The sequence below is a fragment of the Moschus berezovskii genome, chromosome 2 (genome assembly GCF_049115385.1).
Source record: "Moschus berezovskii isolate FMDL1 chromosome 2, NW_MosBer_1.0, whole genome shotgun sequence".
NCBI lineage: Eukaryota > Metazoa > Chordata > Mammalia > Artiodactyla > Moschidae > Moschus > Moschus berezovskii.
In genome coordinates, this window is record NC_142461.1 from 51,904 (window position 1) to 123,676 (window position 71,773).

The 71,773-nt window shown below is 51.1% G+C and overlaps 1 pseudogene across 1 annotated transcript; it reads right to left on the bottom strand.

The window, feature by feature from the left end:
- Positions 1-538: 538 nt before the first annotated feature.
- Positions 539-27,542, bottom strand: LOC129542349 (cilia- and flagella-associated protein 100-like; annotated as a pseudogene). Its single transcript, XR_016038917.1, has 18 exons — positions 27,093-27,542; positions 26,642-26,746; positions 22,044-22,194; positions 21,139-21,383; positions 19,872-19,946; positions 15,319-15,419; positions 12,742-12,928; positions 10,778-10,845; positions 10,545-10,706; positions 10,274-10,356; positions 9,793-9,976; positions 9,235-9,373; positions 6,832-6,883; positions 6,609-6,760; positions 3,631-3,841; positions 2,464-2,669; positions 1,603-1,696; positions 539-830 (listed from the first exon to the last, which is right to left on the bottom strand). The product of XR_016038917.1 is annotated as a cilia- and flagella-associated protein 100-like (transcript).
- Between the last annotated feature and the right edge of the window lie 44,231 nt (positions 27,543-71,773).

The window sequence follows — 71,773 nt, forward strand, 5'->3', positions numbered from 1 at the left end:
CTCAGGTGGAAAATGGACTTCACGACGAGTCTCAGAGAGCCCGGCTCTGAGCCCACGTCTCACCTCAAGAGTAACCGTGCTTGTTCCCACACCTGTTCTTTGGCCACTGAGAGTCATCCTACAGCCCATCAGCACTGGGTGGAGCTGAAGAAGATCCCAGGGTGGATCTAGGGGGGACCCCACACATCACCTCAGTTTACACTGGAGTTTTTACCCCATCACCTCAGGTTAACGTGCAGCGGATCTCCCATCTCACCCTGTGCAGAGCGGCAACTGATCCCACCCCAGTCACGTCTGTCTCAGCAGCTGACTGACAGGAAGTCCAAACGGGCTCACCCCTTAGCATTGCTGTTCAGCCACGAAGTCACGTCTGACTCTTTGGGACCCCATTGATTGTAGCGCATCAGGCTTGCCTGTCCTCCACTACCTCCCGGAGTTTGCTTAAACTCAAGTCCACTCGGTCGGTGATGCCATCTAACCATCTCTTCCTCTCACCCTTATCACTTCCTGGTTTGAGTGACAATGAGCGGAGACTGAGTTTGTTACTGTGTCCGCCTCCCGAGACAGGCCTGGAGGCGCCCGAGAGACACCACTTTTATTTCAGGTGAGTCCGAAGGCACAGCGTGGGGGGTGAGGGACCCGTGCGGGCGTGCAGGCTCCGCCCCTGCTCCCCACGCCTCCGTCTGCTTCTGCTCAGCCAGCGGGAGGCCCGCGCGCTACGTGAAGAAGAACAGCGGCTCCGCCCTGTTCTTGTCCATCAGCTCGTGCTCGGACTGCTCCGTGGTCTTCAGGGCGGGTGGCCGGGATCGGCACACTAGCCTCCTGCCCCACTGCAGGGAGGGGACGCCGTGAGCCTGCACCCCGGCCTCACTGCACCTGGGCTGAGGCTGGACACCTGCCCTGAGCGCACGGGAGCCTGGGGCCCAGGCCCAGCCCAACCTTTCCGGTGGCTGAGGTCATGTGTGGTCTGCGGACAGGCCAGGGCCTCTGAGAGGGCCAGGGTAGGGAAATCTATGTGGCCTGCACGCCAGGGTGCTGGCCCTGGGTGAGTGGGGGCAGGGCAGGAAGGAGGCACCCAGAAACTCGGGAGACGCCAGGCTAAAGGGACATCTCTCTCTCCACGAGGATCAGGAGAGACTCCGTGGGGTCCACACTGGTCCTCAGGTCAGGGTCAGGATCGGGACTCTTCAGGGACCACAAGTCCAGCAGGCCAGTGGCTACTCCGGCCCGTACGCTGTGGGTGGGGGACGCAGTGGCTGGGGGACCCTCAGTGAGGGGTGATGGCCTTGGCCTGAGGTCTGGCTGGAATGTAGGTGGGACCCCAGGGAGGCACTGAGCTGTGGGCACCAGTGCTCCTAGGGAGGGTTGGGAGGTTGCCCAGAGGAAGTAGGTCCTCAGGGGCAGGTGGCGGGGAGCAGGCCTGAGATGGGGACCCTGGCTCCACCCTGACATTGCTCTGGTGACCCGTCTCCCCACAGGACCCCAGCAAGTGTGTCTACAAAAGTGGGCGAAACCTGGCGGGTCTGCAGCCTCTAGCCCTCCTGGCCACGCCCCCTCGACACCGCCCCGCCCCGGGCCACGCCTCCTCGGGGCCTCGCTTACCTTCTTCTTGACGTTGGCCTGGGCTCACGCCTGTGCGCGCAGCAGTCGCTCCTCCTGCAGCTGTTTCTAAAGCTTCGCCTTCTCTTCCCAGAGTCTGGGTGCAGGAAGGGCAAGGTTACCGACCAGAGGCCCGGAGAAGGCCGCCAGCTCCTCCCCACGCAGCCTCAGACCTCGGTGCCGCTCTGCCCCACCTCCTTGCTGGCTCTGGCCCTGGTTGCTTGGGAGGGCCTGGCTCGAGGCTCATCTACCCCCCGGAAGGCCCAGGTTCCTGGCTTCCCCTCCCTGGTCACTGATGCATCGCCACCTTGAAAGCCCAGGCCCCAGCAAGGTCAGCAGTCGCGAGTCCTCCTGTCTGTACTTGAGGCCACCAAACCTTGTCCAGTGCCTGCCTGAGCAGGGTCTGGGGACCCAGGGGGAGAGCCCTTGTGTGTGGGAAAGACATGGCTGATCGCAGATGGCCGTGCCTCAGGACTCTGCTGGGACCGAATGACCCAGGTGGCCGGGAACTGGCCTGCACCCATCGGGCCCACGGGGCACACCCTTCGTTGACTCCCCTTCGGCGGCTCTCAGGCCGGCCCTTTCCCTCCCCGGGCTCGGGCAGTATAGCTCTTTGCCCGCAAAGTGCCTCTCACTGTCCCTTCTCCTTGGCGGCTGGGTGCGGGAGGTGGGGGTTTGCCCGTCACTTTGCTCCCGGGGTCCCTAAGGCCACCACATGCCTCTCCCAATGGAGGGAACTTTCCCACTGGGCTGAGCCTGTGGGGTGTGAGCCAGACACCCCCTCCCAGCGGGGAGCCCCAGGGCGTGCCCCTGTCCTCAGGGCCAGTCCAGAGCTGGTGGGGATGTGCAGGGCCCCCCACGCACTAGAGGCGCCTCTCCTTCTCCTTGGCTTTCTCGGCCTGCTCGATGCGGGCTGGGGGCACGTGCTCCAGGTTCTCAAGCAGTTCGTCCAGCTGGTGCTCGATGGTGGCCAGCATCTGCACGGTGCCCAGGCTGGACTCCTGCTGGCCACCCACGCAGTGCTGGTAGACGTCCAGCACCTTGCAGTTCAGACTCTCCAGCAGCTTGTCCTGTGAGGTGGGCAGGCCTCCCTCCAGTGGGGCCGCACGGGCCCGGGCTGCCCCCATGCCTCAGCCGGCTGACCTCCCGGGGCTCTGCCGAGCCAGCAGGGGGTGCTCGGGAAGTCAGGGGGCACAGAGCTGGACACTTGGGCTTTTCTTGGGCAGAGGGCCGCACCCTGGGCCTCTGTGGTCAGCCAGATCCCGGGTCCCAGTGCCTACTGGGGCTCCTGCCTAGACAGGGGGTGCCCACTGAGGCCCCGTGACCTACTCTGCCCCTGCCTTGCCCTCAGCTCCCCCCGGGACCACGTTCTGTGGCCTGCTTTCTGTAGTGCTCAGCTAGACAACCCGCCTCTCTCAGCCTGTTCTGATGTTCAGAAGACACAACACCCCTGTCCCCTGGGGTGGCCAAGAGGGAGGGGCGGGGGGCAGGAGGCACAGGGTACAGCTGGTGCCTGGTAGTCTGGGGGTAGATGCCCGGCCCGCTCTCGGGGCTCCGGGTACTTGGCCCGGAAGGCAGGAGGCTCTCAACAGCAATCGAATGAACTAGGAAGCTGGGTGCAGGCCCTGGGCCCCTGGGCTCCGTGCTCTGAGTCCTCTCACCCTCCCGGCCTGGCTGGGGACGTGCCTGCCTGCCTCCCTGCAGGGTCACTTCCAGACGCACTGAGTGTTTAAGAAGCAGATGATTTCACGGAAGGAAGGAGGGATGGAGGAGGGGTGTTGCGGAGCTGCCCATTCATGGGGCGTGAACACACGGCTGGTTCTGATTTGGGGCCAAGGGCCATGTCCAGTGGTGCCCGTGGGTCAAGCCCAGAGCCTGGTGAGTGGCAAGGACCATGGCAGCCCCGGAGAACCACGTGCCTCCCGGCTGGCTCTCCCGCGGTCTAGGCCCCTCTGGCGGGGATGACTCCACCCTCCACTGGGGCTATGGCCACGTGCCCACCGCTGCCATCTGCCCATCCGGGGTCCTTACCTCCTGATCACCCTTGAACTCACCAAAATGGAAGACGCGGGCTTTGAGCTCCAGCTCCGCGGCCATCTCCTCCTCCTTGGCAATGGACGTCATCAGCGTGGCGATCCACTGCTTCAGCTGGTTCACCTCCCGGTCCCTGAAGGGCAGCAGCACCTCTGAGCCTGCTGGCCCTGCCGCAAGCTGAGGGCCAAGAGCCCCAGCCTCAGAGGCCCTGGTGAGACGCAGGGGAAATCTAACATCTTTAACAATCCACGCTAAAAAAAAAAAAAAGGGAAAACCCAAACCTGCCTTATTGAGGTATAGAATTCACCATAAAATTCTTTCGAAATGTCCAATTTTTTTCGTGACCATCATAATCTAATTTCAGGACAGTGTCATTAACTGGAGAGAAGCCCCCGGTCACTCTCGCCCACCCCCTCCACTCCGTCTCTCCTGGACATAAACACGGAGCCCCATGGCGTCTGTCCCTTTGTGTCTGCCTCTTTCACCCAGCACTGTTTTCAGGTCTGTCTCTCCTGTAACGTGCCTGGTCAGAGCCTCATTTCTTCTTACGACCACTGGGTCCACCACGTGGGAGACCAGGCTTTGCCAGAGTCATTCTTCAGTGGACATTAGGCAGTTTCTACCTTTAATCTCTTGGGAACAATGATGCTGTGGACGTTCACTGGACAGGGTTTTCCGAGCCCAAGTTTTTAATCCTCTTAGGGGCTTCCCTGGTGGCTAAGCTGGTAAAGAGTCCGCCTGCAATGTAGGAGACCTGGGTTCGATCCCTGGGTTGGGAAGATCCCCTGGAGAAGGGAAAGGCTACCCTCTCCAGTATTCTGGCCTAGAGAATTCCATAGGGTCTATAGGGTTGCAAAGAGTCGGACACGACTGAGTGACTTTCATTTTCACTAGGAATAGGATTGCAACAATCACCTTTTATATGAAACATACTAATTTTTTCTTAAGTCTGTCATGGCAGACATGCATTGTCTGCTGGGGTTTCTGGAGCAGAAACCCTGGCTCTTATAGTTGGCATGGGTCTGGCCACTGTGGGCAGCGGCATGCCAGTCCTGACCAGAGTGAGCAGGACACTAGTCGCTCAGCCAGCTGTGCCTGTGGGGTCTAGAGGTGCCCCTTTCCCTATGGTGGTTCTGAGGCTCCGCCCAGGTGAGCAGAACCACCGACATTTTCATGTGTTTAGGCAAAGTGCCACGGGAGCGGCTCCTTGGCCCTCTGTCATGAGCACGGGTGCCTCCGCCCCCTGGCAGCCCTCCAGGATGCAGCCCCATGGCTGTGGGGCTGAGGCCAGGAGCCTGAGTGCGAAGGAAGCAGAGATGGTCCAGCCAGCCCTCCCAGGCCTTCAGAGGCGGGTGGCCAGGTGGACCACCTGCAGCTCACACACACCCTCCCTCAAGGCCTGGGCCCTTATAGGGGGCAAGCAGGGCACCCAGGATAAGAACAGAGGCCGGACTTCCCCTCAACCCTGAGTGTCCACTGCAGAGTCAGCGGCGCATCTCCCAGTGGTGCATTACTGCCAAGAGTCCAGCCTGCTCCTTAGAGCTTCCTCTACGTCCAGTGCCTGGACACGAGTGACCCTGCAGCCAACGCCCCTTTTACATGGACCAGATGTGTGGGGGGCGGGTAACTGTGTTCTTCTATTTCTTTCCTAGGTGTTTGGGATAAAAAGATGCCTTTTCCCCACTGTGTGTGCGCTCAGTCACACCCGACTCTTCGACCCCAGTCCAGTCTTTTGGACTGGAGCGTGCAAGGCTGCTCTGTCCATGGGACTCTCCAGGCAAGAACACTGGAGTGGGTACCTGTTCCCTTCTCCAGGGGCTCTTCCCGACTCAGAGGTCGAACCCAAGTCTGTTGGACCTACTGCACTGGCAGGAAACAGTCTTTCCTGAGAGCTCGTGTTTCAGCATTATTCTGGAGACTCTTGGTAGGAAATTATCCAAGGCAGGGTGTTGGTCAACAGGACGTGAGCACACAAGTGGTCAGAGCTGTGGGCTGGCTCCACCTCAGGACCTTTGCACGCGGTTCCCTCTTCCCCCAAGATTCCCTGTGGTGTCCCATCATTCAGGAAGTCCACGGCTGAAAGGACACCCTCCCTGGGAGCCTCCCCTGCTCTCTCCCATCTGCCGCCAACCTCCACTTCAACCTCCTCCTCATAGGACCCTTTACCCCTAGCATGTGTTACTACCCACAAGGCAAATCTGCGCCCCTCGAAGTCAGCTCCCCTGGGCTGCCAGCTCATGGGGCAGGGTTTACCTTATTTATGAAGGGCCCAGACCCCGGCCTGACCCAGAGTGGGTGCTTACTCAAGGTTCGGGAGTAAAGCGGTGATCCCCTGCTCCCAGCGGCCTCACCTGGAGCCAGACCCTGCCCAAACAGGCTAATAAAACTGACGCCTCTTTCTGTTCCAGAAAACTTACTCTGAGCCAACGCTGGGCAGGAAACACTACATGACGAAGGCTGGAGAGTCAAGTAGCTTGGATCATATTACTACTATTAAATAACAAATAACAGTGCTAATCATTATAATCATTAGTAAAATAAATGCGCGTGTGGTCAGTCGCTTCAGTCATGTTGGACTCTACAACCCCATGGACCGTAGCCCACCAGGCTCCTCTGTCCATGGGATTCTCCAGGTAAGAATACTGGAGTGAGTTACCATTTCCTCCTCCAGGGGATCTTCCCGACCCAGGGATGGAACCCGCAGCTCCTGCATTGCAGACAGATTCTTTACTGCTGAGCCAGTAAGATAATCATTACAGAACCACCTTGGGGGTGTCCGTGGAGATGCCCCCATCCGACTGCAGGCTGCTCCAGGGTGGGGAGAGGTCAGCCCCTCAGGGCTCCACCCGCCTGACCTACTCTGAACCTCAGCTCCGGGCCCAAGAGGACACGGCCTCTCCCCAGAGCCGGCAGGGCCAGCACCATGGACAGGGCAGGGTGGGCCACCCGGCCGCGGAGCCCTGCCTGAGACCTACATGCGGGTTTGGGTGTTCTTCAGGGTGAAGCTCAGCTCCTCCACAGCCTCCTCCATCTCCTGGGTGTTCTGGACCAGGGACAGGTTCTGCTTCTCCAGCTTTGTGAAGACGTCGAGGAGCTGCTGCGGGTCTGTGAAGCATAGCTCCAGCTCCTGTGAGCAGAGCCGGGTGAGGCCCCAGGTCAGCGGGCCCCCCCCGCAGCCCCGCGGGAGCAGGCACTCACCTCCCCATCGTCGCTGTCGAGGTCGTCCTCCACAGGGAGGGTGGAGCTGGACCTGCGGGGACACGGGGTCGGGGCCTGGGGCACCTCCCCAACCAGCCCTCGTCCCGTCCTCTGTCCCCCCGGCAGCCAAGGCCGTGGCCCCAGCCTCCTCTCGGCCCCTCCTGTGGCCCCGGTCACACCACGCCCGGTCAGTCCCTCTCACTCTGGTTAAAATAAATCGCGGCTCCCGCCTCGAGGCTGCCAGCCCCAGCAGCTCCTTCCTGAGATCCAGGAGCCAACCCGACCTCAGACCCACGGCTCCCACTGCCAGGCCCCTCCCTGGTCCCCACTCTTTCCCTCCCACCTGGGCCTTCCCTGCCCCGCTCCCTCCTTAACACGTGTCATCGCTGGCCCCTCTCACAGCTGCTGTGCCACACCACACGTCAGGGACCTTGCTGGACACGCATGGCCCAGTGGCCACAGGGAAGGCTGTGAGGACTGCAAGCACTGGGGGGACCTGGCCAACCTCAGTCCTGCTGCCGTCACCCCTCCCAGCCTGCACCCTGTATGGACACGCAGGCTCTGCCACCCCCGGAGCTGGTGAGGCCGGCTTGCAGCTGCAGGAGGCTGGGCCGAGACCTCCGAGGCTCCAGCTCAGCCTTCCTGGAGCGCAGAGCTGGCGTCACAGGGCCCCGCCGATGGCGAGGACACCGCCAGGCCTGTGCCTCAGCCTGTGTGCACGCTGACTTTACTTTGCGACCCCGTGGACTAGAGCCCACCAGGCTCCTCTGTCCGTGGGATTTCTCAGGCAAGAATACCGCAGTGGGTTGCCGTTTCCTCCTCCAGGGATCTTCCCAGAACAGGCACTGAACCTGCATCTCCTGCACTGGCGGGCGGATTTACCGTCTGAGCCACCAGGGGGCCCCACGCACACAGATGCCACCGAATCGGCACACGAGAGCCCTGCTGTCAGAAAGCCAGTCACCTGCCCAAGGTCACTCTTGACCTGGAAGGCGCCCTTCTGAGGCTCTTCCTTTCAAGAGGACACAGCCTGGGGCCAGGCTGGACTCTAGCTCCGACTCGCCCTCCCAGCCAAGTGCCTTGTGCGGCCCGGGACCTGCCCAGATGTGCACGGTGGCCGTGGTCACAGGGCTGGCAGGCAGAGGTCCCCGACCTCTGCTTCCAGGGACTTTCCCTGCTGTCAGGAGCTCCAAGGCTGAGGGCACCTCGCCAGAGGAGACACGCACATCCGATCCCGGAGCTGGAGACCACAGCCCGGCGCGGAGGGGTTATGGGGACCAGAGCTAACCTCTGCACGTGCCTGGCCTGTGTGCTTGGTGATCCGCCATGTGCACCACAAAATCAGAGAAAAAGGTACAAGACCCAGGTCTGATTGTGTCGGCACCCTGCCGAAACTTCCTGGCCTCTGCAGCCCCGGACCCCAGGGCGGGGACTTGAGGCAAGGCCAGGGTGCAGCCCTGCCTGGCTGCCAGGCGCCCCCGCCCCTCTGCACCTTGTGGAGAGCCCGCCCAGAGAGGCTGGGGTGTACAGTGACTGTACTGGAGGGGCAGGGGGCCCCGGAGGCGGCGATGGGGCAGGCGTGTCCTGCGGTCAGTCATCACGGCGTGTGTGTGTGTTGGCGGGGGAGGTGTCAGGGAATCACAGGAAGACATTCAGGACAGGTCCCAGGGCGGCTCGGTGGTCCCCGAGGGGGTCTTGCAGGGGTTACGGGGTGAGTCACCAGAGCTGGATCTGGTCGGTTGGTTTGTTCCTTATCGTGTTTTGCATAAGACTTGAAAATAACTGTCATAATTAAAGTTTGGGATATTTTATATGAAAATCCAGACACCTCCTGCTTCCCTTTCAAGGTTCAGGGACTCTGCCAGCCCCCTGGCCAGCACTCTGGACTCTGAGGGTCCGGGCAGGTGGGTCCTCTCCCAAGTACCCCCCCGGCTGCCTCCGCCATGCACCTTTGACTGTCCCAGCAGCACCCACGTGGGCCACCCCAAGCTCAAGTTCACCAAATCACACGAATGTAAGTGTCTGCTCAGGAAACACCTCGATTTTCAGGCTTATGTTTAACTCTAGACCCTCCAGACTGGACATGGCCCTTCCTCAGCCTCTTCCCTGTTCCAGGCACTCTGAGCTGGCGCCACTGGGGGCCGCTCCCCAGCAGGCCAGTCTCCTCCATCACCCCCTCCCCATGCCCACTCACCTTTTGGACTCCACCCACTGGGCACGCTGGGCAGGGTGCCCTGCTGCTGGCTGACGGTCATGGACAGTGCCTGGCACAGCCGCATCACTTGCAGGAGCTTGGCAGGCTTCTTGGAGCTCTGCCCCTCTGGTGGAAGCAGAGGGGGGCTGTCCACCTGCCCATCCCCACAGCCCAGAGTGGGGCCCCTCCAGCCGGGGGCCGCCACATACCTCTGGAGCTCAGCTTCCCCTTGGTCTCCAGTCCTGTGGGAAGCCAGGAGAGGCTCAGGGTCCCAGGCACTTGCCCGTGGTCTCCCCAAGCGGCAGGGCTGCTCGGAGAGCTGGCCAATGACCTCCTAGAGTGTGTGGGCTGAGCAGTGGGGGTTGGGGGGGCTCTGGGGAATGGGGAGACCTGACCCGGGGGTGGGTACTCTGGGGGATGGGGAGGCCTGGGGGGCTCTGGGGGATGGAGAGAACTGGAGGTGTGGGGCTCTGGGGGATGGGGAGGCCTGGGGGGGCTCTGAGGGATGGAGAGGCCTGGGGGGGAGGCTCTGGGAGATGGAGAGGCCTGGGGGGCTCTGGGGGATGGAGAGGCCTGGGGGGGTTCTGAGGGGATGGAGAGGCCTGGAGGGGTGTGGGGCTCTGGGAGATGGAGAGGCCTGGGGGCCTCTGAGGGATGGAGAGGCCTGGAGGTGGGGGGCTTTGGGGGATGGAGAGGCCTGGGGGGAGGCTCTGGGAGATGGAGAGGCCGGGCCAGTGGACACGGGTGCACCCGCCCCTCCCTGCTACCTTTGTCCCCCACTGAGGACAGCAGCAGGCTCTCGAAGGCCTCCACCGCCTCCGCGGCCTGTGTCAGAGCCGAGTGCTCCTCCTCCTGCTCCTCCTCCCGCTCCGGGGCGGCACTTCCGGCTCGCACAGGAAGTCCTTGTGGATCTTGTGCTGCTGCAGCGCGTCCTCAAAGTTGGAGATTCCGCTGCACCCGGGAGGGGACAGGCGAGGTCAGGCTCCATCCCTGGGCCCCTCGGAGGGGAGGAACCCGGACCCTGCACGCAGGCGAGAGGGCCGGCCTGCGGGGCAGCACAGCTCAGTCCCCAGGTCACCGCCACTCCCGGGGCAGAAAGGCCTCGGGGTGAGCCCTGCCCCGTGTCCTGGCCTCGGTCACCGGCAGGGCCTGGGCTCCCGGACATGATCGGGGTGCAGACCGGTATGCTGCGTGGAGCTCCCTGGGCTCTGGGAGACACGGCGGGGCCAGTGCGCCCCCTGAACTCACCTCTTGATGTTCATGATCTGGGTGGTCAGCTCAGGAATCTCCAGGATCTTCTCCATCTTGGCTTTGGACTCCTTGTCAGCCCTGAGGGAGTGGGGCGGAGGGGAAGGGGCTCAGGGGAGTGTCCACACTGCCTTCGGTCGGGGCTGCAAGCGGGGGAGCTGCCAAACAGGGGCCTGAACTGAGGGCAGGGGTCTGTCCACGGCCGCTGCAGGCGGGCTGGGGGAGTGGTGGGCATGCAGGCCTGGGCTAGGCCTGAGCGGGGGGCTCATGTTCTCAGCGCCTGCACAGAGCTGCGGTCCTTCTCCCTGAGAAACTCGTCGAACAGGGCCGCATCCTTCTCCAGGAACGTCTCTGCCCGCTCCAGCTCAGCTTCCTCCTGGGCCGCCAGCCTCTCCAGTCGCTGGATCTCGCTCCGCTTCATATCCAGGGCGTACTGAGGGCAGGAGTGGCATCATGCGGGCCCCACGGGGACAGGGCGCGGGGCCCACGGGGGAGCCGGCCTACCTGGATGAGACGCATCTGCCGGTTCCGGTCCTCGTATCTGTTGATGGCGTTGGGCTCCAGCTTCTTTTCTGCAGTGAAAGGCATGAGGCATCTGGGGGTGGGCGGGCAGTGGGAGCAACCCCCCCAGGCAGTGGCCGGGGACCCGCGAGCCAGGCGGTCCTGAGGCCTGGGTCACAACAGGGACCACGACGGAGCGAGCTCCGCCTCCAGGCTGTGCAGATACAGAGCATCTCCATGGCTGGAGTCTGGCCAGGTGGGAAGTCCTTCCTTGAGTCTGACTTGAGTTGCTCTTGCTTGTAGCACCCTTCTCCCTAGAATGAGGCTCTGGACAGCCCATCCTGGAAGTTTCACCTGGCTGGATGTCATGATGAAAGGTCTATTGGCCAGGACAGTAACAGGAGGGGGTGATGAGAGAGAAAACAAGGCAGCAAGATCTCTAGTTGGGGCACCCTAAGCCTCCAGCAAGGCTTCCCAGGTGGCATTAGTGGTAAAGACTCCACCTGCCAAGGCAGGAGATGCAAGAGACACAGGTTCAATCCCTGGGTCGGGAAGATCCCCTGAAGAAGGAAATGGCACCCCACTCCAGTGTTCTTGCTGGGAAATCCCATGAACAGAGGACCCTGGTGGGCCACAGTCCATGGGGTCACAAAGAGTCGGACACAACCGAGCATCTGAGCACACGCACAAGCCTCCAGAGGCTAAGTCCATCCTGGCAGGGTTCAGCCGGGTGGGAGGAAGCTGGGGTGGGCATCAGGGCTGCCTTCTGGAGCATGAGCAGCGAGGCATCGCAGTTGGGGTCAAGGCCCCCGGGGTCTCTTTCCCGGCCTTTCTGAGAGCACGGGCTGGGGCGCCCCCGCTGTGGATGCAACTGTGGGCTCTTGGCCTTGTCCTTCACACCCGCTCCTTTCCAGAAGGACGTGCTGTGGTCCAGGAGGCCTGATTTAAGTCGAGACGCCTGGCCTGGCCGTCCTGAGCTCCTCAAGGAAGTCAGACCTGCTGGGTCCAGTCTTGCCCACTTAGATGCCCCCTGTGGCTCCCGGGTCTTAGCAATAACAGGCGGTGGAGGCAGAGATAAGACACAGGCAGAGCTCCACACTTGACATAACAAGCCTCGGTGTCAGGGGCGGAGGCTGGGGTCTCTCCATGTTCACATTCAGGGCCCCTGTAGTCCAAGGGGTCCAGGACCCTGACCTCAACTGGTTCTTTAAGCTTATTGGTTTATAGTTCATTGGTAGAACACTGATGCATATGTTTAGTACTCTAGACTTCCTTGTTTTGTCCCTCAGTCGTGTCCGACTGTTTGTGACCCCATGGACTGTAGCCCACCCACCAGGCTTGTCTGTCCACAGGATGCTCCAGGCAAAACTACTGGAGTGGGTTGCATGCCTTCCTCCAGGGGATCTTTCCAACCCAGAAATCAAACCGGGGTCTCCTCTGTTGCAGGCAAATTCTATACCATCTGAGCCACCAGGGAAGCCCTTCAGACTTCTTACCAGGTGATGAAAATAACAACAGCTCACACACACAGCTCCCTCTCACTAAATGCAGTGAGTGAAGACCTGAATCCCAGGACCCACGAGGCTAGTTATCAGCAGAAGAGGCAGCAGCAGGACACGCTGACTTGCCCAGGACAGACGAGCCGAGTGAGATGCCTCATCTGACAACAGTCAAGCCTGCGCTCACGGTGCAGGTCAGCACTCTGACTGCACGCAGCACCAGGGTTCAAAGGCTGCTGGTTGGCAGTGCATCTGGAATTGATCTTTGTGGCCTGGGAGGCAGAGGTCGGGCATGTGGTGGGCCCCCCCCCACACACACACACACACTGCACCACAACCCCGCATGGCTCAAGCCCTCTAAAAGTGCTGCTTGTACAGGAAGGGCGAAGGCGGGCCTGGGGACCAGGGCTGGGGACCGCGGCTGGGGACCACGGGGCAGGGGGGGGCGAGCTGGGGGACGGGGTGCACCTCGGGTCATGGCGAACTTCCAGGCCACCTGCTCGTGGAAGCTGCGCAGCTGCTCAGCCCGCTCCTCCTGGTCCTCCGTCTCGTCCTCCAGCTGCAGCTCACAGCGCAGGCTGGTGTGCTTGGCAGACACCTTGGACGAGTAGGTCATCTTCTCATGCACCCGCAGCTTCTTCTTCTGCTCCCGGTCCTGCGGGAGGCGGGCAGGAGGGTAGGGTCGGGTGGGGACGGACAGATCGGGCCCAGCCCCTCCCCGCTGCCTGTCCCATCAGGCGACAGGCACAGGCAGAGGCGCACACCTGGAGGGGTGTAGGGGCCTGTGCATGTGCTCTGTGCAGGGGGAAGCGCTAGGGGTGACGGGCATCTCCCTGTGGAGAATGGGGTGTAGGCAGGCAGGGCACCAGAGGAACTGGGGAACCCTGGTCAGATGCGATTCCAGTCCAGGGGTGCAGGGACACGGTCACTGCCTCATCTGTCCGAAGGTCACACTAAAACCGCATGTCTTGGGCTGTGATTTCTAAATCTGACAAACCAAGGCTCAGAGAAGCTGGATCTTCAGTTTCCAAGTTTGATAAGGAAGCTTGCTACTTACTGGGGGTGACCTGGGGCTGGGGGTCAATGGGGATCTGCAGCGCCCCAGCCCTTCACTTGGGGGGGTCTCAGGTTGGGGGGGGGGCTTTCTTCCCGGTGGCCTAGTGCCCACCCCCTCCTGCCACCCAGGCCCTGAGGATGTTGCTGGCTCGAGCCTGCATGCGGCTCCCCCTGGTCAAATCCAACATCCCACTGGTCCTGCCAGTAACAACGCCTGTTTCCCTCTAATGTGTGGTGGGCCCTGATTTGTGTGTCCTGGTACAATAAAACTGGGAAAGTGCCACCTGCGAGGATTCCAGTGGGAAAAGGTCTGCAGTTTGAAGGCACTGACTGGGAGGCTCTTCAGTGTGAGAAGGCTGGGGCTGTGCTGGGGGGGCAGGGTGGGAAGGGCGGGCAGGGGGCCCTCAAGGAAGGCAGAGGGTCCTTGAGGCTGGTCCAGGCTGGGAGAAGGAAATCCAGGCTGTGCCACTGCTGGATGAAGGGGAAGTGTGTGTCAGTGAGGGGGTGAGTGTGTGCATGTATGAGTGTGAGTGTGTCTGTGCGTGAGTGTACATGCGTGAGTGTACATGCGTGAGTGTACATGTGTGTGTGCGTGTGCATGTGTGTATGGGTGTGTGCCTGTGTGTGAATGTGCACGTGTACACGTGTGTGTGCATGTGTGTGGATGAGCATGTATGAATGTGTGTGTCTGCATGAATGTGTGAGTGTACACGGGTGTGTGTGCATGTGTGTGCGTGTATGAGTGTGTGTCTGTGCGTGAGTGTACACGTGTGTGAGTGTGTGCATGTGTGTGGGTGTGCATGTGCGTGCGTGTATGAGTGTCTGTGCATGAATGTGTGTGAGTGTACACGGGTGTGTGTGCATGTGTGGGTGAGCATGTATGAGTGTGTGTCTGCATGAATGTGTGACTGTACACGTGTGTGTGCATGTGCGTGTGTATGGGTATGTGCGTGAATGTGCATGAGTGTACACGGGTGTGTGTGCATGTGTGTGGGTGAGCATGGATGAGTGTGTGTCTGTGTGTGAGTGTGTGCGCTCATGTGTGGGGTGTGCACATGTGTCTGTGTGTTTAACAGTGTGTGAGTGTGACAGTACATGTGTGCACATGTGTGTGCATGCGTGTGCGGATGCACTGCCTCAAGCACCTCTCAGACTGGCTCAGGGTCTGTCGCCCCTCCATCCAGGCAGGAGGTGGAAGCATGACTGGCACCCCGTGGAATCCTGATCAGGTCTGGGGTAGAGCCGGAGGACCTACCTGTCCCCGAGTGTCCTTGGTCCTGGTCAGGTTGGCAGAGGGAGCCTCTGCCTGAGGAATCTCAGAGGCTGAGCCCTGAGCTGGGGGTACACAGGCAGCCCCTGAGGGAGCCTGGGACACTGGCCACGCCTGTGCCTCTGACCACGTGTCCCAGAAACATGGCCCACTGGGTGAGTCCCCTCAGCCTGGAGGGGTAAGGTCCGTCATGCTGCAGGGAAGTGGAGGGGTGGACTAGCTGGGCACATGGGGGTGCAAGAGACTCTGCTAGCGTGCAGACACAGCGTGTGCTGGGGGACAGGGCTGATCCTGGGCCTCCTAAGCACTGCACAGACACAGCTGTGTGTGTGTGCACAAGCAGTGTGTGCACATACGTGTGCATGTGTCTGGCCCCCAAGAAGTCCAGTGAGAGGGGACTGTGCAACGTTAGAGCATTCGGGGTCTCATAGGGCCTGGGGGTCAGGGAGGGTGTCAGGAGGGGATAGCGTCTATTCCAGGTTCCGCAGAAGATAAGACACGCTGGCTAAGGCTCTGGGACAGACACTCTCTGGGGGCCCCCGTGACAAAAGCCCAGGGATGGCAGTGGTGAAACTGGTACGAGAGTAGGATGAGAGACCGGGGGCCGGGCGGAGTCAAGGAGGCTTCCCAGGCGGTGTGAGCCATCGGCTGTCCTAGAGCGAGAGTGCCGGGGGACCAGCGCTCTGGCCGAGGCGGGCAGGCTCCCTCCAGATACTCACCAAGAGAGACTTGTTCCGCTCCTGTTCTCTGAGCAAGAAGAAGTCCACGTCCCCAGACATGTGGAAAGGATTCGCTGGCTGGTCAGGAACATTCTTGGACGCTGGGGAGGGAGAGGTCCCGTTGGAGAACCAGGCGCAATCTGTGCCTCCAGGGTCCCGGCGTCCCGGCCGCCCAGCGAGGGAGCGCCCACGAAAGCAGGCGCGAACGGCGGACGCTCTCTGGGATCCAGTTGTGCCTGCAGTCCGAGCCTGGACCTCCCAGCTCTATAAACTTCCCTGCCTGGTTTAGCCTGTTTAGCTTCTGTCCCTGGCATCTGAGAGACCGTGTGAACACAGACTTCCCTGTGTCTCAGATATTGCTACACTCCTGGCCCTCTGTCCTCGCGTTTCGTCTCAGGGACCCCGAGGCCATAAGGAAGAGAAGTTCCGCCTGCCCTTTGTAAGCGATGCAACCGACTGACCCTGGCGTGTGCCGCACCTGCCTGCAGGGGCGCGGAGGCCAGCACAGCGGCTGTGTCCTCAGGAGCCGCGGGAGCAGCGAGGCAGAGCGCCTGGGTGCTGGGGAGGTTGGGGCTGCCAAGGACCCCAGTCCTGTTGCCCCCACCCAGGCATAAGGGAGATGTTCCCACAGCCCAGCTCACCAGGTGTCAGAGAAAATGGAACCCAGAGGGCTCCAACCTAACGGCTTAAAAATATGGTTGCTTTCCTACTACCCTCGATTTAGAAGAAACAGGGTTCATCGTTAAAAAAATATCTTCAAATTAAAAGGAAATTTGTATGTGCTCAGTCATGTCTGACTCTTTGCGACCCCATGGACTCTGTCCGTGGGATTTCCCAGGCAAGAATACGGGAATAGATTGGCTGTTTCCTTCTTCAGGAGACGTTCCTGACCTAGGAATCGAATTAGCATCTCTTGCATTAGCAGGCAGATGCTTTACCATTGAGCGGCCAGGGAAGCCCAGGAATCATTAAACTAAGGAGACAGACAACCGAGTAGAAAAGTGGGCCGAAGGCAGGTGCTTCGTAGAGAAGAATCATCAATGCCCGTAAACACAGCTCGTCCCCCTCACTGGTCACGGGGAACACGGGATGCTAACGCATGCCCAGCGGCATGCCAGAAAGGTAACCCAGAAAGGAAGGGCCGGTGCCCAGGGCTGGAGCGGCGCGAAGTGACCGGAGCCCTCACACCTGGTGGTGGGCTGTGAGCTGGTACAGTCGCTCTGGTAGATGTTCAGTGACTTCTAAAGTTTAACATCCCAGCAGCAGTTCTAGTCCTCCTGGTACGCGCGGGGAAAACAGCCTCAGAACAGCAGATGGTGGACGAGCAGGAGGACGCGGAGCCCATCTCTCCCCACAAACGCATCGGCGATGGACGTGCACACGGAAGGGTTGTCACAGAGCACCCGCTGGACCAGCCAGGCCCTCAGACACCTCAAAGGGTCCCACGCGGCCAGCAGGACGAAAGAAGGAAGGAAGAGGATGGGCGACAGGACCTGTGCTCTGGGGGACTGAAGGGAGGGGAGCTCCTGCCGACGGCGAAGCCCCGTCCCCGGTGGGGAGATGAACAAGGACAGAAGGGGAGCGTCAGGGGCTCCGAGGGCGCCCGGCAGCCGGCCGGTGGCAGGCAGGCTGTGGCTTTCCAGTGGTCATGTGTGGATGTGAGAGCTGGACTATAAAGGTGCCCGGCAGCCGGCCGGGGGCAGGCAGGCTGTGGCTTTCCAGTGGTCATGTATGGATGTGAGAGCTGGACTATAAAGGAATCTGAGCGTGGAAGAATGGATGGTTCTGAACTGTGGTGTTGGAGAAGACCCTTGAGAGTCCCTTGGACTGCAAGGAGATCCAACCAGTCCATCCTTAAGGAAATCAGTCCTGAATATTTATTGGAAGGACTGATGCTGAAGCTGAAACTCTAATACTTCGGCCACCTGCTGCGAAGAACTGACTCATTGGAAAAGACCCTGATGCTGGGAAAGATTGAAGGTGGGAGGAGAAGGCAACAACAGAGGATGAGATGGTTGGATGGCATCACCAATTCGATGGACGTAAGTTTAAGTAAACTCCAGGAGTTGGTGATGGACAGGGAGGCCTGGTGTGCTGCAGTCCATGGGGTTGCGAAGAGTCGGACACGACTGTGTGACTGAACTGAACTGAACTGATGGGGACAGCAGACCATCATCCATCCTCGGGAGAAAGGAGGGAAACGTTCTAGATGGCAAACGGGGTAGAGGCTGTACACAGAGTTGTACACATTTATCAAAATGGATCAAACTGTAACCTGGAGGTTTGTCATTGCACTGCATAGGAATGGTACCTCAGTGAAGACAGACAGCCAAGCCATAAAGCAGACCCCTGGCCCTTAATGTCATGCTCAGCTCAATGCAAGCATCATGGGTAGAAGAAACTGGTGGGTGAACAGCTGGGATCGGCAATGCGGGATCAGGCTGAACCCAGGGCTCCCAGGTGGCTCCCAGGGAGGCAGGTGAAGGCACACAGCCCATCGGGAAGTGGGGTGTGCACACACAGGCAGACACAGGTTCTCTCAGGCACCCTGGTTAACGCTGAGCCAGAGGAAATGCAGGGCCCACAGACACAGCCTCAGTGACACCGCCAGGAAGGGAGCAGACGTACTCACCACAGGGACACGCTGTAGGGTTAATAAGACCACGTCCCCACCAGGCAAGCACAGAGGGCGAAAGGGCGCGGAGGCCGTTCTGCTCGGTTAGACAAGACTGAAGGTGCTCAGATCTCAACTGACTTTGGACGAGAACAAGTCTTCTGTGGGAAGACGTTCCTGAGACAACCGGGAAAGTCTGACGTTGGCCTGGTTATCTGCTGCTGGGCATGTGAGAAAGGTCCTGATATTTGAAAAATGCACACTGGAGGAGTGAAATAACGTCTGGAGTTTATCCTGGCAGCATCTGTAGCAACGTGGATGCAACCAGCGATGATCCCAGGAAGTGAAGTCAGAAAGAAAAAGACAGACACCTCACGCCGTCCCTCAGAAGTGGCGCCTCACATGCGCCACAGGGGCCTCCCTGGGGGTCCAGCGGCTAAGTCTCTGTGCTGCCAGTGGAGGGGGCCCAGGTCTGACCCCTGGTCAGGGAACCAGATCCCACAGGCCGCAACTAAGGGTTCACACGATGCCAACTAGAGACCCCGCACGCCACAATGAAGACAAAGCTCTCGTGTGCCCAGCTAAAACCCAGTGCAGCCAAAACAGGGCTTCCCAGGTGGCACGAGTGGTAAAGAACCCACCTTACAATGCAGGAGATACAAGCGACGCAGGTTCGATCCCTGGGTCAGGAAAATCCCCTGGAGGAGGCAATGGCAACCTACTCCAGTATTCTTGCCTGGAGAATCCCATGGACAGAGGAGCCTGGCGGGCTACAGTCCATGGGGTCGCAAAGAGTGAGATATGACTGAGTAACACTTTCACTGTACAGCACAGATAGTCAATATCCTGGGATAAACCATAATGGAAAAGAATATAAAAAAGAATGTATATATGTGTATAGCTGAGTCACTTTGCTATATAGCACAACAGGGTAAATCAACTACACTTCAAAAGAAACAACAAATTTTGAAACAGTAAAATATTCTGTCAAAGACAAAAAAAGAGAAGAAGGACAGGTGAAACAAACATGGCTAAATCTCGTCTGCTTCCGATCTGGTGATGAGCACACGAGTTCACTGACCTCCAGTCTCTACTTCTAGGCAGGTTTGGGTTTTGATAACTAACAGGAGGAGGAAGTGGGCGTGGGCAGGGTGGATGGGGAAGCCCAGCCCCAGGGCGGGAGCTTGGCCAGAGAAGGACAGGCTCAGGCAACATGCTCAGAGCTGCACACCTCTGCAGGAGGAGCAGACTGGCTTGCGGGACCGGGCTGGGGGTAGGGACAGCCAAGGAACCAGGAGGGAGTCCAGGAAGCCAAGGCATGGAGGACACAGCAGGGCCCGGAGGACAAGGCATGTGCTGCCAGATGCATCCCTTTCTATCTCCTAACAGGCGGCGACCTTGCGACTCACTGAAAAGCTACATTTCTCAGCTTCCCTTGCAGATACTGATGGCCCCATAACAGATGGAGTGTGGCAAGAAACTGTTGGTGGGGCTTCTGGGGAAGATCTTTTCCCAAGGATGGCTGAGTTAGCCCTTCCCTTTCCTCCTTCTCCCTGTCTGGAAGCAGCTGTGATGGCTGGAGCTGCCACAGCCATTTTTTGACCAGGCAACAACCTTGTGGTTGAAAGACCCGAAAGTAAAGATAGTGGAGCAGAAAGACTTAGAACCTGGTCACCTGGAAGATTTTGTAGGACTGCTTCTGATAGAGCTCCACAGAACCCTGGTCTGCCTCCCACACTCCTCATTACTGGAGGAAAACTAAATCCTACTTTGTTGCTTACGTTCCTGTTATTTCAGGTTTCAGTATCCAATTTCTAATGAAAACAGAAACTTTTCTCACTGTCCTTCCCACCAGAAGCTACATCTGAGGACATCTGGGGCCTGAGGGTGAGCACTTGCCTCCCACTGATGGGACGAGCACTCCCAGGTCCAGAATTACCTTTGCCTTTTTTCGCATGCTGCTTCTTTTCTTCAGTGACTGAAGAACTATTGTCCATGGATTCTGGGCCATGCTCTGGGGAGACACAAAAGTGACAGCCACAGCAAAAGACTCAGCAGCTTGTGAGAGCTGTGCACATGGCATCAGGCCAGGGAGACTTCAGAGGCTCCAGCCCTGGGGTCTCACCTGCCAGATGACCCTTAGCTCCCACACCTGCGATGATTATACTGACTTTGCCAGGAAGTTTTGAGGACTGAGCAAAAAACGGGCCACAAAAGTTCCAGCACACGTGCCTGACCCATGACGGCAGCTTGTGACTCCCGCTGGGCACCCCTCCCCTTTGCTCCTATGGATAGAGCAGGATGCTTTTTCACATTGGCCACAGGCTCTGAGCCTCTGACACCCGCCCAGCCAACCCTTCTGCTAGGAGCCTCCTCAGGCCTCCAGGGGCTGCAGTGGAAGACGCAGAGACCCCTTCCCTGCCGTTCCCCTGTCAGCTGACACCACGGCGCCTCCTGAGGCAGGCAGGCAACACAGCGAGAGCAGGTGGGTGGCTGCCGTCACCCGCCGGTCACTGGGTCTGTGGAGATGACCCCGCATCAGTGCTGAATTCCCCCAACGCTCCACAACTCACCACACATCCCCCAGGGGCCCTATAGGAGCCTGGAGCTCAGCCAAATCGGTGCCTCTCGCGTCCTGAGACGCGCGGCCAGGCTCTCCTCCTCCGTGCAGAGCCTGTCCGCAGCAGCACCCACGGCCCCCCGGCCCCCCGGCCCTGAGCCCTGAGCCCAGCCCGCTGTGCAGGCTTCTGGTCCCTCTTCGAGGTGCCTTTCTCGCCGCCATGGCGCTTGTCCACACGCCCTTCCTTTGTCTGGGTTCGTCCCAGCATCTCCCCCGTGTCCGCCTGTCCAGGACGGTGGGAGCTCACCCCACCCCGGGCCTCCCTGGGTCAGCTCTGGAGCAGTCCCCACAAGACTCGGGAGATGCTGCTGCTTCTCGGTAACCAAGGAAACCGAGATACAGGAGGTGGGCTTGGACAGCACAGGCACGACCCCTCCCTACCCCAAGGCCCTGGGCACTCCTGCCCTCCAGAAACTCCCATGGCCCAGGTGCCACAAGAGAAAGGCATGGGTCTATGCTCCTCGATGGGGCTGCAATGGGGGTTGGGTTTTCTCCAAAATACATCAATAAATAAAATTTGTAAGAAAAGATTTCCTAAGACTCTGGCTCCAAAGCAAGAGAAGAGGTCCAGTTTCTAAACTCCCACCAACAGACGTGGCAGGGAAGTGGTTCCAGCCTCTGTGTGGCCCTTCAGCAATCAGACAGCCCAACTTGGAGGACGATCCTTGCTGTCCATCCTGGTGTTTCCAAGTGCAACTAGCTCTGCTCGCCGCGTGAGAGCCCAGTGAAACTGAGTGACGAGAGACTTGAATCAGGGAGCCGGCAGATCGAGGAGACGGTAGCTCGCGCCTCAGAATAACCATCTCGTGGGCTCTCGAAAAGACCCTGATGCTGGGAAGGCAGGAGGAGAAGGGGATGACAGAGGCTGAGATTGTTGGATGGCATCACCGACTCGATGGACGTGAGTCTGAGCGAACTCTGGGAACCAGTGATGGACAGGGAGGCCTGGCGTGCTGCAGTCCATGGGGCTGCAGACAGTCGGACACAATTGAGTGAATGAACAACACAGTGGGGTCTGGATGCCGGTTCTCTCATAGATCTGAGACGGCAGGAGATGAGGAAGCAACGTGAACAGGCCATTAATCTTGCAAACATCTCCTAGAATGGCAAGCCTCAGGCAGGGGGATGTGTCAGTTTCTTCTTTGCCATCCATAGGTGGACAGAGTTCTGGACAAAGGCCCTTAACAGTCAGGCAGAGGGGCAGGATTCTCTGAGGCAGGCCGTTCTGTATGATTATGATAGCAAAAGTGACGGAAAGTAAGTCAAACAAACAGTTCCAACATGGAGTCAGAACTGACTTCTTCCTGCTACACTGGCACCAGCAAGCCACGCCAGGAACTCAGGCCGCCCTCCCCACTGCTGCTGGACTGGAGGCTGGAGGCTGGTAGCCACGCCACAAAATGCCAGAATCCCCCGAAATCCCCCCGCCTCGGCATTAACTTCTCTCCTGGAAGCTGGGGAGGTCCTGTCCCAGGTTCTGACAGCACCTACCTGCTGGAGAGTCATTCTGGTGGAGAGACTGACTCCCGGGTCTTCGTGCTTGGTCATAGCCCACGATGTCACCCCTTTCCTGGATATCCATTCTATTCAGTGCCGTCGTGAATGGAACTGCCCCTTAACTCCCAAGTTGGACTGTTCATGGCTGGAATATGGAAACACAACTCAAGTTTGAGTACTGACCTTGTGTTCTCCTATGCTGCTATATTCCTTTATGAGCACACAGAGCTTTCTCAGGGATTCTCCACATACAGGATCACGTCATCTGTGAGCAGAGTCTTGCTTCTTCCGTCCCCGTCTAAACACTCTAGCTGAACTCAGCATGGCATTGGAAAGCAGTGCCGGAAGGCCCTGACCCTTGGGGAAAGCTTGCAGCCTAACAGAATTTCATTGCGGGCTTTCTGTGTACCGGGTTTTGGAAAAGACAGCAGCCTTAGAGGCAAACAGAGAGCCCCCGGCCCTCAGGCAGATGACAATCTACGGGCAGGGGGAGGGGGCCAGGGCTACTAGGAGATAAAGCTGGGGAAGGAGGGTGGGGAAGGTGTGGGTGCCCCAGGAAAGCCCTGGATGGTGGGGTGGGGGGGTGGCTCACTGAGTAAGCTCGTGCGGGGGTGGGGGGCACTCTGTGCAGGGACTGCCTGGTCTGTCCGAGAAGCAGAGAGGAGAGCAGCAGGTCACGCTGCCCCAAACCCTCTGAGAGCAGGCCTGCCTCTGTGCCCTTGACCTATGCACTCCAGCACAGTGCCAGGCACCGAGCAGGCGCGCCCACACACGGCCGCCAGCCCGGGCTTTGGACAGCCCGGCTCTGCAGCTCCCCAGACTAAGGCTGGGTCACTTAAATCCATGTTCCCTAAATCACCAAATTAAAGGACCGCATCCAGCCCCACCCCTACAGTCAGCAGTGGATGGGGAAGGGACCTAACCCTAACCCTAACCAAATTAAAGGACCGCATCCAGCCCCACCCCTACAGTCAGCAGTGGATGGGGGAAGGGACCTAACCCTAACCCTAACCCTAACCCTAACTCTAAATCACCAAATTAAAGGACCGCATCCAGCCCCACCCCTACAGTCAGCAGTGGATGGGGGAAGGGACCTAACCCTAACCCTAACCCTAAATCACCAAATTAAAGGACCGCATCCAGCCCCACCCCTACAGTCAACAGTGGATGGGGGAAGGGACCTAACCCTAACCCTAAATCACCAAATTAAAGGACGGCATCCAGCCCCACCCCTACAGTCAGCAGTGGTAACCCTAACCCTAAATCACCAAATTAAAGGACCGCATCCAGCCCCACCCTACAGTCAGCAGTGGATGGGGGAAGGGACCTAACCCTAACCCTAAATCACCAAATTAAAGGACCGCATCCAGCCCCACCCCTACAGTCAGCAGTGGATGGGGGAAGGGACCTAACCCTAACCCTAACCCTAAATCACCAAATTAAAGGACCGCATCCAGCCCCACCCCTACAGTCAGCAGTGGATGGGGGAAGGGACCTAACCCTAACCCTAACCCTAACCCTAAATCACCAAATTAAAGGACCGCATCCAGCCCCACCCCTACAGTCAGCAGTGGATGGGGGAAGGGACCTAACCCTAACCCTAACCCTAACCCTAAATCACCAAATTAAAGGACCGCACCCAGCCCCACCCCTACAGTCAGCAGTGGATGGGGGAAGGGACCTAACCCTAACCCTAACCCTAAATCACCAAATTAAAGGACCGCATCCAGCCCCACCCCTACAGTCAGCAGTGGATGGGAGAAGGGACCTAACCCTAACCCTAAATCACCAAATTAAAGGACCGCATCCAGCCCCACCCCTACAGTCAGCAGCGGATGGGGGAAGGGACGCCTACATGCGGGGCGGGAGCGTCCCCAGTGCGGGAGGTGCAGACATGGGGGAGCACGCCCCCCCCCCCCCGACCAGCCTGCTCAGGTTAGACCCTGGCAGTGAGCTTCCTTCACCAGGAATGACCCCTCGCCCTGCCCAGTCTCGCCTTCAGGAGATACCACCATCCACTCAGTGATCACTCCCTCCCAATCCACCTCTGGACCCAAGAGGCTCAGGCGGGTTCTGGCCTGGATGTCAGGAGCCCCCAGAGACAGGGGGACCAGCCACAGGCCGAGTCTCCCCGAAGTAGGGGTGCTGCAGCCCTGCCCCCACCAGCCCTGCCTGGGAAGCCTGGGTTCCGCTCTGTTATGGCCAGCCCCTCTGCCAGGCCAAGCTCCCCACTGAGGTCCTCTGCCCTCAACACCAGGGCACGGACTAGCCATGTCTCTATGGAGCTGTGGCCATTTCTCCCCCCAACTCCCGCTCAAGGTGGGAGGAATGGTGCCCCAGTCACACACTGGTAGACCTGGGCTGTCTCCATCATCCCAGCAGAGCCAAACGGTCCTCCCCATGCCCACAGGGCCCCACACACGGGCCCACAGTGGCCTCTGTCTCTTCCTCCAGCACCTCACCTCATCCCCAGCTCAAGGCCTAGAACACCCTCCCCTCTGAGAATGGAGTATTTTCCGCCACATCAATAAACAAGGAAGTCACAGTCTGAAGTGACTCCTGCTCTCCAGGGCACCCAGGAAGGAAAACAATACCTGTGATCCCAGGGCGCCAGTGCCAATGGAAAAGGAAGGACACTGGCCCCAGGGAGGTGGCAGGCACATGCAAGGAATGATTTCAGCGAGCCCAGACTCTTGCATCTCCCCACACCTGGAGAAGCCCTAACTTCCTTAACCCGGGCTCTCTGGTTTTCTTTCATTAACACTAACCTTTGGCTGTTAGGGCTCCCTAACCTGGGCCCAACCTGCAGGACTTCTGCAGCCCGCCTCCTCCCTCCCCTGCTTGTCGCAGTTCTCACTGTTTCTCCCAGGCACGAAGTCCGACAAATTCACACTGAACAAAACACAACTCAACTTTTGTGTGTGCTCAGTCAGGTCTGACTCTTTGCGTCCTCGTGGACTGTAGCCTGCCAGGGTCCTCTGTCCATGAAACTCCCCAGGCGAGATTATTGGGGTGAGCCGCCATTTCCTGCTCCAGGGGATCTTCCGAACTCAGGGACTGAACCCGCACCTCCTGAGTCTCCTGCGTTAGCAGGCGGTTCTTTACCACGAGGAAGCCCAAGTATCCCCACGGAATGAAACATAATTCCGAGTCTATTGGGGTGAGCCGCTTTTTCCTGCTCCAGGGGATCTTCCAAACTCAGGGACTGAACCCGCACCTCCTGAGTCTCCTGCATTAGCAGGTGGTTCTCTACCACGAGGAAGCCCAAGTATCCCCAGGGAATGAAACATAATTCCGAACTTGTAGGTTGTGAATATTTTTTCCGTCAACAGCACCATTATGTTGCATTGTTTTGTGTGAGCGCATTTAGAGTTATTTTGTTATCTGTAAACATTTCAAAGCTATCTTTTTTCTGGGAACCCCAGTTCAACCTTTCTTCATTTTTCAGTTTACTCCGGAGCAGAGCGGATGAGAAAGAGGGAGGGTGTAAAGCACACAGCGTAAGAGGGACAGCCATGGACAGCAGCCGCCAACAGAGACTGCTGCCCACACACGTGGAAGCGCCTTTGCTGGAAGCTCTGGGTTTACAGGAGCTCAAGGTCTGATAGGCAGCAGTCTGCACAGCATCTGGGTTGATGGGGAAGAAGGCACAGGGAGCGTTTCTGTTGTGTGGCCATTGGTGTGAGTAAAGGACAGGCTGTGCATGCATTTGTGTGGATGTGTGCAAGGTGTGAGCACGGCGGGCGTCAAGCTTGGAGAGAGAGAGAACACAGCGGAGCCTCCAAGAAGGTGGAGTTTCACACGGGGGCTCTCAGCACCCTTTGGAATCAGAAATTACCAAAGCAGAGGGTGTGTGGCCAGTTCTGCCCCTCAGCCCCGCGGCCACGCCCGGGGCCACTCAGCGGGAGCCCGGGGAGGAGGTGCGGGCCTCCAGCGCGCGGGGCTGGCCAGCAGCTGAGGCTGCAGGAAGGCTGAGCGAGCCCCACCTCCACGGCGGCATCCACTGCGCCCTGTCTTGGGGTGAGCTGTGTTCCCCCCTCAAACGAATGCTTTTGAAGATCTGAAGTCCCAACGCCCGGAACCATAGCATGCAGCCCTGCTTGAAAAGAGAGTGGCTGCAGATGTAACTCTGGTGAGGTCACGCTGGGCGAGTGTGCACAGCCTTAATAAGAAGGGGAAATAACGGACACACTCGTCGAACTTGAGGATGGAGTGAAGATGAGGCAGAGACCAAGGCGGCGCTTCTGCCGATCACCACCAGAGGGCGCCAGCACACCACCGGAAGCTGCGCGCGCACAGGGAGCGGGTCCCCTCCTGCCTCAGAATGGAAGCATCCCTGCTCGGGACTCGAGGTCCCCGCAGCTGTGAAACAATAAACTCTGGGGGTTAAGCCCCAGGCTGGGGTGGGGCTTGGCTACAGCAGCCTAGGGATTACAGCATGGAGTTTCTAGGGAAGTTGGCAAAGCCTTTGATTTCTGGTCCGTGGCCTAGCTTAGAATCGCTGTCGCCTTGATTCCACCTTGAACCCGCCGCCCCAGGCCCCCTAAGGCTGCCTCTGACGCTGCGCAAGCCCTCCCCAGCCCAGCACTTACTGTTGAAAGTGACGCTCTGACTATAGGAGGCAGGATCTCCGACATCGGCGCCAAGGAGGAAGCGTGCACTGAGAAACCTGACATCCGCTCGAGGAGACTCCCAGGCTGGGGAGAGACAGGGTCTGAGCCGGGTAGGCCCAGCCCGCAGCCCGCAGCCCGCCCTCCCCCGACGACCGCTGAGAACAGCGGGCACCTGCCCAAAGCTCACCAGGAGGACACTTGCAGCTCCGACCCGCAGCGCCTCCCTCCTCTGCCCTGCTTGCTTCCAGCAGCCCAGGGCTGGTCCTGCCCGCAGAGCCGCCCACCCACCGTCAGCCCGAGCCTCGGCCCCTCCCACCCTCGCCCAGCACTCAGGCCCGCCCCTCCCCAGAAGCATCTTCCCACCACCCCATCCTCTTCCCTTTAACCAGTTTCCAAGAGCTGATGTATCCCTTTAACAACGGTCGATTACCTGATTCCCCCAGAATGTAAGCTCCCTGAGGACCGGGGCAGGCACTCATTGGCGGCTCATCAAGCGTTCCGCCCCACCATGGCGCTTGTTTTCACTATTTGCGGAGCTAGTCTGCATTCTGCAGAGGAGGAATCAAAGTGGCAAAGTGTCCAAAGTCACACAGCCAGGAAGGGCCGAGGCTGGGACTCCCGCCCGAGAGTCCTTGACTCCAAAGCTTGCACCCTTCCAGCCGCATGCTTGCTGCAGCCTCCACGAAAGGAATCGGGGTACTCCGCTTGTAGCAGGGCCGGGCCTCCCCACACCCACGTCTGGCCCGTCCGGGCGTGTGGCGAGGGTGCATGGGCCTGGATGGAAGAGGGGTTACTAGACGGCTGGCTATGCGATGAGTAAGGAACAGGGAGCCTTGCGACAGGGGCTTGGAAGGGCGCGCGAGGTGTCCGCCCCGACCCCGCCCGTGGATCCCGCCCAGGTCCCGAGCGCACCCACCGGCTCCGCACGCCGGCGCTCGCTCCGAAGCCTCTGAGTTGCTGCCCCGGGGCTCAGGGAGCCCAGGCCTTCGGTCTACGTCGCCATGGCAACCATTCTCCCAGTGGGCGGGGCTGTGACATCACAAAGGCTCCGGCCTTCCCGCCGCGCCCGCGCCGCAGGGGGGCTGCGCTGGAAGCGGACTCGCCACGCCCAACATGCGCGGGCTTCCTTCCCGGTCTGCACCCCTCTTGCCGTTTCCGTCGTTCTCCTGATTGATTTTTTCACGTGCACCACCTACCTGCCTCTTCCTGCCGAGCGAACCTTACAGCCTAGAGGGGCGGCTCTGACAATCGTGGTCCCGGGCCGCAGCATCCCACGTGCTGGGAACTAGTTACAGAAGCAAACATTCTGCAGGACCTGGGCAGCGGACCCGGCGATCTGGTCGCCGACAAGCCCACCCGGCGAAGGTGACTTCAGTGCTGACTCGGGTGGAGATCCGCCGCTCCACAGGCTGCATATGACGCATGATGAAGGCAGGGTGGCACCCCTGTCAGTAAGCAGGGAGGGGTCCGCGCTAGATCGCCGAGACTCACCACCCCCCGCCCCAACCCCCCAGTCCCTGCCAGGACCCCTATCCCCCAAAACAGCAGGAGACCCCTCCTTGAGATGTGACCATGGCCACCAGTTCTGCCCACACATCTCATCTTGGGGATTTATAGATTGACAAGGGTGGCTCAGACGTAGAGTCCGCCTGCAGTGCAGGTAGACCTGGGTTCCATCCCTGCGTTGGGGAGATCCGCTGGAGAAGGGAGTGGCTACCCACTGCAGTATTTTTGCCTAGAGAATCCCGTGGACAGGGGAGTCTGGCAAGCTACAGTCCACGGGGCCGCAAAGACTAGGACTCGACTGAGTGACTAACACACATAAGGCATTTAGGGGCCACTGGGGGCCTCTGGACAGTCTGCAGGCCAGTACTGCGGAGCCAATGAGTCCCAGCAACTCCCGGCTCTGCCCGAGGCAGGAGCAGTTCTTTGGTCTGTTCTGGATCTGCTCAAAGTGGGGAGACTCTTACAGTCCCAGTGATCCAGCTGCCAGCCTGAGCCTGTAGCCCTGCCTTCCTGGGGTCCACAGTCTATAGTCCAAGCTGTGTGACCAGTGACTGAGTAGGAAAGCACACGGTTCTGAGAGGGTTCATCTCAAGCACCATGAGTTCTCTAACTAGACTTTAGGAGTCTGGAAAATATCCATCTCAAAAGGAGAAAAGCCAACCCCTTGTTAACAACATGTGAGCTGATTTCCTCCTGAAAGAAGCTGTGACAGAGTTCTTGAGAATAGATACAGAAATCAACAGTAGCCAATTAAAAACGGAAAGGGCAGGGGGGCTCCCTGAGTCTGCAGTGGGTGGGAGCCAGCCACCCCCAGATGGTGGTGTCAGGAATGAGCCCAAAGCGGGCAGCAGGTGTGACCCTGGCCATGAGGGGGTCCTGATGTGTGCTTCTGACCTGCAGAACCTGGGTCACCTGCCTGCCTCCATGTCTGATAGGCAGGAGCCTGAGGGTCCCCCCTCTACCCTGACTGCAAGAGAGGCAGGAAGGAAGTGGGGGCTCCTAAGAAGGGGTCCCCAGCCCGGGGTGGGGGGCAGGCGTTTTCAGAGGCACAGGTGGTCCAGCAGGACAGGAGCTGGTATGTTTCTGTGGCAGCAGGTCTCAGGTCACTCCTACAAAACCGACTCTGTGCCTGGGCTTCTATTCATCCTGTTTTTGGAATGACCTTTATTCTGATGTCAAACTCCTACTGTTAGCAAACTCAGGTTCAGCTGCAGGTCGGTCAAGAAATCAACACTGAGAGACAAGTATTAGGTAACAGGAAATATGGTTTTATTGGGAAAACTGCAGTCTTGGGTAGAAGGTGGACTTATGTCCAAAAGACAACTCCTCACTCCCTGGGTTTTGCTTGGAGATCACGTAGGAGAGGGCTATGCCAGGGCAGAGGGTTGCAGGGGCCATGATCAGTGCACGGACATTCTTCTGATTGTGAGGCAACCAGGGGTCAGCATCACCAACCTTCTGGTTCCATCCGGTCTGGGGTCCACATCTTGTGGGCAGCACACAGTTAAGTTCTCCCATCGGGCAAGGGTTTCGGTGTCTGCAAAACAGCTCAAGGGGTGGGGCTCAAAATATTGTCTACAGTTCCTGAGGAAGATCTAAAGGTCCCTGACTTTGTGCTGCCCTTAATTTAATGACTAACCTCTTACTATTTTGTCTCACTTGACTGCTTTCCTTTCTCTCTGTGTTCTCTCATTTCTCTGATCACATTTATTCTTTGGCTAACGTCTTTCTACAGACAAGAGGCAGGTGGATGACACGAGTGGGGAGGTCTGTCCCAGGAAGGCCCCAGAGGGTCCTGCTTGGCTTCACTACATTTCTCAAGACTCAGCTCGGGGCTGACCTCTTGGGAGACACCCCTGGAAGAGGGCATCCTGCTGCTCTGTCCTGTCACGGCCCACATCCTCCAGGTCCTTCCGCCAGCACTGCCTAGCCCTGGCTCCTCTGGACGCCCGAGGTGTCTGGTGGGGGAGAGGCTGGAGGGCGGGGACACACTGGAGCCAGAGCATCTGTCCCCTCCCTCTGCTTTCAAGGGCTCCTCAGCTGTGGCCTCCTAGGCAGGCCTGCATGGTTCCAGCCTGGCCAGGAGCCCTGGCTAATTTCCCATGGCCCCACCACTCATTCTCATTTCGGCATCTAGTTACTTCCCTCACATGTGTAACAAATTTCCTATATTCAACTTCCTTTCCTGGAAACTCCCAGGGCTTCTGTTTTCCAGATGAGAGCCTGACCCCCCACCCACTGCTCAGAGACAGGAGACCTTGGTGACCAAGGGGACAGGCTTTGGCATCAGGCCGGGTTGGGTCCATGCTGACCCTCTCTGGCTGTGTGACATCGGACAATTTACTTTAGTGCTCTGGGTCTGTTTCTCCACCTGAAAAGTGGGACATAAGAACACCTGGGAGAGATGCTGTGTGATAGAACAGAACCCAGTACCTAGCTCAGGATGCCAGTCTGCCTCCGTCATAGTGTGGCTGGAGGGGTATCCTGTGTCATAGCGTGGCTGGAGGGGTGTCCTGGGTCACAGTGTGGCCGGGGGGGTGTCCTGCGTCATAGTGTGGTCGGAGGGGTGTCCTGACTGGAGGTCTGCAGAGCACCCCAGCAGGGTGGTCGTCATCTCCACAAGGAAGCTGACAGACAGGAAGGTGTTTGCCCACGACCACAGACCATAAGAGGCAGAACTGGGACACAAACCTGGGCAGTCTGACTGCACAGCCCAGCGCATGACCACCCCTGTGCCTCCTCCACCCCAACCACCGCCCCTGCCTGGGGAGACACGGTGCCCAGGCGGCTGGGGAGGGCCAGGTTAGGGGGTCTGCAGATGGGGATGGACGCTGTGTATTCTCAGCCAGGCAGGGTCCCTCCCTGTGCTTCTCGGCCTCAGGAGCCCTGATGTCTGGGCCTGTGTAAGTTTAGAACCCCTACCCGCCCCCCCCGGGTGCTGATCCTCTCCTGCAGAATCGACGTGGACCACGTGGGTCGCCTCCGTGGCTGCCCCAGGAGCCTGGAGGCTGACAGTGGACGCGGAAAGGAGCGGCCCCGCCGCCGGCAGGGGGCGCTCTCGGTAACTCCCACTGGGGCTGGACGGGCGCCGCCGTGCTTAGATGCCTGCCTGCCCCGGCCACTTGCATCTGGATTTCCTTTTCTCCTTCTTTCAGGTTCAGAGGTTGCAGGAAGTGCAGAAAGTCTGCCTAGCGGTGAGCCAGGGCTCTCGTGGGCCATACGGACCCTGTGCATGGCTTCCACCTCACTGGCCTGCCACACAGGACCACCTGGCTCCAGTCCTGCTGTGGTCCACACTACTGTGGGCCCATCCAGGGAGGCCACCAGGCCCTGGAAGGGAGTATGAAGCATTCCACCTGCCCTTCAGTCTCTTCCCACCCCAGGGCCCTCACCTGTCCGGGCAGTGCTTGGGCCTGGCCTGCTCTTTCCCTCACTGTCATCGGATTGCTTGCCTGACAGCGCCAATGGGCAGGTAATTTGATTGGCGCCTGGGGAGAAAACAGGGCGGCTTTTGGCATCCACATTTGGCTGCAGGAGAATGTGTTCAGAGAGCTATAGGCAAAGTGTTAGAGCCCAGGGTAGGAGTCTGGGCCGGGTTCTAGGATGCCTAGGGTCTAAACAGGGTCCTGGGAGGGCCCTGGGGGAGCAGGGACGCTGCGGAGCCTAGGGAACGGGAGTGACCCTGCGCGGCTGCGGTGCAGAGTGCGCAGTGGTGAAGGCAGTGGAGGGGGGAGGCCCACGGGCTGGGGGGGGGCGGGTGGGAACTGCCCGCCAGGTCAGGGAGGGTTGGCATGTCGTTCCCGCTGTGATGGGGGGTCTGTCATCGCTCCCGGGATCAGATTTGTTCCCGGGATGTGCCGTCCCCGAACACCCTCTGTCTGGCGGGACTCACCAGGGAAAAACCTTTTGTCCCTGGCCGCGGTGGACATTTCCCGGTGACGCAGGACGGTAAACAAACTACCCGGAGGGCCCACGACGTCAGGCGCAAACGGCGACCTTGTGGCCAGGCGAGGGACCCAGCAATAGGTAAGAGGTAAATTTGTTCAGATTCAGAGATAAACACACTCCAAGAGTGTGGGCCATCACAGAGGACCAGTGCGGTGGCCAGCCGTGGAATGTGGTGTGGTTAGTTTTAATGAGTTGGGTGATTTCATATGTTAATGAGCGGAAGGATCATTCCAACAACAGGGGAACCACCCACTCCTCGGTCTTTTGACAGTGCCTTGGAACTGTCCTGGCACCCCTGGGTGTGTCATTTAGCTTGCAGATTGAGGATCAAGATTTAGCTGAAATTGATTGTCTGTATGGCAAGCCACTCCAGTACTCTTGCCTAGAAAATCCCACGGATGGAGGAGCCTGGTAGGCTGCAGTCCATGGGATCGCTAAGGGTCGGACACGACTGAGCGACTTCACTTTAACTTTTCACTTTCACACATAGGAGAAGGAAATGGTAACCCACTCCAGTGTTCTTGCCTGGAGAATCCCAGGGACGGGGGAGCTTGGTGGTCTTCCGTCTATGGGGTCACACAGAGTTGGACACGACTGAAGTGACTTAGCAGTAGCAGTAGCAATCTTAGACCCATTTGATTTTAATCAGTTTATGTTATGCCCTTCAGTTTAATTCAGTCGGTGAGTCATGTCCGACTCTTTGCAACCCCATGGACTGCAGCACGCCAGGCCTCCCTGTCCATCACCAACTCCTGAAGTTTACTCAAACTCATATCCACTGAGTCAGTGATGCCATCCAACCATCTCATCCTCTGTCGTCCCCTTCTCCTCCCGCCTTCAATCTTTCCAAGCATCAGGGTCTTTTCCAATGAGTTAGTTGTTCGCATCAGGAGGCCAAAGTATTGGAGTTTCAGCTTCAACATCAGTCCTTCCAATGAATATTCAGGACTGATTTCCTTTAGGGTGGACTGGTTGGATCTCCTTGCAGTCCAAGGGACTCTCAAGAGTCTTCTCCAACACCACAGTTCAAAAGCATCCATTTTTCAGCACTCAGTTTTATTTATAGTCCAACTCTCACATCCATACATGACCACTGGTAAAACCATAGCCTTGACGAGACGGATCTTTGTTGACAAAGTAAATGTCTCTGCTTTTTAATATGCTGTCTAGGTTGGTCATAGCTTTCCTTCCAAGGAGTAAATGTCTTTTAATTTCATGGCTGCAATCATCATCTGCAGTGATTTTGGAGCCCAGAAAAATACAGTCTGTCACTGTTTCCACTGTTTCCCCATCTATTTGCCGTGAAGTGATGGGACCGGATGCCATGATGTTAGTTTTCTGAATGCTGAGTTTTAAACCAACTTTTTCACTGTCCCCTTTCACTTTCATCAAGAGCTCTTTAGTTTTTCTTTGCTTTCTGCCATAAGGGTAGTGTTATCTGTATATCTGAAGTTATTGATATTTCTCCTGGCAATCTTGATTCCAGCTTGTGCTTCCTCCAGCCCAGCGTTTCTCATGATGTATCCTGCGTATAAGTTAAATAAGCAGTGTGACAATATGCAGCCTTGACGTACTCCTTTTCCTATTTGGAACCAGTCTGCTGTTCCGTGTACTTTGTCATTACTTCTGTTATTACCTACAGTGGGTCTATGACAATGAAATGTTTACCATTGGAGATACCCTAAGCTATTCTTATGGAGGACTAGGGGAGGAAATCAGTAACTTACAATCCCTCTGAGCAATAAGAGGATAAGGCTGATGGCTGTTTCACCAAGTTCCCAGTCTCAGGGCACAGGCTTGGATTGCTTTACGTCATGGTATCTATTCCCATCCATGGTGGACAAACCAGCAATGAATTAAGGTTACAACCCCTTAATCCTACCCAGCACTGGTCACGCTGGAGACCTTGGGGACACTCAACTGCAGTCCAGGGGTGCCAGGAAGTCAACATGATTCGAACTGTCCCAGGACCCAATTCTCAGGAGGCCAACCTCCCTCGACCTGCCCGGGGATTCAATCTCCAGGAGGCTGTCACACCTCAGCCTGCCTGGGGATCTGCACCCTGACCCAGGGACACCTGGCTCTCAGGTTGCAACAGTACTGTGTAGGATAAGCTTTAAAAAGACTCACCCCTAAGAAAGTCCACCCATGGAAGTAGAAGTAAACCTATTGGCTGTGGGACTGTGTCTCAGCAATAACTCAGGAATCGAGCGAGAACCCCATTGCCTTTCTGGAAAGTCTAAAAGAGTCTCTCCAAGTTTACCAATCTGGACTTAGACTCTTATGAGAGACAAGTGATTTTAAAGGACAAATTCTTATCCTAATGTGCATCAGACATCAGGATAAAGTTCCAACTCTACCCACTGGTACTTCTACCCGGAGGCCTAGTGCGGCCCGGCCGACTGGTCAACCCACTGGTCACTGCACCGGGAGGCCGTCTGGCCCGGCTGGCTAGTAGACTCGACAGTCCCTCCACCAGGAGGCACAGTTCGGCCCGGCCAGCTGGTCGACCCGCAGGTCAGTGCACCGGGAAGCCATCTGCCCTGGCTGGATGGTTGACCCACCAGTCCCTCCAACTGGAGGACGTGTGTGGCCCGGCTGGCTGGTCGACCCACCGGTCCCTCCAACCGGAGGCCGAGATGTGACTGGGAGCACGAGCCAGTGGCCACGGGAGAGACGTGGCAGGGGCGGTGAACAGAGCAGGTGAGGGGGGAGGTTGGGGCTCAAACAGGCGCCCTGACCCTGACCCAGACCCTGACCCTAACCCTAACCCCATGAACAGTATGTAAAGGCAAAATAATAGGGTACTGAATGAGGAACTCCCCAGGTTGGTGGGTTCCCAATATGCTACTGGAGTTCAGTGGAGAAATAAATCCATAAAGAATGATGGGATGGAGCCGAAGCAAAAATAATGCCCAGTTGTGGATGTGACTGGTGACAGAAGCAAGAGCAACATTACACAGGAACCTGGAATGTTAGGTCCATGAATCAAGGCAAATTGGAAGTGGTCAAACAGGAGATGGCAAGAGTGAACATAGACATTCTAGGAATCAGTGAACTAAAATGGACTGGAATTGGTGAATTTAACTCAGATGACCATTATATCTACTACTGTGGGCAGGAATCCCTTAGAAGAAATGGAGTAGCCATCATGGTCAACAAAAGAGTCCGAAATGCAGTACTTGGATGCAATCTCAAAAACGACAGAATGATTTCTGTTCGTTTCCAAGGCAAACCATTCAATATTACAGTAATCCAAGCCTATGCCCCTACCAATAATACTGAAGAAGCCAAAGATGAAGAGTTCTATGAAGACCTATAAGACCTTCTAGAACTAACACCCAAAAAAGATGTCCTTTTCATTATAAGGGATTGGAATGCAAAAGTAGGAACTCAAGAAACACCTGAAGTAACAGGAAAATTTGGCCTTGGACCACGGAATGAAGCAGGGCAAAGGCTAATAGAGTTTTGTCAAGAGAACGCACTGGTCAAAGCAAACACCCTCTTCCAACAACACAAGAGAAGACTCTACACATGGACATCACCAGGTGGTCAACACCAAAATCAAACTGATTATATTCTTTGCAGCCAAAGATGGAGAAGCTCTATACAGTTAACAAAAAAAAAAAAAAAAAAAAAAACGCCAAAAGCTGACTGTGGCTCAGATCATGAACTCCTTATTGCCAAATTCAGACTTAAATTCAAGAAAGTAGGGAAAACCACTAGACCATTCAGATATGACCTACATCAAATCCCTTATGATTATACAGTGGAAGTGAGAAATAGATTTAAGGGATTAGATCTGATAGATAGAATGCCTGATGAACTATGGACGGAGGTTCGTGACATTGTACAGGAGACAGGGATCAAGACCATCCCCATGGAAAAGAAATGAAAAAAAGCAAAATGGCTGTCTGAGGAGGCCTTACGAATAACTGTGAAAAGAAGACAAGCGAAAAGTAAAGGAGAAAAGGAAAGATATAAGCATTTGAATGCAGAGTTCCAAAGAATAGCAAGAAGAGATAAGAAAGCCTTCGTCAGCAATCAGTGCAAAGAAATAGAGGAAAACAATTGAAAATCAAAAGACTAGAGATCCCTTCAAGAAAATTAGAGATACCAAAGGAACATTTCACTCAAAGATGGGCTCGATAAAGGACAGATATGCTATTGACCTAACAGAAGCAGAAGATATTAAGAAGAGGTGGCAAGAATGCACAGAAGAACTGTAAAAAAAGATCTTCAGGACCAAGATAATCACGATGGTGTGATCACTCACCTAGAGCCAGACATCCTGGAATATGAAGTCAAGTGGGCCTTAGAAAGCATCACTATGAACAAAGCTAGTGGAGGTGATGGAATTCCAGTGGAGCTATTTCAAATCCTGAAAGATGATGCTGTGAAAGTGCAGCACTCAATATGCCAGCAAATTTGGAAAACTCAGCAGTGGCCACAGGACTGGAAAAGGTCAGTCTACATTCCAATCCCAAAGAAAGGCAATGCCAAAGAATGCTCAAACTACCGCACAATTTCACTCATCTCACACACTAGTAAAGTCATGCTCAAAATTCTCCAAGCCAGTCTTCAGTAATACGTGAACCCAGAACTTCCAGATGTTCAAGCTGGTTTTAGAAAAGGCAGGGGAACCAGAGATCAAATTACCAACATCTGCTGGATCATCGAAAAAGCAAGAGATTTCCAGAAAAACATCTATTTCTTCTTTATTGACTATGCCAAAGCCTTTGACTGTATGGATCACAATAAACTGTGGAAAACTCTGAAAGAGATGGGAATACCAGACCACCTGATCTGCCTCTTGAAAAACCTGTATGCAGGTCAGGAAGCAACAGTTAGAACTGGACATGGAACAACAGACTGGTTCCAAAAAGGAAAAGAAGTATGTCAAGGTTGTATATTTTTACCCTGCTTATTTACCTTATATGCAGAGTATATCATGAGGAACGCTGGGCTGGAAGAAGCGCAAGCTGGAATCAAGATTGCTGGGAGAAATATCAATAACCTCAGATATGGAGATGACACCACCCTTATGGCAGAAAGTGAAGAGGAACTCAAAGGCCTCTTGATGAAAGTGAAAGAGGAGAGGGAAAAAGTTGGCTTGAAGCTCAACATTCAGAAAACTAAGATCAAGGCATCCGGTCCCATCACTTCATGGGAAATAGATGGAGAAACAGTGGAAACAGTGTCAGACCTTATTTTTGGGGCTCCAAAATCACCGGGGATGCTGATTGTAGCCATGAAATTAAAAGATGCTTACTCCTTATAAGGAAAGTTATGATCAATCTAGATAGCATATTAAAAAGCAGAGACATTACTTTTCCAACAAAGGTCCGTCTAGTCAAGGCTATGGTTTTTCCCGTGGTCATGTATGGATGTGAGAGTTGGACTGTGAAGAAAGCTGAGCGCCGAAGAATTGGTACTTTTGAACTGTTGTGTTGAAGAAGACTCTTGAGAGTCCCTTGGACTGCAAGGAGAGCCAACCAGTCCATCCTAAAGGAGATCAGTCCTGGGTGTTCATTGGAAGGACTGATGCTAAAGCTGAAACTCCAATACTTTGGACACCTCATGTGACTAGCTGACTCACTGGAAAAGACTCTGATGCTGGGAAAGGTTGGGGGTGGGAGGAGACGGGGACGACAGAGAATGAGCTGGATGGCATCACTGACTCGATGGACATGAGTTTGAGTGAACTCCGGGAGTTGGTGATGGACAGGGAGGCCTGGCGTGCTGTGATTCATGGGGTCGCAAAGAGTCAGACACGACTGAGCGACTGAACTGAACTGAGTTCGCAGTCATTGTTCAGCTCCTCAGACGCCAGACTTCCTTGCCTGACCCCAGGGACTCCATCCCCGAGTCAGGACTGGGAGTCGGCCTGCACTCTGCGAGACTTACAAACACATTCTTAGATCAAGGCAGTCCTGCCCATGGGTGAGGGGGCTGCGGGAGTGCGTCTGAGGGGGCCGGGTACCATGTCGGGAAACCTAACCCTAACTCATCTAACCCTATCCGTAACCCTAACCCCTAACCCTAAAACCCTAACCATAACACGGTTCCCAGCTGTCTTTCCTCTCTAGGTTCTGAGGCGGCCTCTCGCTACTCCCTGACATCTTTCCTCTCTAGGCCTGACACTGCCTGTGGCCGGTCCTGACTTCTTTCCTCTCTCTGTGCCCTGAGACGGCCCCCTTCAGGTCCTGTCCACAGACCCCGTGAGCTGCCACTCGTCCACTTACGACTCCCCACCCCAGGTCCGCTTGACCGCTGCCCTCAGGGTCCTCTCCGCGGACCGCCAGGCCCCCGCCAGGTTCTCTCCGTGGTCCCTCCCCCCAGGTCCTCTTATCAACCCGCCACTGCCCCTCACTACATCCTGACCCTGGCTCACTACTCCCTGACGTCGGTCCTCACAATGGCATGTCTCTGGACCTCACTACCGCCTGACTCTGGTCCTCGCTGTGCCCTTACTCTGGACCTGACTACACTTTGATCCTGGTTCTATGTCCTGACACTTTTCCATGCAATTCCTGACACTGCTTCTCACTTTGTGCTGACACTGGTCTCACTATATCCTGACTTACTTTACTCTACACAAATACAGATCACTTCAAAACAAAGCAATTCAGAAGCAGACTCCAGATGAGATTTCCTGGAATGAACAACCACCAAAGTGGGAACCAAGATTACCCTAAGTCTGCAGAACCACAGAGTGCATGCCAGCGAGTTATCACACACTGAGTTCTTGCAACACCCCACGTGCTACTTTCCTGGTTTCCCAGATTAATTCCTTGGAGTAGGACATTTGGAACAGTCCAGGCAGGATGAAGAGAGGATCTTCCTCAAGGCAGAGTTGGCCTTGGCAATGCCTAGGGCAGTCCCTCTTCGCTGTCTGCTCCTGCCCAGGAGTTCCAATTGCCAGATGGGGTATGACTCGTTCTCAGCCTTTCCAGGCAAGAATGCCAGGTGATCTGCCCTCTCATGGCATTCTCCAACCCTCCACTCTCTTGAAAGAGGCTGGCATGGAAAAAATCTTGGAGCATCTGATCAAGTCAGAGGACCCACAGGGGCCAAACCCAAGTCAGCCCCACACTGAGCACAAAATCCGATCCCAAAACACCACCTCTGTACACCTGTGCTAAACCGAATTTCAGAGATAGAGTTTCAGGTGAAGTAGAAAAGCATAGCTTTACTGCTTTGCTAGCAAAGACGTACACAAAACTCAGTGCCCTCAAAAACTGCCCCAAAGCAGGAGGATTTGCTTAGGAGTTTTATAGCTATGGGCTTCCCGGGTAGCTCAGCTGGTACATAATCTGCATGTAACGCAGGAGACCCTGGTTCAATTCTTGGGTTGGGAAGACACCCTGGAGAAGGGGTAGGCTACCCACTTTAGTATTCTTGGGCTTCCCTGGTGGCTCAGCTGGTACAGAATCCACCTGCAGTGAGGGAGACCTGGGTTTGATCTCTGGGTTAGCAAGATCCCCTGCAGAAAGGAATGGCTACCCACTCCAGTATTCTGGTCTGGAGAATTCCATGAACTCTAGAGTTCATGGGATCACAAAGAGTCAGACTGAGCAACTTTCACTTTATAGCAATGGTCAAAGGGCAGAGTTGTTGTAAGGATTAGGGTGTGTACAGGGCCTGAACTCCCTTCATCGGACCTCAGGTGGTCTCTGGGTGAGCTTCTCTGGAATGAAGAATGCTACAGTTTTCCATTTTGCTGGAGCGGATGTTTAGTTGGGTAAAAAGTTTAGAGATATTTTTATGTGTATCCCTTTGGACAGAAACAGGACCCTGACCCAAGACAAAATACTCTTTCTTGAGTGTTCTTTCCTTCTCTCTGCATCCCTTCCATTCCCTGATTACCAGCTCTTCCAATCTGCCCTTTGGGGCTCAGGGTAGGTCATGGAGCCGGGAGTCTATTCCCAACAAAGAAACAGGGGACATGGGAAAGACTTCTGGGCCCTGGAGCCTCACAGGGTCCTGCTCGATTTCACTACCAGGCCCTGACCCTACACTAACTATGGCTCTGAGCTGTTCGTGATGACCTGAGCTTTCCCAGTCTGTCCTCGTAACTCTCTCCCTAACTAAGGCCCTGATGCTGGTTGTAACGAACACCCTAACAATATCCCTGGGACAAATGGTCTAAAGTGTCTTTTATTCAGGTCTCAAAGTTTTCTCTGAGGCCCTGACACTCTCCCTAATTAAGCCCTTAACTCTGTATTTAAGTGACGGCCTGATGCACTCCCTCACTTCAAGGCACTAAGGCCTTGAAGTCTCTACCTGAGGGGCTGATACTGTCTGTAACCAGTTTTCTGACTCTTTCTCTAACATCCTCATTTTGCCTCTAAATAACACCCTGAGATTCATCCTAATGCCCTGATGGTGTCCCTAGTAGCCCTCAATATCCCTACTTTTGCCATGATCCTATCCATAACTAAGGCCCTGAATATGTACTGAAGTAGGTCTCTGACGCTGTCCGTAACTGACACCCTGACACTAGTCACAACTGTGAACCCGACGCTAGCTCTATTAAGGTCCTGAGATGCTGCTAAGTAACAGCCTGAACTTCTTTAAGGCCCTCAAGTTATCTCTAACTGAAGCCTTGAAACTGTCTTTAGCTAAGCCCCAGACACTGTCCCTAGCTAAGGCCTGAACTATAGTTCAGGAAGGCCCTAAGCCTGTCCCTAAATCTGACACTGCCCCTAATTGAGGTCATGATACTGCCCCTTAGAGCCTAAGCTGTCACAAAATAACACCCTGATCCTATTACTAAGGCCCTGACTATGTCCCTCAGAAAGTCACTGAAGTGCATCTAACTAACAGCCTGAACTATCTCTTACTCAGGTGATGAAGTTATCTCTGAGGTCCTAACACTGTCCTTAATTAAGGACCTGTTGCTGGCCCTAACTAATGTCCTGCTGCTGAATCTGAGTCCCTGATGCTCTTCCTGTTATCTTTTGCCCTGCCAACAGAGTTATGCCAAGAGAAAACACTGGTCATAGCAAACACCCTCTTCCAACAACACAAGAGAAGACTCTACATAGGGACATGACCAGACGGTCAACACCGAAATCAGATTGATTATATCCTTTGCAGCCAAAGATGGAGAAGCTTTATACAGTCAGCAAAAACAAGAATGGGGGCTGACTGTGGCTCAGATCGTAAACTCTCTATTGCCATATTCAGATTTAAATTTAAGAAAGTAGGGAAAACCACTAGACCATTCACGTATGACCTACATCAAATCCCTTATGATTATCCAGTGGAAGTGAGAAATAGATTCAAGGGTTTAGATCTGATAGACAGAGTGCCTGAAGAACTATGGATGGGGGTTCATGACTTTATACAGAAGGCAGTGATCAAGACCATTCCCAAGAAAAAGAAATGCAAAAAGGCAAACTGGTTGTCTGAGGAGGCCTTACAAATAGCTGAGAAAAGAAGAGAAGCTAAAGGCAAAGGAGAAAGGAAAGATATACCCATTTAAATGCAAAGAATAGCAAGAAGAGATAAGAAAGACTTCCTTGGTGGTAAATGCAAAGAAATAGAGGAAAACAAAACAATGGGAAAGACTAGAGATCTTTTTAAGAAAATTAGAGATACCAAAGGAATATTTCATGCAAAAATGGGCACAATAAAGGGCAGAAATGGTATGGACCTAACAGAAGCAGAAGACATTAAGAGGAGGTGGCAAATGCCAAAGAATGTTCAAGTTCAATTCAGTTCATTTCAGTTCAGTCGCTCAGTCGTGTCCAAGTCTTTGCAGTAGTTTGAGCATTCTTTGGCGTTGCCTTTCTTTGGGACTGAAATGAAAACTGACCTTTTCCAGTCCTGTGGCCACTGCTGAGTTTTCCAAATTTGCTGACATATCGAGTGCAGCTCTTTCACAGCATCATCGTTTAGGATTTGAAATAGCTCAGCTGGAATTCCATCACAATTGCACTCAACTCACATGCTAGCAAAGTAATGCTAAAATTCTCTAAGCCAGCCTTCAACAGTATATGAACCATGAATGTCTAGATGTTTAAGCTGAATTTGGAATAGGTAGAGGAACCAGAGATCAAATTGCCAACATCTGTTGGATCATCAAAAAAGAGAGTTCCAGAAAAATATCTACTTCTGCTTTATTGACTACACCAAAGCCTTTGACTGTGTGGATCACAACAAACTGTGGAAAATTCTTAAACAGATGGCAATACCAGACCATCTGACCTGCCTCCTGAGAAATCTGTATGCAGGTCAAGAATCAAGAGTTAGCACTGGACATGGAACAACATCCAAATCAGGAAAGGAGTATGTCAGGGTTGTATATCGTCACCCGGCTTATTTAACTTCTATGCAGAGTATATCATGCAAAATGCCAGGTTGGATGAAGTACAAGCTGGAATCAAGATTGCTGGGAGAAATAACAACAACCTTGGATACACAATGACACCAGCCTTATGGCAGAAAACAAAGAACTAAAGAGCCTCTTGATGAATGTGAAGGAGGAGAGTGAAAAAGTTGGCTTAAAACTCAACATTCAGAAAACTAGGATCATGGCATCCGGTCCCATCACTTCATGGCAAATACATGGGGAAACAATGGAAATAGTGAGAGACTTTATTTTCTTGTACTCCAAAATCACTGCACATGGCGACTGCAGCCATGAAATTCAAAGACACTTGCTCCTTGGAAGAAAAGCTATGACCAAACTAGACAGAATATTAAAAAGCAGAGACATTAGTTTGCTGACCAAGGACCATCTAGTCAAAGCTATGGCTTTTCCAGTAGTCATGTATGGATGTGAGAATTGGACTATAAAGAAAACTGAGTGCTGAAAAATTGATGCTTTTGAACTGTGGTGTTGGAGAAGACTCTTGAGAGTCCCTTGGACTGCAAGAAGAGTCAACCAGTCCATCCTAAAGGAAATCAGTCCTGAATAGTCACTGGAAGGGCAGATGCTGAAGTTGAAACTCCAATACTTTGGCCACCTGTTACAAAGAACTGACTCATTTGAAAAGACCCTGATGCTGGGAAAGATTGAAGGCAGGAGAAGAAGGGGATGATAGAGGATGAGATGGTTGGATGGCATCACTGACTCGATGGACATGAGTTTGAGCAAGCTCTGGGAGTTGGTAATGAATAGGGAAGCCTGGCCTGCTGCAGTCCATGGGGTCACAAAGTGGTGGACACGACTGAGCGACTGAACTGAACTAAACTCTTCCTAAGGTCTTGATGATGACTCTACCTAAGGCCCAGACACTGTCATTAATAACCTAATTCTTTCCCTATATAACACCCTAATTGTGGCCCTAACTCATAACCTGAAAATGGCCCTATTTCTCTGATCCTATTCCTTCATAAGGTCAAGAACCTCCTCCTCACAAAGGCCCTGACACTGTCAATAATAATGACCTGACTTTTCCCTTAAGTAACACCCTGATTTTGTCACTAACTAATGCCCTGACGCTGGTTCTAACTACAGCCCTGACGTTGGTCCTATTGAAATCCCTGAGATATCCCTAAGGAAAAACCTTAACTGAACACTTGACACTGTCCCTAGCTTAGGTCTTGATCCCTTATAGTGTATGCTGTCACTAAATAGCCCTGAATATGTCCCTAATAAAGTCTCCGAAGTGTCCCTAATGAACAGCCTTAACTGACTCTTGCTAAGGCCATCAAGTTATCTCTGAGATCCTGACACTGTGTCTAAGGCCCTGATGCTGGCTCTAACTAATGGCCTGACGCGGACCCTTACTAAGTCCTTGCCTAGGAGTTTTCCCAGGCTGCTGGACAGCTTTCTGGTTTCCTCATCTCTTGCCAGCTGCCTGCCATTGGCCAATCTAAGATTCTGTGATGCAGTGATCCCACATAGGATGTGCCTGAGGAGGCTTACCTACCGGAGGACGGTCATGGCCATTCCACCCTCCAAGAGACAGTGGCTCAGGGTGGGAATCTCTCAGCCAGTGTCTGACCTCAGGTTCTATGTCCCTATTGGTTGTAAAACCCTTGGAGTTACTTCAGTAACATTTTTTAATGGATCTCCCCCTTGGCATATTTATAAGAAAATTTTTTACCGAATTAAAATTCAGGAACAACATTATTAGAATGAGCAGGAAGACAAAGGATGCCCCCAGTGATCTATTACTTGGAGGATTTTACAGTTCTCATGAGAAAACACACTCTCGTCACCCTCGAGGCATCAGCACGAGGTAGGAATCATCTGCATTCTTTATTTATCCCTATGAATCTTTCAGAACCTGTCCTTCAGGAGAAATCTCTGGGATCTTCAGGAACTGTGAGTGGCGATGTCAGGTAACTCTGAGACTGAAAAGCAAGAGGAAAAGAAGGGTGAGGAGATGAGACTTCTTGATGGATAAGCAGGGGCGTCCACGTTCAAAGTCAACCTGCGAGTCTGAGTTAGTACCCAGTGAAAGCAAGGACCACCAGGACCCCCCGCCCACTGGCCTCGTCACGTGGTGTGGGGACCGGAGACACTCGACCTGCCCTGGCCACTTCCAGAGAGATGAAGAAGGTGGGAGAACACCACGGGGGCCACACTGGGAAAAGTCACCGCTATGAAGTAAGATGCACTTTTCAAGAAAATGAAGGATGATCCCTTGGTTCTCAAAGACTTGCAACGATTCTGTGTTCTTCTGGAGACATGTTGAAGCCTCCAGTCTTTGAGGGCAGTGATGAGAAGGAGCGGGGCTCCAAACCATCCTGCACTCACTCCTTGAGGATGCTGAGGATGACCAGTGTCCAGCCCAAGGGTGCTGTGGGGCCTGAAACCCCCTTATCACCTGGGATTGGAGGGGCCCCACGGGCACCCCCCTGGGCCAGCGGGGTCTCGGCTTGTAGGCTACAGACCTTTATCAGGTACGTGATCTGCAAACATCTTGTGCCATTTTGGTGGCGGATCTTTTCCCTGACTCCTTTTGTGCACAACTTCTGTTGTGAAGAAGTCTGATTCATCTCTTTTGTCTTCTGTTGCTTGTGGGTTTGGTAGCAGATCTAAGATATCATGGCCAAATCCAAAGTCATGAAGTTTTTCTCATGTTTTCTTCCATGGGGTGTGTAATTCTGGTTCTTACATCCAGGCCTTTGATCCATTCTGAGTTGATTTTGTATAGCGAGGGAAGTAGGGGTCCAACTTTGTTCTTTTGCATGTGGGATCTGGTTGTCCCAGCACCTGTACTAATTGTTGGGGTAAAATATTTGCAAATGATGCCACCAAAAAGGTCTGATTTCCAAAATACACAAACAGCACATGCATCTCAAAAAAAAAAAAAAATTTAAATGGGCAGGTCTAAATAGGCATTTCTCCAAAGAAAACATATAGATGATCAACAGGCACATAAAACGACACTTCACACTGCTAACCATTAAAGCAATGCTAGTCGTCAGAATGGCATCGAGAAAATATCTACAAATAACAAATGCTGGTGAGCGGGTGGAGAAAATGAAATCTCCCACACTGTGGGTGGGAACTGACGCAGACACTGTGGAAAACAGTATGGAGGATCCTCAAAAAACTAAAAAGTTGCCATAGGAATTAGCAATCCCACTCCTGGGCATATATCCAGACAAAGCTATAATTCGAAAAGACACATTCACCACTCTGTTCACAGCAGCACTATTCACAACAGCAAAGATGTGAACCTACCTGTCCAACAACTGACGAATGTATAAAGACGAGTGTGTGTGGCTGTGGTGTGTGTGTGTGTGTATATACACACACGCAGTCCATGGGGTCGCAGAGTCGGACACGACTGAGCGACTCCACTTCACTTCATATATATATTTAAGTATCTCCCATGCATACACGAGGTACATACATTATTTGTGCAACTACGTGAAAGTAATTGATATCATTAAACTGCATACTTAAAATGAATTAAATGGCTAATGCCACGTTTTGTATTTTTAATGACAATGAGAAAAAAAGTGCAGTGGTCATAATTGTTACAAAATAAATTAAATTAAAAACATCCTTAGTGAGAAAAGACATACCATAAAAGGCCACACAGATACCATATTCATCTCGTCTGTTTAAACCCATCAAGGCTGTCCAAATGAGGGGAAAACTCAGTACTGGTTCCAGGAAAAGAAAACTGGATCAGGATGGAAAAAGGTATCTTCACACAGTTGGGGCAGCAGGTGAAAGTGGACGTGGGCCTGTGTATTAAACTATGACACAGAACTCATGATTTCCTCACGGGGTCTAGGTATTGGTTCCTCAGGGGAGTGTCACTGTTTTGGGTAAAACACACTTAACATTTTGTGTGAATTTGCAAATATGAGTACGTTTTGCCATTATTAAAAGCTTTCTGTACATTTTAAAATTAGTGGAAAGTGAGTTACTTTTCAAAACAACCATGACAACACCATTCAAGAAATCAGGTAAGACAGGCATCAGACTTTGTTATAGAAGCCAAGACTTACCAGACCAAGTTCAACCAAAGTTGTGACACTTATTTCCCTTGTAGGAGTTCATATGGTATTAGTATTAAGAGGCATCGTGGGAAAAAGGTGTTCAGTTCAGTTCAGTCACTCAGTCGTGTCTGACTCTCCGCGACCCCATGAATCACAGCACGCCAGGCCTCCCTGTCCATCACCAACTCCCGGAGTTCACTCAAACTCATGTCCATTGAGTCGGTGATGCCATCCACCCATCTCATCCTCTGTCATCCCCTTCTCCTTCCGCCCCCAATCCCTCCCAGCATCAGACTCTTTTCCAGTGAGTCAACTCGTTGCATGAGGTGGCCAAAGTATTGCAGTTTCAGCTTTAGCATCAGTCCTTCCAATGAACACCCAGGATTGATCTCCTTTAGAATAGACTGGTTGGATCTCCTTGCAGTCCAAGGGACTCTCAAGAGTCTTCTCCAGCACCACAGTTCAAAAACATCAATTCTTCGGCGCTCAGCTTTCTTCACAGTCCAACTCTCACATCCATACATGACCACTGGAAAAACCATAGCCTTGACTAGTAGCCACTAAGTCGTGGGTCCTGTGGATGATCTGGATTGTAGGAGAAACAGTGAGATTTTAGTTTCACAATCTTTTATATTATTTTAAAAGTTTTTTTTTAATAAAGTTTCACAATCTTTTACATTATTTAAAAGATAAATTCAGCACAAAAAATGGAATACACACAAATCAATATTGTTTCTATCCATGAATAACAAACTATCAAAAAGAGTAAGAAAACAATCCCACTCACAATTCAATAAAAAAACTATCTAGGAATAAATTTAACTAAAGACATAAAAGACCTATAATCAGAAAACTATAGGGCATTGATAAAGAAATTAAAAACAGAAAAGAAAAATATCCTATGCTCATGCATCAGGAAAAATATTTTTAAAATATTTTCTACTGAGCCCAAGAAGCCAGGTTTCTTACCACTGGAGTGGGAAGTTACAGGCAGACAAAGGGAGGTTACAATAGCTGTGTCTTAACAGATCAGGTTGGAGACATAATTATAAACTATCTTTAGCTTAATACAGAAACACATAGCTCTCTGTGAAAATCTTCATAACTGTGTGTGTGCATAATCTGGGATACATGCATATGTATTTTCATGCATTGTCTACTGAGAATAGTAAGTTCCCACATGCAAGTTTTTATTACCATTCTCTAATAAAAAGGAACAAAGGCTCTTTAAATATGTGGCTGATACTAGGACTGAGGCAGTAAATATGGAAAGCAAAATAATCTTAAAATATGAGAAAGAAGTACCAAAAAACCCCACAAAAGCTGAATTATGTAAAATAAAAACAGGAGAACATGGAAAAAGCTCTCAATAGCCAAAGCAAGAATAAACTAAGCAGTCTAATAACGTAGTGCTGGACTATAACAAAAAGTTTAAATTTTCATGTGTCCAAACTGGTTTCCAAAAAAAGTTACATAGGTTTTATGAGAAGTGTTGAATAAAAATCTCTATGCGGAAAGAGTCTAAAGAATTTACACAGACACTCAGCTGTCCATCAAATATGTGAAGCTAACTTCCCTCTCCTCAAGTGTGGGTCCTGCATTATGACTTCCTCCTAAATAAGGTACACAGGATGGACATGGGGAAAATCAACAATAAAGACAAATGACAAATGTTGGCAAAAATGTACAGAAATTGGAACTCAAACTTTACTTGTGGAGATGTAAAATAGTGCGATAATGTGTGTAAAACTTCAGCATTTTCTCAAAACTATAGAAATGTAATTATCATATGTTTTGGAAGCTCCACTCCTAAACATACATACAAGAATTTAAAACAGATGTTCAAACATAAAGTTGTACACCAATATTCATAGCAGCACTGTTCTCAACAGCCCAAGGTAAAAACAATGAAAATGTCCACCAACAGGTGAATGAAGAAGCAAAATAAGGTATATTCATCCATAAGATGCATTACTCTGCCATATAAAGGCATATAGTAATATACGCCACATAGTAAAATAGAGCCACAGATGCAGAAAACAGTAGGGGGCTCCCCAAAAACAAACACAGAGTTATCAAAGAATCCATTGTTATGCCCTGAGTCCGGTCCCCCCATACTGGTAGAATAAGACACTCGCAGCAATGCAAAGGCAAGAATGGGGTTTATTTCTAGCTCGAGCTAGGGCTCATGCCTCCTCCAGCGCAGTGGAGTGGGACAAGAGCCCTGAGCCCAGGTCACAGCCGTTTTTATAGTTCCAGGTTACATAAGCACTTATTTCTGTTCAAAAGATCAAGCTGGCAGAAGCTCATTGGCCAGTTCATGCACGCGCGGAAGCTCATTGGCCAGTTTATACGCGCGCGGGGTTTTCTCTGGGGGATTTCCCTTTTTTTTCTGATTGGCCCAATTTTGGCGCCGGCGGGATTTTTCTAGGGAGGAGTTTCTTAATTTTGGTGCCAGCGGGATCTTCTTAGGGAGGAGTTTCTGTGAACTTAGCCTCCACCCTGTCTCCAGGAAATTGAAACTTAGGCCTAAGCAAGGTCTCAGGCCTATCCTGGCTACTCAGATGTTAGGGCTCCTAACATCTCCCCCCTTTTCTGTTGTTCAAACGGAGGAATCTTCCTCCGTGGGTAGAGTTTGATCCAGGGATCTTTATACAGCCTTACTCAAAACAATTCTAGGAATCTTTACTTAAAAACAACCTTATCTAAAATGGAGTAACTGGTTTTACGAGCAGCAAGCAAAGTACAGAAGCAAAAATGCATTACAGAAGCATTAAGTTCTACATTAGGTTACAGCGTCTAATCTGAAATCACACCCATAATATCATTTTTCAGGATATCTGGGAAATAGTTATTTCCCAGGATGTCTGAACCATAGCTACTCTATTTTGACTTTTAATTGTAAAAAAAAAAAAATTTTTTTTAATAGCCAAAGCAGATGTCACCATTAATGACGTCGGTGTTTTTCTAGGTATGAGAAGATGCAAGAATTGGAACTCATAAAACCTTTTTCTGAAAATATCTGACTATCTGAAGGCCTGTTCTGCCAGTTTTTTCAGAGCACAGAGTGCCTCATTCCTGATTTTCACCCTGAACTTCTTTCAGGGGGTGTTGAAGGTCAGCAGCTTGCAATGGTCATGACATAATCTTTGTAGAGGCAGCTGGCAAGTACCAACTTCCAGTCAGCAGGGTCCCTTCATAGCCACATATCTGACCATGTGACACCATTTTATGGCCATTGTGTCCCGCGTTGCTGGGAAGGCTCGTTCCCAAGTCTAGGGAAGCGATGGGCCACTCAGTGTGCTAAAATTGGACCAGGCCTTGCAAGTAGCAAAAGTCTCTGGACCACTGTCTTACTAGCCTCCTGGTCCAGGAAAATATTCCCTCTTGTTGCTTTTTCTCATACCCAGAGTCACATTATTACAATTATTGATCTCATATGGAACTGCATATCAGCATTATATCACAGGCTCAATGAAACAAGTGACATAGAAAATAATATAGCCATAGCTAGCAGTTAAGAGTAAAATAAGAATTATAAGTCAAGAATTTTTCTTAGATAAAGCCTGGTATACCCCAAGTCACCTGACTTCATTTGTTAAATGACTATAGCCTGGTGTTAATCTCCTGGTTGTACATTATGGAGCATCTGACCTTTATCTGAAGATTGGTTACTGAGATAAGCCTTAGAAACTAACCTAGAGTGTCCTTTTTAATAACTTAATTAAATCTTTTAGCAGTATCACATAACAAGGAACTGTTTCAGCAGTGAGTCTTAGTAAACACTAGACATTAACAAAACTAGAAACTTAATTTAACAATTTACAAACTTAATATTCCATGATTTTTCATTATGGAGGCATTAACCCTGTAGCCAGGAAGGCTTTAACCCATCAAATAAAAATTGAGGTTTGTCAGGGAGCTGGGAAAAGCCAAGCAGCCATCTTGGATTTCCCATAACCCTGACTGATTTCCAGCTATTTTTTTTAATTTTCCAATTTAGAAGCAGACTGTTGCCATGGTTTAAGGACATTAGGATGGCACAAGTCTAACAGTTTTTGTATAAGCAGAATGAGCTTTTACATGTCTACAAACCTGACAACTGGATTAATTTCTAAAACTAGCATAGGATCAGGCCTATGGTAGAAAAGCGTTTGATTTATATGCAGAGGTCTAAGAAGTCAAGAAAACATTATAAATGATCATACGAATCAGGTCCAGCATCTTGGGCAAGCTGTCTACCTCTGATGTCGTCTTCTCATCCTGGTGTAGTGTAGTTTCTTCTGAAAAAAGTCCTTCCATCCAGGTTGGAGACAGTCCCTTAAATTATGTCTTTTTCTAGTCCTGGTTGCAGGTCATGAGGCATCTGATCTTCATCCAAAGGTAGATCACTGAGACAAGCTTCAGAAACAAACCTAGGGTGCTCTTCAAGAACTCAACCAAATCCTATATTAATATCACATAACAGCAAAGATCCATTCAGGAAATGATTCTTAGTAGATACAGACTTCCATTACAAACTGGGATTTAACACTCATTGAAACATCATTTTTTTCCCTAAAATTACTCTCATTTTTATCAAATATAACCAAATTAAGACTTGTTTACAAAATAAATCTGTTGTTAATAAACTTGACCTGATTATTTATATAACCATAGACTTTTCTTTTCTTTTTTTTTTTTTTTGCTGAAACTTTTATGGAGTCTCAAACTTAACTTTAAAACCTTTCAGGGTTAGAGAAAGTCATCTCAAAGGCTTATCACAGATTTTGCTTAACAGATGTGAGTGAATGCCTCCCTTTCTTAAGGTCTCCCAAACTGAGATAACCTTCTTAGTTTATCTGATAAAGTTACTGGAAGCCTAAGAGTTTCCAGTCTCTAAAGGGGTCAGACAGAGAAAAATGTTAAATGCTTCAATTTGTCTATTAAATACCATTTTACCAAATTACTATTAAGTCATAATTAGTTTGAGGGGAAGGTTTCCTAAAATCTGGAAAACACAGATTCAAACCAGTAATTTTTCAGAAACCATAAAAGTTATAAGCATATTTGCCAGTTCATTCGGTCCTTTTGTTAACCTTTGTACAGTCATCAGGTTTCTCACTAGAATCTTTTAATTTCTTACCCAGTTCAGAAACTTGTATTTATCCAAAAGTCCTTTTTATAAATCTTCTGGAAGAGGAAGCATTTTCACAAGAAATCTGGTTAGTGCTGTGACAACACATTAAGATAGTAATCAGAATTATGGCAACATTTTACCTGAATATATCAGAATTTATATATAAATTGTTTCTAGAATATCTGTATTAGTAACATTTACCATACAATATACCCGAGACTTATTATTCACTTGACAGTACTTCCCATGTAATTTAACATGGAAGTTGAACCCAATTAGTGTTAATATCTCCCTTTGGGATGTTTCAGGGCCCTCTGAAGCATCCCAAATGCAGCTAGAAGCCAAAGTGCTTCATCAGATTGATTTAGGAAGTTTCGTCAACAAATATCAGAAAGGTTTAGAGCACTCAGTCAGATGGGATTATAGGTCACTGAAACAATAGCTATTCACTCAGCCATAGCAACAATATAGGATTTCAGAGGCAAATATAGAACAGACCATTTAAGAGGCAAATAATCTTAAATCTATTGTCAAATGCAGTTTAACATCTCAAGAAAACGTTTATTTATACACAAAACTCTTTCCTTGGGGTCCACTTTCCACAAAACCATTTTATCACTTTCTGTACCCATTTGTTCTCCCATCCTGAAACAGCCAACTGTAAGTCAGACCTACTACCTTTTCCTTCATAAAATGTAACTTCATTATTCATACCTTCTTTACTGAACACACACATCTTACTTCCCTTAAGCAACCAAGAATTGACCTTTATATTATTAGCATTCTATAGATTGGTGAACATAAATACCAGTGATAACTTAAAAAATTTTAGCAAACATCTCAGGATGGCATCAAACATTATTTGTTAATAGTCTAAAATCTTTAGTTTTTCTGTAAGTTAGTATTCAGTAGTGAATGTTTCAGAATTTTATTTTATTTGGAAATGACCTAGCTATTCAATAAACTTTTGTTACTTAATTTAGCACAACCTTAGAAATTCAGGTTACCAAAATCTAGAGAAACTGTTTTAGACAGACATTTTTAATCTTAATAGAGTTTATCTAAAAGCTCATGTCTCATTTACATTTCTTAGAAGTTTTTTTTTCACTCAGGGTAATTTCTTTGTCGACAAACTTGTAACAGATATGATATTTAATTTATATTGAACCTAGGTGCAATGAAAATATTCCACTTAATGTTAATTACTCTAAGACATGTCTATATTAGATAGATCAACAAACATTAATATCAGGTATTTAATACTGAATATTTTCCACTTTACTTGAACCTGGAATTTATTAATTTAGAATTATCTGATTTGTAAGCGCTTACCCTTTAAGCCAATTAAATAGAGCTCATTTACAAATTAACTTCAAAAATATTACTCAGAGACAAAGACATACCAAGACATATTAAGACAGACACAGTGTGAGTCTTTAGTCATGAATTAGACATTACAATATAAAATTTACTAGTTTATAAAACAGTTGGACCGATTCTATAGGGGGTCGGCAGAGGGACCCCATAAACAATAAAAGGGCATAAGGAAGGAGAGTCACCCAGTCCCCGCCAGCCTCTATTGCCAATTTTGCCAATGTTTCCTTTAGGGTCCGATTCATCCTTTTTACTTGACCCGAGCTCTGGGGATTGTATTCGCAGCGTAATTTTCATTTAATCTCCTTAGCCAAAACCAATCCCTGAACAACTTTATCTTAGCCAAATTCCTTGGTCTCTGGGCAGCTGCTCGGAGGCCTGCCATAACAGTCTGGCGGTACACTCGGAGATGCTCCCTACCTTCTGCGCGCTCAAAGTCCCACTGGGGCCGGGTCAATGGAAATCCCTCATCAATTAGGTTCGGCTGCAGGGTGAGCCTCCCGTCCACACCCCGGACATGTTTCCGAGCTTCCGATAGAATCCGCTCCCATTCTTCCGTGGTGAAGAGCACCTGTAACAGCTACTGACAGTCATCCCAGGTGGGATTATGGGTGAAAAGGATAGAAACAAAAGGCTTTATCCATGCTGGTGGATTTTCCACCAGATCTTGCCAGACCAGGATATAGGGCATCTGGTCCGGGTGGCTGGAAGGGCCAGGCGTGAGAACCTTCCCCCAACAGCCCGGATGGTGGGCAGGCTGAAGGTTCCCTCTCTCGGCCACCCGACATTAAAAGTGGGCCACTCTGAGGAGCAGTGTGTCACCAGCTTATTCCTCTTCACTAGCAGAGACAAGTCTCGCGCCCTAGATTTAAAGTCAGAGAAATGATCCATCATGAGGGAGAGCAGGGTAGAGCTTCCTTGACCCATGACCACAGAATAGATTACGGCAGAGAACAGACACAGGAGACAGAGACCATGCCGGCACACACGAAAACAGGACAAACTGAGGACAGACAAACGTCAGCCGAAAACACACTACTAGGTCTCTGAGACCTCTGAGGCTTCCTGCAGTTTAAAGTAACCTTACCGAAGGGTGTCCACTGCCCAACCAGATTCCGGATCGGGAGAGACCTCCTCTCTCCCGCAGAGCCAGCTGCCTTCCAGCGCGAATGCTGGGCCTTGGTCTTATGCCGGCTACGGCGACCAATTCGCCCCTGAACAGACCTTGCAAATCCAGCTGCCTTCCAGCGCGAATGCTGGGCCTTGGCCTTACGCTGGCTATGGCGACCAATTCGCCCCTGAACAGACCTGGCAGATCCAGCTGCCTTCCAGCGCGAATGCTGGGCCTTGGCCTTACGCTGGCTATGGCGACCAATTCGCTCCTGAACAGACCTGGCAGATCCAGCTGCCTTCCAGCGCGAATGCTGGGCCTTGGCCTTACACTGGCTATGGCGACCAATTCGCCCCTGAACAGACCTGGCAGATCCAGCTGCCTTCCAGCGCGAATGCTGGGCCTCGGCCTTATGCTGGCTACGGCGATCGCCCCTGAACAGACCTTGCACCGGTGCTATAATCAGCCCTCCTCCGGGCTGATGAACCCCTTCTGCCGGGAGAGCGTTATTCTCCCCAGTCAGAGGGATCCCGGACGAGCCCCCAAATGTTATGCCCTGAGTCCGGTCCCCCCGTACTGGTAGAATAAGACACTCGCAGCAATGCAAAGGCAAGAATGGGGTTTATTTCTAGCTCGAGCTAGGGCTCATGCCTCCTCCAGCGCAGTGGAGTGGGACAAGAGCCCTGAGCCCAGGTCACAGCCGTTTTTATAGTTCCAGGTTACATAAGCACCTATTTCTATTCAAAAGATCAAGCTGGCAGAAGCTCATTGGCCAGTTCATGCACGCGCGGAAGCTCATTGGCCAGTTTATATGCGCACGGGGTTTTCTCTGGGGGATTTCCCTTTTTTTTCTGATTGGCCCAATTTTGGCGCCGGCGGGATTTTTCTAGGGAGGAGTTTCTTAATTTTGGTGCCAGCAAGATCTTCTTAGGGAGGAGTTTCTGTGAACTTAGCCTCCACCCTGTCTCCAGGAAGTTGAAACTTAGGCCTAAGCAAGGTCTCAGGCCTATCCTGGCTACTCAGATGTTAGGGCTCCTAACACCATCAATTTCGGTCTAGGAAATACACCCAAAATATTTAAAACCAAGAACGGGAACAGATATTCGTATTCCATATTCACAGCAGCATTATTCACAGTAGCTAAAAGGTGGAAGCAACACAGCATTCAACAGATGAGTGGATAAGCACAGTGTAGTATATACACAATGGAAAATGTTTCAACCTTTAAAAACAAGATAACTCTCACACATGCTCTAATGTGAATGAACCTTCAAGTCATCATGTGAAGTGAAACAAGGCCGACACAAAAGGAAAAATGTTCCATGATTCCACTAGTACGAGATATCCATATAAGACAAATTTCAAATAGAATAAGGTAGCCAGGGATTGAGGGTGGTGAGTGTTTAATAGTTACAGCGTCATTTCAGGAAAAGGAAAAGATTCTGGAGATAAATGGTGAGGATACTTTTACAACGTGAGTGCAGTTAATGCTATAGAAGTGCATACTTAAAATGACTCAAATGATAAATATTATATGCTTGTAATCACAATTAAAAAATGATACAGGTTACAACATGGAAAAGCACTGAAAACATCCTCAGTGAAAGAAGCCACACAGAAAAACCCATGCAGATCATAGTCATCTTGTCACTTTAAATCCACGCAAGTTTCTGACCTGAGGGAAAGCCCCAGTGGTCCCAGAAAAAGAAAAGTGCATTAGAATGCAGAAAGACATCTGCACAAAGTTTGGGCAGCAGATGCAAGTTGAAGTGGTCCTATGGATAGGATTGTGAGAGGATAACAAGCAGGAAGGCCAGGGGTCTCCAAACGGAGGAAATACCCTGCAAGCCTCAGACATTTTTATCTCTTTTAAGCGGCAGGAGGAAACAAACTAGCGATATTTTTTTCTTCTCTATACAAATTTAAAAGGAAGTTTTTACTATGTTGAAAAAATGACACCTGGTTTCACCTGAAGCTAACTATTCTCAAATCTTGAGTTAAACAATCCATTTTTCTTATGGAAATGTTGGTCTTAAGCTATGCTAATGTACTACGCATTTACCCCAGACTCTATCTTCAAGTCGGTTCCGCCAAATGGCTCTGAACTTACTTGACAAACATGTATGTTATACTCAGATATTGTTCCCTTAACCTATGTAAAATGAAACTATTTGTATGGTAATCTGCCCTTCTATAGGATTTCAAGTTAGTCATTTTATGACACAAGATGAATCGTCCCATGTCAAAATTATCCCAAAATGCATCTTGCGGGTGAGGGGCCTGGTGCCATTCTGAGCCTTAAGACATTCCTTTCTTTCATTAACAGACTGCTAGTGACAATATAGAAATCTGTATGCAGTTCAGGAAGCAACAGTTATATCTGGACATGGAACAACAGACTGGTTCCAAATAGGAAAAGGAGTACGTCAAGGTTGTATATTGTCATCCTGTTTATTTAACTTATATGCAGAGTACATCATGAGGAACGCTGGGCTGGAAGAAGCACAAGCTGGAATCAAGATTGCCAGGAGAAATATCAATAACCTCAGATATGCAGATGACACCACCCTTATGGCAGAAAGTCAAGAGGAACTCAAAGGCCTCTTGATGAAAGTGAAAGAGGAGAGTGAAAAGGTTGGCTTGAAGCTCAACATTCAGAAAACAAAGATCATGGCATCTGGTCCCATCACTTCATGGGAAATAGATGGGGAAACAGTGGAAACAGTGTCAGACTTTATTTTTGGGGGCTCCAAAATCACTGCAGATGCTGCTTGCATCCATGAAATTAAAAGACGCTTACTCCTTGGAATGAAAGTTATGACCAACCTAGATAGCATATTAAAAAGCAGAGACATTACTTTGCCAACCAAGGTCCGTCTAGTCAAGGCTATGGTTTTTCCCGTGGCCATGTATGGATGTGAGAGTTGGACTGTGAAGAAAGCTGAGCGCCGAAGAATTGATGCTTTTGAAGTATGGTGCTGGAGAAGACTCTTGAGAGTCCCTTGGACTGCAAGGAGGTCAAACCAGTCCATTCTAAAGGAGATCAATCCTGGGTGTTCAATGGAAGGACTGATGCTAAAGCTGAAACTGCAATACTTTGGCCACCTCATGCGACGAGTTGACTCACTGGAAGAGTCTGATGTTGGGAGGGATTGGGGGTGGGAGGAGACGGGGATAACAGAGAATGAGATGGCTGGATGGCATCACTGACTCGATGGACATGAGTTTGAGTGATCTCCGGGAGTTGGTGATGGACAGGGAGGCCTGCCGTGCTGTGATTCATGGGGTCGCGGAGAGTCGGACACGACTGAGCGACTGAACTGAACTGAGTGACTATATAACATCCAGCTGAAGACTAGCAGGGGGGTACTCTTTCTGCCCCCTTCTGATGTCTATGTCAGAAGCTTTCTCTATCTCCTTTATACTTTAATAAAATTTTATTATACAAAAGCTCTGAGCGATCAAGCCTTGTCTCTGGCCCCGGATTGAATTCTTCTCCTCTGGAGGCCAAGATACCAGTGTCTTTGTGTCATTCCCCGACAACCTTTCAGTTGTAATGTGGACACCATAACTATCCCCCATTTGGGGGTTATGGACTGGTTCCCTGGGAAAGTGACCCTGTTTAGGTAAAACACATTGCATTTTTCGGTGAGAATATAGAAAACTTTGTACCACTATTTAAACTTGAAGCTTTTGAAATTTTACTAGAAAGTAAATTACTTTTCACTACAACCATATAAGTCACATGCCAAAAATCAGAGATGGCATCAAACATTGCAATAGAGTCCAAGACTTAACCAGACCAAATTCAACAAAAGTAGTGATGCTAATTGCCTTGTAGTAGTCCACATGGTATTAAAAGTCACCGTAGGAAGAGTAGACACCATGCCTTGAGTGCTGTGGATGTGTTAGGAGCCCTAACATCTGAGTAGCCATGATAGGCCTGAGACCTTGCTTAGACCTAAGTTTCGATTTCCTGGAGACAGGGTGGAGACTAGGTTCACAGAAACCCCTCCCTAAGAAAATCCCACCAGCACCAAAATTAAGAAACTCCTCCCTAGAAAAGTCCCAACGGCGCCAAAAATTGGGCCAATCAGAAGAAAAAGGGAAATCCCCCAGAAAAACCCTGCACACGCATGAACTGGCCAATGAGCTTCTGCCAGCTTGATCGTTTGAACAAAAATAGGTGCTTATGTAATCTGAGACTATAAAAAACGCTGTGACCTGGGCTCTGGGCTCTTGTCCACACTCCACTGTGCTGGAGGAGGCATGAGCCCTAGCTCGAGCTAGAAATAAACCCCATTCTTGCTTTTGCATTGCTGCGAGTATCTTATTCTACCAGTATGGGGGGACCGGACTCAGGGCATAACAGATGGCCCTGATGGAACTGAAACTATGAGATGTCTGAATTCCAGTTTTCCATGTAACACTATACCAAAGCAACTGTCAGAACATAAAGTGAATTCAGGGACTTCCCTGGCAGTCCAGTTGTGAAGATTCTACACATCCACTGCAGGGGGTTAGGGTTTGATCCTTGGTCAGGGAACCAAGATCCAACAGGCTGAGTTGCATGGCCAAAAAATAAATCAGAAGAACTGCAAGATCATGTGTCATTTTCTACAGTAATAATGAACTATCAGAAAGAGAAATTAAGAAAACAATCCCCTGTACAATTGCATCCTCCCAAAACTAGAAATTTAACCAAGGACTTCAGAGAGCTGCAAGCTAAAAACTGCAAGACACAGTGCTCAATTATACTGAACAGATATGAAAATATATCCCATGCTTATGCGTGACAGTACCGTTAAAACCTCCATTCTAACCAAAGTAACATACACATTCATGCTACCAACATCTCACTGACATTTTTCACAGAAACAAAAACAATGTTAATATCCGTGTGGAACCCCAAAGGACCCAGAAGAGCCAAAGTGACCCTGAGAAAGAGAACAGGCGGGCAGCATCTCCATCCCTGACTTCAATCTACATTATGCACCGAAAGGCACCACAAGACGTGTGGAACTGTATCAGAAGCAGGCACAGATACCAGAGAGCCCAGAAATAAATCTGCAGGTTCATGGTAATCAATTTACAAGAAAGGAGCTAAGAACACACACCCAGGAAAGGACAGTCCCCTCAATAAGCCATGCTGGGGAAAATGGACACCACACACCAAGGAACAACACTGGACACCATTCTATACCACAGACAAAAACTGACAAAAAACCCACAACTTTCCACATCAAGCCCTAACTGTCCTGGGTCCTCTGAAGACAGACAGTCAGCAACAGCCACACACAGAAAGTTTCTTCTCAATTTTCCTCACCTTTTCCTTCAGCAGCACCACCTCCCTGCAGGTCCTGAGGAAACCAGACTCCTGTCAGACTCGACTGAACCCCACAAGTACCAAAGATGAAGCCCCAGCAGGTCCTGAGGAAACCTGGCTGTCAACCTGAACTGAACCCCACAACGTACCAAAGCCAAAGCCCTAATGGGTCCTGAGAGGCCAGACTCCCATCACCCTGGATTGAACCCCAAAATCTATCAAAATTGAAAACTCAGTGGGTCCTGAGGAGACCAGACTCCCGTCAGCTTAAGCTGAACCCCATAACATACCAAAGCGGAAACCCCAGTGGGTCCTCAGTGGCCAGACTCCTGTCTCCCTGAACTGAACCCCACAATGTCCCAAAGCTGAAATCCCAGTGGGTCCTGAAAAGACCAGACTCCTGTCAGCCTGAACTGAACCCCACAAAGTCACAGAGCTGAAGCACCAGCAGGTCCTGAGGAGACCAGACTCCCATCAGCCTGAACTAACCCCACAATGTCCCAAAGCCAAAGCCATAATGGGTCCAGAGGGGCCAGACTCCCATCACCCTGGATTGAACCCCAAAATGTATCAAAATTGAAAACCCAGTGGGTCCTGAGGAGACCAGACTCCCGTCAGCTTGAACTGAACCCGACAAAGTCCCAAAGCTGAAACCCCAGTGGGTCCTGAGGAAACCAGACTCCCATTCAGCCTGAACTAACCCCACAAAGTCCCAGAGTTGAAACACCAGCAGGTCCTGAGGAGACCAGACACGCATTCAGCCTGAACTAACCCCACAATGTCCCAAAGCCGAAACACCAATTGGTCCTGAGGAGAACCACCTCCTGTCAGCCTAAAGTAAACCCCACAAATGTCCCAAAGCCAAAACCTGAGCAGGTCCTGAGATGACCAGACTCCCTTCAGCCTGAACTGAACCCCACAACGTCCCAAAGTTGAAGCCCCAATGGGTCCTGAGGCGACCAGACTCCTGTCGGCAGCCACGCGCAGTCTGGCGCTCGGTCAGCGGGGTAACTCCGCTTGGGGTGGGGGCGGGGCGGGAGGCGGGCTCCGCGCTCCTGCCAGCCAATGAGAACTGCAGATCCAGCCGCCCTCACTCAAGCAGGCGCAGCCAAGTGGAGACTGCGCCCCTCAGGGCAGTTCTGCTAGGTCCATTAAACTATGGAAATTCAAACGGAAAGATTGCCAATATCTAAAACTTCTCCAAAATACTTAAGGAATAATTAACTTGAAACTGTATAGAATGAAATGTACTCACCAAATTCACTCAAATTTATTAACAGACATTTAAATTTTGAAACTATCAAAACTGTGGACATAAACATAGAAAATCTACATGACCCTGGGTTTGGTCTGTATATCATGAGCTTTGAGTTTTAACACACAAGCTGTCAGTCCACAAAAGAAAAATATTGTGGACTTTATAGAAATAAAGATGTCTATTCTGAAAGACTCATTCAGAAAACCAAAATACAAGCCACAAATGGAGAAAAATATTTGCAAAATCATATCTGATACAGGATTTGGACACAAAATAGACAAAGACCTCTTGAACAACCCTGTAAACAATAAGTGAAGATCTGAACAGACACCCAGCCAAAAAAAAGTTATACAGATAGTACAAGACAGAAACACGCTCAACATCATACACAATTAGGGAATTACAAAGTAAAGTCATGAGTTATCACACTACACATATTAGGCTGCTAAACTCTAAATATATGACAATACCAATTGCTGGAGGCTGAGGAATAGCAGGAACGCTCCCTCACTGCTGCTGGAATGCATGCACAGCCACCTTGTAACACAGCTGGGCAGTTTTCTCTAAAGCAAAACAAACTTCACCTTGGGATCCAACAATAGTACTTCCAGTATTTAGGAAACTGCTTTGAAAAATCCATGCCCAAATGCAAACAAAGATGAATTTAGGCAGAGCAGCACTATCCATAATAGTTAAAAGCTAGAAGAAATCAGGGTATCCTTCAATAGATGAATGCATAATCAAATTGGGGAATATCCATGTGAAAGCAAGTAGAATATGCCACCCCAAAATATACCTCTCTGCTGTGAAGATTGCTTAAGTCCACTTCCATAAAAAAAAAAAAAAAAGAGGACTCTCAGTAAACTAAGTAGCAATTGCCTTTTTGTGATGGACATTTACAACAGAGAAATCTCTGCATTTAAGGGTTGTTCCTGTTTGCACCAGAAATAAAAGGATAATTAAAACTCAAAGTAACTTATCAATGGAGAGGTCCCGACTTAAATCTATAAACAATCATACCCTTCTTTACTGTCTTTTGTGTAATTACCTTCCATAACAGTCTTCTCCCATTCTTCAGGGTCTTGTTTTTAGCTGAAGATGGCATGTAAGGTGATGACTTTGGGCATTTCAGGGAGTGACTCAGGTTTCTTTGGTAGCTCCCCTGTTTACAGAAGCTATTTGTTCTTTTAGTCACTAAGTCGTGTTCGCCTCTTTGCGACCCCGTGGACGGTAGCCCGCCAGGCTCCTCTGCCCATGGGATTCCCCAGGCGAGAATCCTGGAGTGGGTTGCCATTTCCTTCTCGAGGGGATATCCCAACCCAGGGATTGAGCCCAGGTCTCCTGTATTACAGGTAGATTCTTTCTTTACCACAAAGCAACCAGGGAAGCATAGCTTCTGTTTTTTCTCCTGGTAATTTGTATTTTATTATGGAAGGGCAGAGTGAAAACTGTTTTTCCTCCCATCACATGCAATGGAGTATTACTCATCAGTAGTGAGGAATGAACCACCAAACCTTGAAAAGCAGGGTTACCTCTCACGTGCATGTCACTCAGTGAAAGGATACAGTCTGGAGAGACAGCGCACAGTGTGACCTCATCTTGCTTTTCCAGGAAAAGCAGATCTACACAGATGACAAGCAGATAGTCTGCTGAAGGGGGTTGAAGAATTCCCTGTGATGCTTTAGGATGGACACCTGTCACTATGCATTTGTCTACGCTCATCTATTTGTATAGCCCAAGGGATCAAACAATCTATTCAAGTATAGTTATTTAGAGTGTAGGAGAGTCGCAGGATAGAATACACAATGTAACAAAACCTAACCACATTAGAAATGCACGAAGAAGACATCTCACTGTAGGAGATGGGGCAAAATATGTTGACTTTGGATATGAATGAATGGATACACAAAAGGCAAAATGGCCTGCACATAAACACTGGGCTTCATTTTATAGAGATCTTTCCAGGGTGCAGTAGCTAGCAATTCTGAGACCACTGTACATGTAACCTGAAGAGGAGAAAAGAACTGACAAATGCAAATGGTGGGGGCCAGGCCCCTCGCTGCAGGAGTGGGAAGTTATAGATAAGCAAAGAACAAGAGGAGAATGCTGATCCCCTGACCACCACTCCTTCTGGCTCTGAGTTGTGTCCAACAGGAGCACCACCACCTGCATGTAGGTGCTATAACCAACCTGCCCCCTCCTGGCCTTTCCCCTTCCTCCCTGCGATGATTCCAGTGACATTTCCGGCCTGCACCCCTCTCCCAGGCCAGGTACATCTGTCCATCCACGGCCTCCCCATCTCATCCTGGAGGCTAATAGGCCCCTCAAGGACTGCGATCCTCCTGCTGCTCAGGAGGCAGCCCCAACTTCTCCAGCTGCTGAGCCCAGACACCTGGTGTAACCGAGCAGGAGCCTATGGGGCCCTACCAGGACTGACCCTGTCCCGTATCCTCTGCTATAGCTCCTCTCGGAAGTATGGAGATAATAAATAGTATCTCAGGCACACTCAGGGAGTTGTTTCACAGCTGCTAAAAGCCCCACTGAGTGGCAGAAGTTAACTACTTGATGAGCATGAACACGTCACCCCCAGGGTGTCCAGTGCCTGAGGACTTGTGAGGTTAGCCGCCTGTTACCTCACCAACCAGAGAACGGCGCACCAGCGAATCACATACTCGGTGACCCCCTCCCTCACGTGGCCTGAAAAACTGCTTTCCTGAAACCCTTCAGGGATTTCAGGGTTTAGAGCACGAGTTACCCGTCTCCACGTATCGGTGCCTTTACAATTAATGCCGCACTTTCCTTTACTGCAACTGGCGTCAGGCGACTGGCTTCACTGCACTCAGGTGTGTGGGCTCAAGTTTGGTCCCCAGTTCCTTGTGCCCCAGAGCCTGTCAGCTCCTTCTCCAGGGCATATGGCCAACCCCCACGCTAATTCCCCTCTACACCCACGGCCCTGGACAAAGCTTAATCCCTCCATCAGGCCCTACAAAGCTCCCTGCCCTCACGGTGCGTCTCACATCCCACCCAACATGGTCTTTCTGAAGCCTGAACAGGACCATGCCCCGCTCCTCCCTGTGATTCCTCTCACCTGATGAAGCGAGGCCTTGATCCGTTCCAGGTGACTCCAGCATCCTCATTCTCTCCAGACTCCACGTGTGTGGCCACTGTCTGTGCCCATCTAAATGGGCCTCTGGTGATCTCCTAAAATAAGGGTTATTTTATACACAGATAATGGGGTGAATGGTGGCCCCAAAAGATGTGTCCCCCCAGAACACGGGAACAGGGCCATATCTGGGAAAAGGGTCTTTGTAGATGTAGTTAAGGATCTCAAGGTAAGGTCATCTAAGTTTAGGCTGACCTTCAATCCAACTGACAGAGTCCTTATAAGAGATGGAAGAGGACAAAGACGAGAAGCCTCGTGAAGATGGAGGCAGAGGTGGGAGGGAGGGGCCACAAGCCCCGGGACCCCTGGAGCCCCAAAGCTGGAGAAAGCAGGACGGACCCTATCCTGGAGCCTCTAGAGGGACCTCAGCCCTGCGCCATCTTGATCTCAAGTGTCTGGTCTCCAGGACTGGGGATGAACTCCTGTTGCTTTAAATCACCCAACATGTGGTCATTTGTTAGAGAAGCCACAGAGAACTCACGCAGGCCCTGCTCTGTAGGATCCTAGAAGTGGGGGTCTCACTAAAGGAAGATGGAGGCTGGATTACAGAACCCTTAGAGTCAGCACTGGGCCCTCAGAAATGCTAAAGCAGTGGCTGGACCCCAAACTGTTGAGGGGTCAAGTCTGAACGCTGTCCCTAGGGGTACTGGCTGCACAGGCCTCCCCAGGTTCTTACACCTGTATGTGGCATAGTAAGTATCTAGTCCTGACTGAGGACATTCAATGTCACTGTTCACATTGCTCATTAAGAACCCACCAGTTACACAGGTGAAAACCCAATTAGGATGCTTGCTACACCAGTGAGCAATTCTGAAGATGGTCGGGGGTGGGGACTTATGTGCAGACAGCAGCCCTTCCACCCTCCCAACCCCCCACCCCGACTCCCACAAGGAGGCTCCTCAGTGGGAAGCTAGGGGACCATGCAGTGGCATCTTGAAGTAAATGGTGCCTGATCCCTAGGCTAGCTGCTCCTGAACATTCTCCACCCATCCCAGTTAAAATACTCGAATATGTGCAAAAAAAATTAGAGATACCAAAGGAACATTTCATGCAAAGATGGGCTCAATAAAGGACAGAAATCGTATAGACCTAACGGAAGCAGAAGATATTAAGAAGAGGCAGCAAGAATAGACAGAACTGTACAAAAAAAGATCTTAATGACCCAGATAACCAAGAATAGACAGAACTGTACAAAAAAGATCTTAATGACCCAGATAACCAAAGATCTTAATGACCCAGATAACCAAGAATAGACAGAACTGTACAAAAAAGATCTCAATGACCCAGATAACCAAAGATCTTAATGACCCAGATGATTTGATCACTCACCTAGAGCCAGACATCCGAGAGTGTGAAGTCAACTGGGCCTTAGGAAGCATCGCTATGAACAAAGCTAGTGAAGGTGATGGAATTCCAGCTGAGCTATTTGAAATCCTGAAAGATGATGCTGTGAAAGTGCTGCACTCAATATGCCAGCAAATTTGGAAAACTCAGCAGTGGCCACAGGACTGGAAAAGGTCAGTTTTCATTCCAATCCCAAAGAAGGGCAATGCCAAAGAATGTTCAAACTACCACTCAGCTTCACTGATTTCACATGCTAGCAAAGTAATGCTCAAAATTCTCCAAGCAAGGCTTCAACAGTCCATGAACCAAGAACTCCCAGATGTTCAAGCTGGATTTAGAAAAGACAGAGGTACCAGAGATCGAATTGCCAACAGCTGCTGGATCATTAAAAAAACAAGAGAATTCCAGAAAAACATCTACTTCTGCTTCATTGACCATGCTAAAGCCTTTGACTGTGTGAATCACAGCAAACTGAGGAAAATTCTTAAGCAGATGGGAGTACGAGACCACCTTATCTGCCTCCTGCAAAACCTTATCCCGGTCAAGAAGCAACAATTAGAACCGGACATGGATCACTGGACTGAACCCAAATTGGGAAAGAAGTATGTCAAGACTGTATATTGCCACCCTGCTTATTTAACTTACATGCAGAGTACATCACGAGAAATGCCAGGCTGGATGAAGCACAAGCTGGAATCAAGATTGCCAGGAGAAGTAACAATAAACTCAGAGATGCAGATGACACCACCCTTATGGCAGAAAGTGAAGAGGAACTAAAAAGCCTCTTGATGAAAATGAAAGAGGAGAGTGCAAAAGTAGGCTTAAAAGCCAACATTCGAATAACTAAGATCATGGCATCCAGTCCCATCACTTCTTGGCAAATAGATGGGGAAACAATGGAAACAGTGAGAAACCTTGTTTTCATGGGCTCCAAAATCACTGTATATGGTGACTGTAGGCATGAAATTAAAAGATGCTTGCTCCTTGGAAGAAAAGCTATGCCCAACCTAGACAACGTATTAAAAAGCAGAGACATTACTTTGCTGACCAAGGTCCATCTAGTCCAAGCTATGGTTTTTCCAGTAGTATGATGTGAGAGTTGGTTCATAAAGAAAGCTGACTGCCAAAGAATTGATGCTTTTGAACTGTGGTAATTGGAGAAGACTCCTGAGAGTCCCTTGGACTGCAAGGAGATCAAACCAGTCATTCCTAAAGGAAATCAGTCCTGAATAGTCATTGGAAGGACTGATGCTGAAGCTGAAGCTCCAAATCTTTGGCCTCCTGATGCGAAGAACTGACTCATTTGAAAAGACCCTGATTCTGGGAAAGTTTGAAGGTGGGAGGAGAAGGGGACAACAGAGGATGAGATGGTTGGATGGCATCACTGACTCGATGGACATGAGTTGAGCAAGCTCTGGGAGTTGGTGATGGACAGGGAGGCCTGGCATGCTGCAGTCCATGGGGTCGCAAAGAGTCAGACACGACTGAGCACTAAACTGAACTGAACTAGGGAACATAGAGTTAAAATCATGAGGTATCACACCACACTTATCAGGACTACTAAACTCCATATACGTGACAATATCCACTGCTGGAGGATGAGGAACAAGAAGTCTCCCTCACTGCTGGTGGCATGTGTGTACGGCCACGTTATAACACAGCTGGGCAGTGTTCTCCAAAGCCAAGACACTGATCCAACAATCATGTGTTCAGTGTTGTCAACTAGGGAACACTGAGTTAAAATCATGACGTATCACACCACACTTATTAGGGCTACTAAACTCCGTATACATGACAATATCCACTGCTGGAGGATGAGGAACAAGAAGCCTCCCTCACTGCTGGTGGGATGTGTGTACGGCCACGTTATAACACAGCTGGGCAGTGTTCTCCAAAGCCAAAACACTGGATCCAACAATCATGTGTTCAGTGTTGTCAGCTGCTTTGAAAACTTATCCCAAATTCAAACAAGGATACAATTATGCATAGCAGCACTATTCATAATAGCTAAAAAACTGGGGGAAAAAATCAGGATATCCTTCAATTGATGAAAGCATAAGCAAAGTGGGTTACATCCATGATAAGATGAGTAGAATATGCCACGCCAAAATATGCCTCTCTGGAATAAGGATTATTTCAGTCTAACTTTTAAAAAAGAAAAAAAAAAAAAAAACAGAAATCTCAGAAAACTAAGTAGCAATTGCCCTTTTGTGAAGGGTATTTACAACGGAGAACTCTACATATTTAAGGGCTATGCCTCTTTGCACCAGAAGTTGATGATGAGTAACTCTCAAGTAATTCTTATCAGTGGAGAGGTCCTGACTTAAATCTGCAACAATCATACATTTCTTTACTATGTTTTCATGATAACCTGTCATAACAGGCTTCCCCCTTTCCCAAGGTCTTTCTTTCATTTTTCTCTGAAGATCAAGCTTGAGGTGATGGCTTTGGACATTTTGAAGAAGGAATTCATAGGGCCTGGACTCCATCTTAGGCCTATTCATGCTGATCACGCTCGGCCATCTTTCCAATGGACTCTGAACTCTGTGTTTAGTGCCTATGAAAAAGACAACAGAAGGGTAAGACCCCCTCCAGACAGGGAAACCTTGAAGATCATATCTAGGTTACTCATCGCCTAAGAGAAAACATACAATAATCACCCCTTCTTCCAGACAGGCCGTAAATTTTTCTGTATCTATTGGAGTGCAACCTCAGGTTTATTGATTATTGGCTAATTGTTTGACTGTTTGAGCACAAGAGGACATAGCACGTGAATGATAGGGTTATTGGGGTTGTATTTTCCTTGGTTTATGTAAGTCTCAAGGAATTTGGAGTGGTGAGTTCAGACACATACACATGGGCTATAAAAGATTTTCACAAATGCTGGTCGAGGTCCTTGGCTAAGAGGAGACTCTGCCTTGGGCCCGCTGGTGTAATAAACTGCACTCCACTATCTGCATTGTCCTTCTGAGTGAGTTTGTTTCCCGGAATGCATGGCTACAACAATTTCACGGAGTGACTCAGGTTTCCTGGATTGTTCCCCTATATACAGGAGGTATCAGTTCAGTTCAGTCGTTAAGTCGTGTCCGACTCTCCGCGACCCGATGAATCACAGCACGCCAGGCCTCCCTGTCCATCACCAACCCCCGGAGTTCACTCAAACTCATGTCCACAGAGTCGGTGATGCCATCCAGCCATCTCATTCTCTGTCGTCCCCTTCTCCTCCCGCTCCCAACCTTTACCAGCATCAGAGTCTTTTCCAGTGAGTCAACTCGTCGCATGAGGTGGCCAAAGTATTGCAGTTTCAGCTTTAGCATGAGTCCTTCCAATGAACATCCAGGATTGATCTCCTTTAGAATGGACTGGTTGGATCTCCTTGCAGTCCAAGGGACTCTCAAGAGTCTTCTCCAACACCACAGTTCAAAAGCATCAATTCTTCGGCGATCAGTTTTCTTCACAGTCCGAGGTATACAAGTTATTAAATGTCTGCTTTTCTCCTGGTGATGTCTCAAACTCACTGCTTTTATACAGCAACTGGAGAACGAGGCTGGGCTCCTGAAGGCCACTCCTTCTCATCTAAGTTGCTTCTATCATCGTTGCAGTTGACAGGTTGTTGCTGAATGAAAAGATGCCAGGATTCTTGGCCTCCTGAGGAGAAGAGTTCAATCCGGGGCCAGAGACGAGGCTTGATCCCTCAGAGCTTTTGTGTAATAAAGTTTTGTTAAAGTATAAAGGAGATAGAGAAAGCGTCTGACATAGGCATCAGAAGGGAACAGAAAGAGTACCCCCTGCTAGTCTTCAGCTGGATGTTATATAGTCACTGGCAGTCTGTTAGTGAAAGAAAGGACTGTCTTAAAACTCAGAATGGCAAACAGGCCCCTCATCCGTAAGATGCATTTTGGGGTAATCTTGGCACCAGTTGATTCATCCCGGGCCATAAAACGATTGACTTGAATCTTGTAGAAGGGCAGATTACCATACAAATAGCTTCGTTTACATAGACTACTGCTGCTGCGTCACTTCAGTCGTGTCCGACTCTGTGTGACCCCATAGACAGAAGCCCACCAGGGTCCCCCGTCCCTGGGATTCTCCAGGCAAGAACACTGGAGTGGGTTGCCATTTCCTTCTCCAATGTGTGAAAGTGAAAAGTGAAAGTGAAGTCGCTCAGTCGTGTCCGACCCTTAGCGACCCCACAGACTGCAGCCTACCAGGCTCCTCCATCCATGGGATTTTCTAGGCAAGAGTACTGGAGTGGCTTGTCATTGCCTTCTCCGTTACATAGACTAGGAGAACAATATCTGAGCATAACATACTGGTTTGTCAAGTAGGTTCTGAGCCATTAGGTGGAACTGCCTTGAAGACAGAGTCTGGGGTAAATGCATAGTACATTCCGTTCAGTTCAGTTCAGTCGCTCAGTCCTGTCCGGCTCTTTGCGACCACATGAATCACAGCACGCCAGGCCTCCCTGTCCATCACAAACTCCCGGAGTTCACTCAAACTCATGTCCGTCGAGTCGGTGATGCCATCCAGCCATCTCATTCTCTGTCATCCCCTTCTCCTCCTGCCCCCAATCCCTCCCAGCATCAGAGTCTTTTCCAGTGAGTCAAGTGATGCTAAAGCTGAAACTCCAATACTTTGGCCACCTCATGCATAGTACATTAACATAGCTTAAGACCAACATTTCCACAAGAAAAATGCATCGCTTAACTCAAGGTTTGAGAATAGTTAACTTCAGGTGAAACCAGGTGTCATTATGGCAACACTGTATTTTAAGAGAAACCTCCTTTTAAATTTGTAAAGAGAAGAAAACAGTATCGCTAGTTTGTTTCCTTCTGCTGCTTAAGAGAGATAAAAATGTCTGATACTTGCAGGCTATTTCTTCCTTTTGGAGACCCATGGCCTTCCTCCCTGTTACCCTCTCACAGTGAAAAGAAAAGAGAGAAATGATTTTCTTTTCTTTCCTGAGAACAAAGAAGATAAAGAGAACAGCAAGCAGGCCAGATCCCTCCTAGATTTTCCTTCACTGCTCCTAATCTGCACTCTGTAGCTAAGTCTGCTTTTCTGCTCCCTAAGTCTGCTTGAGCTACATCCTGCACCTAGTCTCCTCTAACCCCATGCTACTTACACCCTGGTGCTTGCCTTTCGCACAGACCACCCCTTGTAGTGTTCCTTCCTTTTGCATTTCAGAAAGGAAGCAGCAGTGCAATGAACTAGAGACAAATGGACCTAATGACCGGGCTACCTGATACCAGCTCTGATTTTTGTGGGGGTTATTGCTGCTGTTATTTTATAATTTTATTCATTTATTGTCTATTTTTGGCTGCGCCGGGTCTTTGCGCTGCGTGGACTCTCCTCCAGTTGAGGAAAGTGAACTAGAGACAAATGGACCTAATGACCGGGCTACCTGATGCCAGCGCTGATTTTTGTGGGGGTTATTGCTGCTGTTATTTTATAATTTTATTCATTTACTGTCTATTTTGGCTGCGCCGGGTCTCTGCGCTGCGTGGACTCTCCTCCAGTTGAGGAGCGTGTGGGGTTCTCCTGGTTGCAGTGTGAGGGCTTCTCATCCAGCTACTGAGCCTGTGCGCGAGAGCCTGGGAGCCACAGCTACTGAGCCCATGTGCTGCAGCCACAGCAGCCCGCACACCCTGGAGCCTGGGCTCCACAACAAGAGAAGACCCTGCAATGAGGAGCCCTCACATCGCAAGGAAGAGTAGCCCCCACTCACTGACACTAGAGAAAACCCATGCGCAGCAACAAAGAAAGTGCAGCCAAAAATAGATAGATGAAATAAACAAGTGAAATCAACATTTAGAAAACTAAAGCAAAATAGATAATCAGCAAGGACCTACTGTATAGCACAGGCAACTGCACTCAACATTTTTTAATAACTTAAAAGGGGAATGATGGCAGAGTGGAAGGACGTGTGGTCATCTTCTCCTGCGAGAACTCCAAAACGAAACTCACTGCGAAACAACAGCAATGACAGGAGCATGCTGGATCCACCGAGAAAAGATGCCCCATGTCCAAGGGCAACGGAGAAGCCCAAACAAGATGGCAGGAGGGCGAAATCGCGCTTAGAATCAAACCCCGTGCCCGGCAGAGAAGCGCAGAGGCTCAAACACAACCTCCGCACCAGGACCCAGGGGCCCACAGAGACTGTGCAGACCCGCCTCCGAGCGTGTGAGGGTCTCCTGCGGGGGTGCAGGCCAGCAGCGGCCTGCCGCGGGGGCAGGGGCTCTGGCTGCAGCAGACCTGGGTCAGGCAGCACGTGGAACAAGCCCTCCTGGAGGAGGTCGCCATTAGCCCCACCACAGAGCCACCGAGCAGATGACCCACAAACTGCACAACAATTACACCAAAGAAATTCTCGCACTGTTAAGAAAGTTCTAGGACCCACAACAGATTTCCCAACCTGGGGATCTGGCAAAGGGACTGAGGACCCCCAGGGAATTAGACATTGGAGGCCAGTGGGATTTGATTACAGAACTTCCACAGGACTGGGGAAACAGACTCTTGGAGGGCACAAACAGAACCTTGT